Here is a 70984-nt window from a genome sequence, read left to right as displayed (position 1 = left end):
TTCAAACAAAACAAAAAACAAAAACAAACCGACGCTCCAAGCAAAGCACATAAGATGTGATGGAATAAAAATATAGTTTCAGGGGAGGAACCTGATAGTGTTGTCGATGAAGAAGGGGATGCCTTGGGCATCCCCAAGCTTAGACGCTTGAGTCTTCTTAGAATATGCAGGGGTGAACCACCGGGGCATCCCCAAGCTTAGAGCTTTCACTCTCCTTGATCATGTTGCATCATACTCCTCTCTTGATCCTTGAAAACTTCCTCCACACCAAACTTAGAACAACTCATTAGAGGGTTAGCGACAATAAAAATTAACATTTTCAGAGGTGACACAATCATTCTTAACACTTCTGGACATTGCATAAAGCTACTGGACATTAATGGATCAAAGAAATTCATCCAACATAGCAAAAGAGGCAATGCGAAATAAAAGGCAGAATCTGTCAAAACAGAACAGTTCGTATTGACGAATTTTATCGAGGCACCAGACTTGCTCAAATGAAAATGCTCAAATTGAATGAAAGTTGCGTACATATCTGAGGATCACTCACGTAAATTGGCATAATTTTCTGAGTTACCTACAGAGAAAACAGCCCAGATTCGTGACAGCAAAGAAATCTGTTTCTGCGCAGTAATCCAAATCTAGTATGAACTTTTCTATCAACGACTTTACTTGGCACAACAAAACACTAAACTAAGATAAGGAGAGGTTTCTACAGTAGTAAACAACTTCCAAGACACAAAATAGAAACAAAGTACTGTAGGTAAAAACATGGGTTGTCTCCCATAAGCGCTTTTCTTTAACGCCTTTCAGCTAGGCGCAGAAAGTGTGTATCAAGTATTATCAAGAGACGAAGTGTCAAAATTTGTTCTAATAATAGAATCAAAAGGTAACTTCATTCTCTTTCTAGGGAAGTGTTACATACCTTTCTTGAGAGGAAATTGATATTTTATATTACCTTCTTTCATATCAATGATAGCACCAACAGTTCGAAGAAAAGGTCTTCCCAATATAATGGGACAAGATGCATTGCATTCAATATCCAAGACAACAAAATCAACGGGGACAAGGTTATTGTTAACGGTAATGCGGACATTATCAACTTTCCCCAAAGGTTTCTTTGTAGAATGATCAGCAAGATTAACATCCAAATAACAATTTTTCAGCGGTGGCAAGTCAAGCATATTATAAATTTTCTTAGGCATAACAGAAATACTTGCACCAAGATCACATAAAGCATTACAATCAAAATCTTTAACCTTCATCTTAATGATTGGCTCCCAACCATCCTCTAGCTTTTTAGGAATAGAGGCTTCACGCTCTAGTTTCTCTTCTCTAGCTTTTATGAGAGCATTTGTAATATGTTGCGTGAAAGCCAAATTTATAGCACTAGCATTAGGACTTTTAGCAAGTTTTTGCAAGAACTTTATAACTTCAGAGATGTGGCAATCATCAAAATTCAAACCATTATAATCTAAAGCAATGGGATCATCATCCCCAATGTTGGAAAAAATTTCAGCAGTTTTATCACAGGCAGTTTCAGCAGTTTTAGCAATTTCAGGCAGTTTCTCGCGCTTTGCATTAGAAGTGCAAACATTGCTAACACCAATTCTTTTATTATCAATAGTAGGAGGTGCAGCAATATGTGTAGCATTAGCGTTACTAGTGGTGGTAATAGTCCAAACTTTAGCTACATTCTTTTCTTTAGCTAGTTTTTCATTTTCTTCTCTATCCCACCTTGCACGCAGTTCAGCCATCAATCTTATATTTTCATTAATTCTAACTTGGATGGCATTTGCTGTAGTAACAATTTTATTATGATGATTCTCATTAGGCATAACTTTCGATTTCAAAAGATCAACATCAGCAGCAAGACTATCGACTTTAGAAGCAAGTATATCAATTTTCCCAAGCTTTTCTTCAACAGATTTGTTAAAAGCAGTTTGTGTACTAATAAATTCTTTAAGCATGGCTTCAAGTCCAGGGGTGAACTCCTATTATTGTTGTAAGAATTCCCATAAGAATTAGCATAACCGTTACCATTATTATAAGGATATGGCCTATAGTTATTACTAGAATTGTTCCGGTAAGCATTGTTGTTGAAATTATTATTTTTAATGAAGTTCACATCAACATGTTCTTCTTGTGCAACCAATGAAGCTAACGGAACATTATTAGGATCAATATTAGTCCTATCATTCACAAGCATAGACATAATAGCATCAATCTTATCACTCAAGGAAGAGGTTTCTTCGACATAATTTACCTTCTTACCTTGTGGAGCTCTTTCCGTGTGCCATTCAGAGTAGTTGATCATCATATTATCAAGAAGCTTTGTTGCTTCACCAAGAGTGATGGACATAAAGGTACCTCCAGCAGCTGAATCCAATAAATTCCGCGAAGAAAAATATAGTCCTGCATAGAAGGTTTGGATGATCATCCAAGTAGTCAGTCCATGGGTTGGGCAATTTTTAACCAGAGATTTCATTCTTTCCCATGCTTGTGCAACATGTTCAGTATCTAATTGTTTAAAATTCATTATGCTACTCCTCAAAGATATAATTTTAGCAGGGGGATAATATCTACCAATAAAAGCATCCTTGCATTTAGTCCATGAATCAATACTATTCTTAGGCAGAGATAGCAACCAATCTTTAGCTCTTCCTCTTAATGAGAAAGGGAACAATTTTAATTTTATAATGTCACCATCTACATCCTTATACTTTTGCATTTCACACAATTCAACAAAATTATTAAGATGGGCAGCAGCATCATCAGAACTAACACTGTAAAATTGCTCTCGCATAACAAGATTCAAGAAAGCAGGTTTAATTTCAAAGAATTCTGCTGTAGTAGCAGGTGGAGCAATAGGTGTGCATAAGAAATCATTATTATTTGTGGTTGTGAAGTCACACAACTTAGTATTTTCAGGGGTAGCCATTTTAGCAACAGTAAATAAAGCAAACTAGATAAAGTAAATGCAAGTAACTAATTTTTTTGTGTTTTTGATATAGCAAACAAGATAGCAAATAAAGTAAAACTAGCAACTAATTTTTTTTTGTATTTTGATTTAGTGCAGCAAACAAAGTAGTAAATAAAACTAAGCAAGACAAAAACAAAGTAAAGAGATTGGGAAGTGGAGACTCCCCTTGCAGCGTGTCTTGATCTCCCCGGCAACGGCGCCAGAAAAAGAGCTTGATGGCGTGTAACTCACACGTTCGTTGGGAACCCCAAGAGGAAGGTATGATGCGCACAGCAGCAAGTTTTCCCTCGGAAAGAAACCAAGGTTTATCGAACCAGGAGGAGCCAAGAAGCATGTTGAAGGTTGATGGCGGCGGGATGTAGTGCGGCGCAACACCAGGGATTCCGGCGCCAACGTGGAACCTGCACAACACAACCAAAGTACTTTGCCCCAACGAAACAGTGAGGTTGTCAATCTCACCGGCTTGCTGTAACAAAGGATTAACCGTATTGTGTGGAAGATGATTGTTTGCAGAAAACAGTAGAACAAGTATTGCAGTAGATTGTATTTCAGTATAGAGAATTGGACCGGGGTCCACAATTCACTAGAGGTGTCTCTCCCATAAGATAAACAGCATGTTGGGTGAACAAATTACAGTTGGGCAATTGACAAATAAAGAGGGCATGACCATGCACATACATATTATGATGAGTATAGTGAGATTTAATTGGGCATTACGACAAAGTACATAGACGCCATCCAGCATGCATCTATGCCTAAAAAGTCCACCTTCAGGTTATCATCCGAACCCCCTCCAGTATTAAGTTGCTAACTGTAAGGGTATTTTACCCTTATCCATTATTTTGGTATCTATGACACCGTGCTAGAGTATTTGGACTAATACATGCCTACAAGATGACTTTCAGGTATTAGCCAAAGAGGTATGATGGTGTTGCAATGGAACAAAAGGCAACGGGAGACCCCCCCAATTCGACGAAAAATCAGCTAGTTTTTCGAGCCAAAGCCGGTCACGTATCCGGTTGGACCGGCCCCGGCACCGGGCAGCCCGGTCGCCAACCGGACCACTGAACCGGTGCCATCCGGCGACATCCAAGAAAGAAACGAAGCCATCCGGCGCGCGTCCGGTCACCAGCCCGGTTTCGGACCGGCTGCTCGGTCCACGGCCCGGTCGACCGGGCGCTCGACCGAGCGGCCCGGTCAGCAACCGGTTCTGCGCTCGTGACATCCGGCCACATCCAAGAAGCCCGAAGCCTGCCCGGTCAAGTCCCGGTCCCAGCTCGGTTGGAAACCGGCCGGCCCGATACGTGGCGGTCTTGCCCGACCGGGCTGTGGACCGGCCTGTCCGGCGCAAAATCCGGTTGACCGGGTTTCTCGAAGAATCTGCTGATGTGGCAAGTGACCAACGGCCGTATTTAGAAGAACACTATAAATAGGTCTTCTCCTACCTCTGAACAGTTAGGCACTACACTACAAGCTGTTCTTGAGCTCTCTCTCTCATACTCCATTGCTAGAAACACCAAAAGCCTCAGATCTCCCTCCTCCTCCACCCAAACTCAAATCCCTCCGGGGACTCATTAGAGGAGGACCCGATCTACCGTTCTACCAAGCCAAATCTCATTCCCCCTTGTATTCATTGAGAAGCTTGCTTCCTAGGGTTCCTAGGACACCCTGGGTAGGCACGAGGAGTCCGGAAGCATCCGGCTGTGGATTTGCTCCGGGCAAGATTGTGAAGGTTTGGAGGCTACCTCAAAGTCTACCACAAGTGAGTGAGCTATTCCTTCGTGGGATAGGCTCCGGAGAATAGGGTGAGCCTTCGTGGCGCGGGAATCCTTCGTGGGACCTCCACTCCTCCAAACGTGACGTACCTTGTTGCAAAGCAAGGGAACACGGGAATACATCCTCGTCTCGCGTGCTATCGGTTATCTCTAACCGAACTCCTTACTTGTGATTTAACTGCCTGTGAGAGCCTTCGTGCTCGAGTTAGTTGTATCCTCATATAGGTTGCTTCACCTAGTTTGCATTAGGCTCATCTTTATATTCCGCAAAGCCTAATATTGCAAAGAAAGAATTAAAATTTGTAGAAACCTATTCACCCCCCCCTCTAGGTTTACCATCTCTATACTTTCAATTGGTATCAGAGCCTGGACTCTTATTAAGGGCTTCACCGCCTTAAGAGTGAGATGGATAAACTCTTCGAGGGTCTAGATGAAGACTCTAACCTTTCGGTTGAAGAGATGAAATCTAGATTCTTGGCATATGAGGCCGAGAAGAAGAAAAAGGAGGATGAGCTACAAAACCAAATGGCAGAAATGACTGCCATGCTTAAGAACCTAACTGCGGGTGGAACTTCTAGTGGGGCTTCGGTCTCTAAGGAGTCCTACCATGATGTTAACTATAACTATCCTAGAAACACTTCACCCATGCCTCATATAAACCATAGTGGGACCGTTCCCCATTACGATGGAACTCACTTTCCACATTGGAAATCTGCTATGGAATCTCATATTCGCATGCAGTGTGGAGCTATGGGAGCTCATTGTTCATGGATATCCGGAGCCACAAGATCCCACTCGGTTGACATCCACCGAGTTCTACAACCGTCAACTCAATGCATCCGCACGTGACAAGATTAGAAGTGGCATCAACCGCAAGCTTCTTGATCAAGTCGATGACATTGTCTCCGCTAAAGAGTTGTGGGATCGGATCGTAGTACTACAAGAGGGAACCGATTTGATCCAATCAGCTCTCTATGAGACCGCAAAGCAAGAGGCCTACCAATTCATGATTCGGGATGGAGAATCCATATTTGATGCCTATGCTAGGCTTGGTGCTCTGAAAGTAAGGGTCAAGGGACTTGGTGTTGAGAAGTACAATGACGGATTTGAGATGAACGAAGCCTTCATAAAATCCAAGGTCATTGCTATGATTGCCGTCAAACAAGAAGACACCAACCTTGGACTCAACTTGCAAATCATGACCAAGAGTGCCGATCTCAACTCCGATGATCTAGTCTCCTATGTGGCCGCCAATGAAAGCATGGCCAAAGCTGGGAAGAGGCTCAAGGCAATGAACCGTGTTGATGAAGCCTCACACAACCATGAAGCGTCACACAACCTTGCTCTCAAAGCTAGAGCCGACCATGAAAGCAAAGAAGACTATGAGATTGAAGAAGATGAAGAGATGACTTCAACTAGTGACATTGCTACCGACTTTGCTTTCTTTGCCAAGAAGTACAAGGCAAAGTTCCCAATGCTCCTCAATGACAAGAAGAAGAAGAGAACTTGCTACAATTGTGATGAAGATAACCACTTTGCAAATGAGTGCCCTTATGAGAAAAGGGTAGACAAGCCAAAGTTCATCAAAGGGGTCAAACCAAGATTGAAGCCGAACCCAATCAACGATCGGTACAAGAAGAACAAGGGAAGAGCTTTTGTTGGGGCCGAGTACTTGTCCGATGAAGAAGAGGAAGATGAGGAGAAGGAGGCCGGAGTGGCCGGTTTAGCATACTCTAAGCCCGGGTCACTCTTCACATATGACTACTCCAAAGATTACTCCACGGAGAATGATGTTGGCTCTTCCTTCATGGCAAGAACAACTCAAGATGATGACTCCGATGACTCTCCCTCCTCTCCAATCATTGGCTCTTGTCTTATGGCAAGGGAAACCAAGGTAATGGAACCTCCACCTTCCCTATCTAGTGTTCTTGATGATGAAAACGAAGATCAAGAAGAATTAACTATGCTTAAGGAACTCTATGATGTTAGATGCACCCTTCGTGGTGAAGCTCTTGTCAAGTTTGATTTCTTGATGGACTCACTCAAAGAAAAGGATGAGTCCATTGAGGAATTAGAATATCAATTGAATGAGAAGGAACGGAGATTCAATCTCCTAAGACAAGAGCTAAAAACCGAAAGGTGCATATCTCAAGGCCTTAAGCAACAAATTGAAACTTATGAACTTGATAAAGTTAAGGACCTAGAAACTATTGACAGGGCTCAATTATTGACCCAAGAGCTCAATGCTTCAAAGGAGGAACTTGAAGTTGCTCATGCTTCTCTCACTAGGGATCTTGACCACCTTGAAAGAGCTAACAAGCTTGTCAAGGATGAGCTCAAGAAACTTGGAGAGAATCATGATCTACTTCAAGAATCCTACAAAAAGGCTCTTGGATCAATGAAGGATCCCATTGATGTTGAAAAGCTTGCTTGTTCCTCCATTTCCTTTACTAGTGAGCATGCTAAACTTGTTGAGGAACATGTTCGTTTACAAGAGGAACTTTCTTTGCATGTTGAGACCAATGCATATCTTGAGTCCTTGGTGACCAAATATGGTCTTGACTATCATCCTAATGAATCTTCTTGTGAGCAAGCATCTATTCTTGAGGAAAATGTTAGGCTAACAAAGGAACTTGCAAAGTTCACCACCGCCAAGAACAAGATGGGATTGGATGACCTCTTGAGTAAGCAAAGGTCAAACAATCAAAAGTATGGACTTGGATATACTCCCAAGTCTCACAAGAAGAACAACTACAAGAAGGAGAAACCCGCTCAAGATAAGAACAAGAAGGTCACTAACAATGGCAAAGCCTCAAAGGGCAAAGCCACTAATGGTGCCCACACGGGGCCAAACGATCACTATGCATTATTTGTTGATTATTATGGTGATGTCTATGCTAACTATGTTGGCCCTCCTAATGGCTATGCTTATAGAGAGTACTCAATTTGGGTACCAAAAGATATTGTTGCCATTACAAAGGAACCCATTAATCGATGGGTTCCTAAATCCTCTACTTGATCTTGTAGGGGTATTCCTCCGGTGGTCCAAAATGGGTGTTTGATAGTGGATGCACCAATCATATGACCGGAGGAAAAGGTGTGCTTGATCAATTCATTGAAGATATCCACAAGAAGTCAAGCATTACCTTTGGTGACAACTCAAAGGGAAAGGTACTTGGGTATGGCAAGGTAGCAATCTCTAAGGACTTGTGCCTTGAGACGGTTATGCTTGTTGAACACCTTGGCTATAACTTACTTTCTATATATCATCTTGCCGATGCCGGTTACAATTCATATTTCACTAAATATTATGTGCAAGTCTTTAGGAGTGACAATCTCAAATTGGTCCTTGTTGGATTTGTGGAGAACAACCTTTATGTGGTTGACCTCTCGAAAGAGAGCCCCTCCTTCTCCACATGTCTAATGGCGGCCAAGCATGACGAAGGATGGTTGTGGCATCGCCGCCTTGGTCATGTTAACATGAGGAATCTTAAACAACTCCTAAAGGGTGAGCATATTGTGGGACTAACCGGTGTTTCTTTTGAGAAAGATCGTGTTTGTAGTGCATGTGTAGCCGGAAAGCAACTCAAGAAGAAGCATCCCATCAAGAGTATTGTTACCACATCTAGGCCTTTGGAGCTCCTTCATTTGGACCTCTTTGGGCCATCACACTATGATACTCTTGGTGGAAGCAAGTATGGACTTGTCATTGTTGATGATTACTCAAGATACTCTTGGGTCTTTCTCCTTAAGTCTAAGGACGAGACCCATAGAGAGTTCATCACCTTCGCCAAGAAAGCTCAACGTATGTATGAATCCGAGATCAAGGCAATTAGGACCGACAATGGCACCGAGTTCAAGAACTACACTATGCAAGAGTTTGTGGATGATGAGGGCATCAAGCATGAGTTTTCGGCGCCATACACCCCTCAACAAAATGGTGTTGTTGAAAGGAAGAACCGGACTATCATTGAGATGGCAAGAACCATGTTGAGTGAATTCAACTCACCCCACAACTTTTGGGGAGAAGCCATCTCTACGGCCGTCCACTACTCCAACCGGCTCTTCCTCCGTCCCCTCCACAACAAAACCCCATACGAGCTCCTTACCGGTAACAAGCCTAATGTCATGTATATTCGTGTCTTTGGATGCAAATGCCTTGTTAAGAACAACAAAGGAAAGCTCGGTAAATTTGAAACTAGAACCATAGAGGGTATATTTGTTGGATATGCGGAGAACTCTCACGCCTATAGATACTACAACCGGTCCTCCGGGACTATTGAAGTATCTTGTGACGTGGTGTTCTTGGAGGATAATGGCTCCCAAGTGGAGCAAGTTGTTCCATGTGTTGCAGGTAATGATGTTGATCCATCTAGTGCCATCAAGCATATGGGCATTGGACACATCCGGCCCATGGAGGTTCATAACGATGATCAAGATGATGGAGTAGATGTCTCAAGCACGCCACAAGTAGAGCCTAGCTCAACTCAAGCCGAACCATCAAGTGCAACTCAAGAACCATCCTCCACTCAAGATGAGTCTCAATCCGAAGAACAAGAAGAAGATCCTCATTCCATGGAGCAAGATCATGATGACGATCAAGAAACATCCTCTACTCATGATCAAGCTCAAGTGGTCTCTCATGATCAAGTACTTGCAAGAGATGAATTCATTGATCATGAAGGAACCATTCGGAAGATCAAGGCCGCTACAAGGGCAAGTGACATGAAAGTGGATCAAGTCCTTGGTAGCATCTCAAGAGGAGTGGTAACTCGTAGACACCATGCATTACTTATCACTTATTGTCAACATCATGCTTTTGTGTCTAGTTTTGAACCACTTAAGGTACATGAAGCCTTGGTTGATCCGGATTGGGTAATTGCCATGCAAGAAGAATTGGAGTGTTTCACTCGTAATGAAGTATGGTCTCTAGTTGAGAGACCCAAGGATCATCGCATCAATGTCATTGGGACCAAATGGGTATTCAAGAACAAGCAAGATGAGAATGGCATTGTTATACGAAACAAAGCAAGGTTAGTGGCGCAAGGGTTTGCCCAAATAGAAGGTATGGATTTTGAGGATACCTTTGCGCCGGTAGCCCGTCTTGAAGCTATTCGTCTTTTGCTTGCATTTGCATCTTTCCACAATTTCAAATTATATCAAATGGATGTGAAAAGTGCATTTTTGAATGGTCCCCTAAAAGAAACCGCATATGTGGCTCAACCCCCGGGTTTCGAAGACCCATGCCGACCCAACCACGTGTATTTACTCCATAAGGCACTCTACGGTCTCAAGCAAGCTCCACGTGCTTGGTATGAGTTCCTTAGGGATTTCTTACTACATGATGGGTTTTGCATGGGTACGGTCGATTCCACCCTTTTCACCAAGCGGGTTAAAGGGGGTGGCCTCTTTATATGTCAAATATATGTTGATGATATTATTTTTGGTGGAACTAACCCCAATCATAACAAAGCTTTTGAGCTATTGATGACTAGGAAATTTGAGATGTCCATGATGGGAGAGTTGAAGTTCTTTCTAGGCTTCCAAGTGAGGCAACTTGCAAAAGGCACCTTCATCTCTCAAGAAAAGTATGTGAAGGACATGCTCAAGAAATTCAACATGACCAATGCAAGTCCAATGAAGACACCCATGCCCGTAAAGGGGCAACTTGGTTCATGTGACGGTGAGAAGGATGTGGACATAAAGGTATACCACTCCATGATAGGATCCTTGCTCTACCTTTGTGCCTCTAGGCCGGATATCATGCTAAGTGTAGGGATGTGTGCTCGTTTTCAATCCGCTCCCAAGGAGAGCCATTTAGTGGCGGTCAAACGGATACTAAGATACCTTGTTCTCACTCCTACTCTCGGGCTATGGTATCCAAAGGGGTCAACCTTTGAACTCATTGGCTATTCGGATTCCGATTGGGCCGGTGATAAGGTTGATCGGAAGTCTACCTCCGGGGCTTGCCAATTTATTGGCCGGTCATTGGTGAGTTGGTCATCCAAGAAACAAAACTCCACCGCCCTATCCACCGCCGAAGCCGAATACATATCCGCGGCATCTTGTTGCACTCAATTGTTATGGATGAAGCAAACCTTGAAAGACTATGGTGTGTCTCTTGGTACGGTGCCTCTTCTTTGTGACAATGAAAGTGCAATAAAGATCGCCAACAACCCGGTTCAACATTGTCGCACCAAACATATTGACATTCGCCATCACTTCCTACGTGATCATGTTGCCAATAAGGATATTGATCTCACTCATGTGGGAACAACCTACCAATTGGCGGATATTTTCACTAAGCCTTTGGATGAAGCCCGCTTTGTTAACTTGAGAGGAGAACTTGGTATTCTTGATCCTAAAAACTTGGATTGATTAACTTCTTGCACTATATTCTTGCATTTATCTTGCTATCTAGCTTAGAGGCATAGCACATATGGGGATAGTCATCTTACCATGTCTTGGTATGATGCATACCTATGTGTGCAACATAAATAGACCCAATGTCATTATATGGACCCAAGCATGTCTCTTCGAGGTCTCATGACATTTGCGCTTTCACATAGGGGGAGTAATCCCCCGCCCCTCATTGAGCCTTCATTACAACTTGATTTGACTATATAAGGCCAAATGATCTTATTGCAAAAACTATTTCAAAATGCTCTTATGATTCTTGATATACTTCGAATCATGCCCATTGTAGCTATTTGTATCTTGTTTGCATTTTCACTCCAATGGGTATGCCTAGAGAACTTTGTGTTTTCCAATCCCATGTCTATGCTCATCTCATCATTATCAATCTATCTATATGTACATGTCATCATATGAGCACTCACACACATTTACACAAAGAATAGGGGCAAAACGAGGCAAAATGACACATTTTTGGGAAAATTGTCTCTGGCCGGTCACTGGCCCGGTCGGACCGGCTTTGTGCGCCGGGTCGTCCGATCATCGGCCCGGTCGACCGGGTGCCCGACCGGCCGTGCGGGCTGTTATGTTTTGAAGAGGATACCCCTTGGGGATCTTCTTCCTCATTATCCCCCACCTCTCAAACCTCCATGGCCGCCGCCTCCACCATCTCCACCACATCCTAGGCACTTCCCACCACTAGATTCTCCCCAAACTTCACACAAACATAGATCGGGATCTCGCAAGCATCTTCACCAAAGCATTTGGTCCCTCTCAAGCTAGTTTGGGAGATCGTGGGGATTTGGTCCTCAAGCCTTCTTCACGAGTTCCTCTTGCTCACTTGGGCCAAGAGGACAATGTCTTCGGGTGATGAATGGACTGAAGCGAACCCTGGCCATGTTGCCAAGAGAGGGAGGAGCTCCGGGGTTCCACCCCGGCGCTCTACTGGTCGTGCTCCTCTGACTAGGGGTGGCAGCTCAACTGGAGGCCGAATCAAGAAATCTGCCAATAAGAGGAAAGATAAAGAGGCAGCACAGGATGGTGATGAGGTACTGCCAGATTTCCATGTTGGCAGTGTGCATATTGGGGCATGGAGAAGACTCAGAGAGTCCAACCCCTATCGCTTTGCGGAACCCACTTACACAGGGGGAGATCAATTCTTCTGGACCAACACACAGCAAGTCATGTGGGAAGAATTCTATGACTCCCGCGAGTACATGAAGAAAGGCACCATTGTTATGCCCAAGGCCATCAAGGATGTCATTGGAATGTATGAAGCCACCAAGTTCCGCTTTGTGGTTGCGACCTTGAGGCGGATGGGGTTGTATGATCTTATGTGCTTGACACCTACTGATGGGTGCTATTGTCCAACCTTGGTGAGACAGTTCCACTGCACAGTCTTTTTCCATGATGATGCAGCTCGGACTATGACTTGGATGACGGGCAAACAGCAATACACTTGCAACTATCTTGATTTCTCGTGAAGCCTTGGGGTTTGGTGGAGGGCGTACTTTGGCTTCAAGATATATTCTCAGGCGAAGTTCGACCGTGGGGAGATTTGTGGTTGCTATCGGCCGGAGCCCACACCGGACCTCCCACCATATCCGGATGTACTACTCCTACCTCTTACTTGCCAAGCTCTTCCGTGAGACTCTCATCAGCAAGTCCGGCGATACAAGTGAATGCCGTGCATACCATCTGAACTTGATGTACTACTGTCTCCCTGAGCACCGGCAACCTATTGATGGCTGTGATCTCATCTACTGCGAGTTACGGCGCTGTGTTCGCGAGAGGTTGACTCCTAACCTTGCCCAGTACGTTCAGCTGCTCATCAACAAGGTTGTGCCCGCACCTCTCAATGTTTTAGGTGAGCGGGTCAGGATGGAAGCATTCAAAATCCCTGCCCAAGGTGATAACCCGGATGTTCCGGAAATGATGCCTTCTGAGCGCCGGTCCAAGGCACGCCATGACCATGCTAGCTCCAGCTCCTCTCGTCGCCCACAGCGTGGTGTCGCACGGTTCTTCTCTCGCTTATGGCAGATGTGCAAAACTACACATGATGTTGCACATCAAAGTCTCGCTTTGAACCAAGAGACAAGGAGGCGCCAAAATGAGTTCATGGCTGCTAGGAATGTGCCTATCCCTCCTCCCGGCCCCGAGTTGGAGCCTGTCCATGCACAAGACTCGGGAGATGCCTCCTCTCACCGATGAGATGTTCCAGAACTTTGATCCTTCTCTCGTACTTTGGTGGTAGATTTGCTCATGCACCTCCCGCCGATGATGATGATGAAGAGGATGATGACGGTAATGAGGATGATGATGAAGAGGATGATGATGAGGATGATGATGACGAGGATGACGATGGGGATGGTGATGGCAACTCTCCATCCGCGGTGCCCCACTTCTATTGATGGGACGCTAGCATCTCTCCTCTTTTCTTCGCTTGTTGGTGTTCCGATGCCAAAGGGGGAGAAGAGAGTAGAGTCTAGAATTACGGGGTTCTTTCGTTGTCACAAGCCATGGGAGTTGCTTTATTTGGATTTTATATGGCTTGTGCGTATTTGCTTTGATTTCTCAAGAACCATTTGCTACTTTGAATGATTCATGTATGGATATGTATGGACGACTATTATGTGTGCTACTCTATGTTAGGATAATTATGCTTTATGGATAATCATGCTTTGTGCTTATATATGTTGATATACTTGTCCATACCATGCTTGTTTCCTAAAGATATTGGGGGAGCTTCTCATATTCCACAAATGGTGCACTTTGCATTCAAACGCAAACTCTCCAAGTGCACACATTATGGGGGAGCTGTCGTAATATCTTCTATGGAATCAAGGTTTAGAGCTTATCATAATATCTATGTGTTACTCTAGCTCGGTTTGTCATCGTATACCAAAAAGGGGGAGATTGTAAGGGTATTTTACCCTTATCCATTATTTTGGTATCTATGACACCGTGCTAGAGTATTTGGACTAATACATGCCTACAAGATGACTTTCAGGTATTAGCCAAAGAGGTATGATGGTGTTGCAATGGAACAAAAGGCAACGGGAGACCCCCAATTCGACGAAAAATCAGCTAGTTTTTCCGAGCCGGGCCGGTCACGTATCCGGTTGGACCGGCCCCGGCACCGGGCAGCCCGGTCGCCAACCGGACCCTGAACCGGTGCCATCCGGCGACATCCAAGAAAGAAACGAAGCCATCCGGCGCGCGTCCGGTCACCAGCCCGGTTTCGGACCGGCTGCTCCGGTCCACGGCCCGGTCTCGACCGGGCGCTCGACCGAGCGGCCCGGTCAAGAACCGGTTTCTGCGCCTGTGACATCCGGGCCACATCCAGTAAGCCCAGAAGCCTGCCCGGTCAAGTCCCGGTCCCAGCTCCGGTTGGAAACCGGCCGGCCCGGTCTGTGGCCCGGTCTGACCGGGCTGTGGACCGGCCTGTCCGGCGCAAAATCCGGTTGACCGGGTTTCTCGAAGAATCTGCTGATGTGGCAAGTGACCAACGGCCGTATTTAGAAGAACACTATAAATAGGTCTTCTCCTACCTCTGAACAGTTAGGCACTACACTACAAGCTGTTCTTGAGCTCTCTCTCTCATACTCCATTGCTAGAAACACCAAAAGCCTCAGATCTCCCTCCTCCTCCACCCAAACTCAAATCCCTCCGGGGAATCATTAGAGGAGGACCCGATCTACCGTTCTACCAAGCCAAATCTCATTCCCCCTTGTATTCATTGAGAAGCTTGCTTCCTAGGGTTCCTAGGAAACCCTAGGTAGGCAAGAGGAGTCCGGAAGCATCCGGGCTGTGGATTTGCTCCGGGCAAGATTGTGAAGGTTTGGAGGCTACCTCAAAGTCTACCACAAGTGAGTGAGCTATTCCTTCGTGGGATAGGCTCCGGAGAATAGGGTGAGCCTTCGTGGCGCGGGGAATCCTTCGTGGGACCTCCACTCCTCCAAACGTGACGTACCTTGTTGCAAAGCAAGGGAACACGGGAATACATCCTCGTCTCCGCGTGCTATCGGTTATCTCTAACCGAACTCCTTACTTGTGATTTAATCGCTCTGTGAGAGCCTTCGTGCTCGAAAGTTAGTTGTATCCTCATATAGGTTGCTTCACCTAGTTTGCATTAGGCTCATCTTTATATTCCGCAAAGCCTAATATTGCAAAGAAAGAATTAAAATTTGTAGAAACCTATTCACCCCCCCCTCTAGGTTTACCATCTCTATACTTTCACTAACAACAGACAATTGCATTAAGTATTGCGCGTAATGTAATCAGTAACTACATCCTTGAACATAGCACCACTGTTTTATCCCTAGTGGCAACAGCACATCCACAACCTTAGAACTTTCTGTCACTGTCCCAGATATCAATGGAGGCATGAACCCACTATCGAGCATAAATACTCCCTCTTGGAGTTACAAGCATCTACTTGGCCAGAGCATCTACTAGTAACGGAGAGCATGCAAGATCATAAACAACACATAGACATAACTTTGATAATCAACATAACAAGTATTCTCTATTCATCGGATCCCAACAAACGCAACATATAGAATTACAGATAGATGATCTTGATCATGTTAGGCAGCTCACAAGATCCGACAATGAAGCACAATGGGGAGAAGACAACCATCTAGCTACTGCTATGGACCCATAGTCCAGGGGTAGACTACTCACACATCACTCCGGAGGCGACCATGGCGGCGTAGAGTCCTCCGGGAGATGAATCCCCTCTCCGGCAGGGTGCCGGAGGCGATCTCCTGAATCCCCCGAGATGGGATCGGCGGCGGCGGCGTCTCTGGAAGGTTTTCCGTATCGTGGCTCTCGGTACTGGGGGTTTCGCGACGGAGGCTTTAAGTAGGCGGAAGGGCAGGTCAGGAGGCGGCACGAGGGGCCCACACCACAGGGCCGCGCGGCCAAGGGGGGGCCGCGCCGCCCTAGGGTGTGGCCACCTCGTGGCCCCACTTCGTCTCCTCTTCGGTCTTCTGGAAGCTTCGTGGCAAAATAGGACCCTGGGCGTTGATTTCGTCCAATTCCGAGAATATTTCGTTACTAGGATTTCTGAAACCAAAAACAGCAGAAAACAAAGAATCGACACTTCGGCATCTTGTTAATAGGTTAGTTCCAGAAAATGCACGAATATGACATAAAGTGTGCATAAAACATGTAGATAACATCAATAATGTGGCATGGAACATAAGAAATTATCGATACGTCGGAGACGTATCAGCCGGCCATCCCAAGACCACAAGGTAGCCGCACCCCTTAGTGGTCGGCGCCCCCCTCTCCCAAACCCTAGCGGCCCTCTCTCCTCCACCACATCCCGCACGCTTAGCGAAGCTCCGCCGGGTTTCTCCACCACCACCGACACCACGCTGTCGTGCTGCCGGATTCAAGAGGAGCTACTACTTCCGCTGCCCGCTGGAACGGGGAGGTGGACGTCGTCTTCATCAACAACCGAACGTGTGACCGAGTACGGAGGTGCTGCCCGTTCGTGGCGCCGTGATCAAGATCTTCTATGCGCTTTTGCAAGTGGCAAGTGAACGTCTACCGCAGCAACAAGAGCCTCATCTTGTAGGCTTTGGAATCTCTTCAAGGGTGAGACTCGATAATCCCCTCGTTGCTACCGTCTTCTAGATTGCATCTTGTCTTGGATTGCATGTTCGCGGTAGGAAAAATTTTGTTTTCTATGCAACGAATCCCTACACGCGGGCCAGGCCTAGGCCACGCCATGGGGTGGTCTGGCCGCCCTATGGCGCCTCTTCGACTCCCCTATGGAATTCGTCTTCGTTTCGGTAAAATATTGACTTCAGCTTTTGTTTCATCTAATTCCGAGAATATTTCCTGTACAACTTTTCTGAAATACAAAAACAACAGAAAACAGGGAACTAGCACTGTGGCATCTTGTTAATAGGCTAGTGCCGGAAATCATGTAAAAGTGCAACGAAGTGTAAATAAAGCATATATGAATTGGTGTAAAACAAGCATGGAGCATCAAAAATTATAGATACATTTGAGAAGTTTCAAGCATCCCCAAGCTTAACTCCTGCTCGTCCTCGAGTAGGTAAGTGATAACAAAATAATTTTTTAGGTGACATGAAGCCAACACAATCTTGATCAAGCATGTAAAGCATTGTGAGCTAGGATCTAAGTATTTCTAACATAGGCATGATAGATATAATTCAATCGAACTTAACAACTATGTTATAACATGAAGAGTAACTCAAACAAAGGATCCTGAATAATAGTGCATTTAAAGTAAACATAGCAAAGTGGTACTCAACATGTCCTTGATGGAGTAGCAAAACATAAATGCTAGGACACCTTCAAAGTTCAGAGGGTGACTAGATACAAGTAATTTAAGAACAAGCAATAGCACAATCATGAATCAATCAATAATAACTTTGGGACTATGCACATTGCACTAAGAATGACAACTATGCTCTCTTAATCAGTGCATAAAGTAGAAGGTGAAGACTCAACATAAAAACATAAAAGAGAGACTCTTTGCAGAGTAAGCAAGATAAACAAGTTTTATAAATCTTCTAAAAAGTATGGTACTTATTAGCTTTGAGCTCTCATTGTCCCTATCATAAGCATCTTGAATGGTTAAAGTAATGTGACTCAAAAATAAGCCATATGCTTGCAAATCACAAGTTGAAAATGGCATGCCCCTTGAATGCGAGTACCTAAACCTCATGCTACTCAACTTAGGTCCCAAATAAGTTCTTGTCATTGTAAGTATACATGTATCATTGAGAACCGCCAATGGGGTACCTCTTGCCTGATGATATGGAGATACTCTTGTAGGAGAAATCCCATGCCAAAATGACAAGACAAACAGACAGTGAGCATCTCATCAATTTTTTATTTATGATGGGTATAGCTTTTTATTGCAAATGCTTCATAGAATGCTCACTATGGCTTAGCTGTAAATTTCCACCATGAATGGTGCATGGCTTAGATTAGCGACCCAGATGTTTATATAACTCATATACAAATCCATAGACTTATAACTTTCTATTTTATTCCGCACCGCTAGGCATCCATAAACAAAAGAACATGACATCAACTAAATATAAGTGCAATGTCGAAAGTGTTCCCCATGAAAGCATTCTACTAACTCCCAACTCGCAATTTGCAAACATATAAAATTTATAAGATAGGCACAATGATCAAATTTATTAAGTGCAAGAAAGTAAATGTGCCATCAAGTTCGTGAGAGCTTTACTGACTAATTTTCTCATGCCAAGATTTAATTTGGAAGATAAAAACATGATGAATTATTTGAAATAGCAATAATTCTACTAGGTAGATATAATGGACATAATTGGCAAAATTTGTTTCATGGTGGTTGGATGCACGAGTAGTGATCATACTCAGCACAGGCGAATGATAGCAAAAGACTGGGAGCAACCAACTAAGAGAGCAATAATGTCCATAATCATGCATAGCGACAAAACATTATACATCAAAGCATAAAGTGATATTACAAGTCAAAAACTAAATGATCATAGAGGCTTTAGTTGACTGGTTATAGTCATAACATGGTGTAAGCATGCGCCAAGTCAACCCAATAAAGCATCAAAGGAGAATACCACAATATTACGCTTTTATGACAGAAACAACACATGATTCTTTCAATGACAGATCATGCACTCTCAGACATTTGAAACAAGACATGCTACAACAATAAATACTAAGCATATGACAAGAATAACATCCAACATGACATGCCAAAGTCTATGCCACACTCTAGACAAGCTTCCTTTTGCATCACTATAGTCATGAAATATTTTACTCGTATCCAACACCAATCAACTTATCTGAAATAACGCTCAGAGATGAAATACATTATGGATCAGAGAGATAATCATACACAAATAAAGAATACTAACATGCTCTGAACAAGATTCAAGTGAAAGAACAAGAGCTAAACGCAGTACCAGAAACCTAGAACACTCGCAGAACAATAACATCAAAAACAAGAGCGTTATATGCAATTAAAAAGGAGAGGGTCTTTGTCCAAAACAAATGTGCCAGGATCCAACATATGCTACAACAAACAAAAAAAACTAAACTAAACAAAAAACAAAAATAAAGACGCTGCAAGAACAACACATAGCGTATGAAGCAATAAAAATATAGCGTATAGAGAGATGAACTGTTGCTTTGTTGATGAAGAGGGGATGCCTTGGGCATCCCCAAGCTTTGACGCTTGTACCTATTGAATATGTCTTGGGATGCAGGGGAATCCCCAATCTTGAGCTTTTGTCCATTCTTCATCTCATCACATCATTCTTCTTTCCCTACACTTGAAAACTTCCTTCATACAAAACTTCACACAATTCTTCATTAGCAATATTAGTACAATCAAAATAAATAAATCCACTTGGGTTCAGTACTAACATATATCAAACATCTATTAAAGCATAAGCTACTGTAGCAGCCTTTCAAAAACCTCTTTGATCAAAAGAACTCAAAAATAAAGAGATTGAAGAGGCAAATGTAAATAGTGCAGAAATCTGTCAAAACAGAACAATAGGAAAGATTGATTTTTTTTTTTAAATCCTCTGTTGCTTATCTCGAAAAGTGGTCAACTAACGAAAGTTAGATAATAACCTGGGCATATGAATAAACAATGAAAACTCAAAATTCCGCACTGGCTATTTTTAGGAATTTTTATGGTAACAACACAGAATCTGTTTTCAGGATAACAACTTCCCCAAATCTTAGTTTCTTCCTATTAGAGGCTATTATTGGCACAAAAATGAAATAAAAATGGTAAGGAGAGGTCATTACAGTAGTAATAACTTCCAAGACTCAACAAAAAGAAAAATTATTGTAAATAAAACATGGGTTGTCTCCCATAAGCGCTTTTCTTTAATGCCTTTCAGCTAGGCGCGAAACAAATGTGAGCATCAAGTATTATCAAGTGAAGAAGCATCAAGATCAATCATTTCCTATAAAACACAACTTGTCAAAATAGATACTTTAGATACCCATGGAGATGATTCAACATGTAAGCCACTCTTAGTTGTACTAAAAGTTTTATCAATTTTAAGCATATTATGGGGTTTTGGTTTAGGTGCCTTGGGAACATACATAAATTTTTGCTCTTTCCCCACAAAATCTTTCTCCTTTATAAACCCAAGAGAGGAAAAGGTTGAACTTAAAGTTTCCATAGCCTCCTCTATTTTACCAATCCTAAGGTTTATACTATCATGGATATTGCTAGCCACTAAAACAGTGATTCTTTTATTGATACTTTCCATAGATTCATTAATTTGGCTAGCATTGTCAAGGCAATTTGGTAAACTTTTCTATAGGGAGCTTAGTCTTTCTATAACATCCTCCAAAGTGTTCTCAGTTTTAACAACATTAGTAGATGGAATTCCTACCAAGTTTTCAATTAAATTGCAGGCTTTCAAAGCGGGAGCACCCAAAAAATTACCCCCATATCCAAAACATATCTATTCCAGCTAGATAAACCAACATAAAAATTTCTAAGGAGGATCATCGTAGAATATTTTTTAGTACATCTATGATGAGCATTATGAAGGAGATATGCCCAAGAGGCAATAATAAAAGTGGTTATTATATATCTTTATGTTTATGATAAATGTTTATATACCATGCTATAATTGTATTAACCGAAACATTGATACATGTGTGATATGTAAACAACAAAGAGTCCCTAGTATGCCTCTTAACTAGCTTGTTGATTAATGGATGATTAGTTTCATAATCATGAACATTGGATGTTATTAATAACAAGGTTATATCATTGTATGAATGATGTAATGGACACACCCAATTAAGCGTAGCATAAGATCACGTCATTAAGTTATTTGCTATAAGCTTTCGATACATAGTTACCTAGTCCTCATGACCATGAGATCATGTAAATCACTTATACCGGAAAGGTACTTTGATTACATCAAACGCCACTGCGTAAATGGGTGGTTATAAAGGTGGGATTAAGTATCCGGAAAGTATGAGTTGAGGCATATGGATCAACAGTGGGATTTGTCCATCCCGATGACGGATAGATATACTCTGGGCCCTCTCGGTGGAATATCGTCTAATGTCTTGCAAGCATATGAATAAGTTCATAAGAGACCACATACCACGGTACGAGTAAAGAGTACTTGTCAGGAGACGAGGTTGAACAAGGTATAGAGTGATACCGATGATCAAACCTCGGACAAGTAAAATATCGCGTGACAAAGGGAATTGGTATCATATGTGAATGGTTCATTCGATCACTAAAATCATCGTTGAATATGTGGGAGCCATTATGGATCTCCAGATCCCGCTATTGGTTATTGGTCGGAGTGAGTACTCAACCATGTCCGCATAGTTCGCGAACCGTAGGGTGACACACTTAAGGTTGGATGTTGAAATGGTAGAACTTGAATATGGAATGGAGTTCGAAGATTTGTTCGGAGTCCCGGATGATATCCCAGACATCACGAGGAGTTCCGAAATGGTCCGGAGAATAAGATTCGTATATAGGAAGTCATTTTATAAGATTTAAAATGATCCGGAAGGTTCTAGAAGGTTCTAGAAAAGTCCGGAAGAAACCACTTTGGAAGGCGGAGTCCCAAAGGGACTCCACCACCATGGCCGGCCAACCCTAAGGGGGAGGAGTCCCAAGTGGACTCCCCTAAGGGGGCCGGCCACCCCCTCCCAAGGAAGGGTGGGAATCCCACCTCTAGTGGGAGTCCTAGCTTGGGTAGGTTTCATGTGATATGGAAGGTTTTGGTTTGGGGTCTTATTCGAAGACTTGTAGACCAACTCTTGGGTGTTCCACCTATATAATGAGGGCCAAGGGGAGGGGGCCAGCCACCCCAAGACCACAAGGTGGCCGCACCCCCTAGTGGCCGGCGCCCCCCTCTCCCAAACCCTAGCGGCCCTCTCTCCTCCACCACTTCCCGCACGCTTAGCGAAGCTCCGCCGGGTTTCTCCACCACCACCGACACCACGCCGTCGTGCTGCCGGATTCAAGAGGAGCTACTACTTCCGCTGCCCGCTGGAACGGGGAGGTGGACGTCGTCTTCATCAACAACCGAACGTGTGACCGAGTACGGAGGTGCTGCCCGTTCGTGGCGCCGTGATCAAGATCTTCTACGCGCTTTTGCAAGCGGCAAGTGAACGTCTACCGCAGAAACAAGAGCCTCATCTTGTAGGCTTTGGAATCTCTTCAAGGGTGAGTCTCGATAATCCCCTCGTTTCTACCGTCTTCTAGATTGCATCTTGGCTTGGATTGCGTGTTCGCGGTAGGAATTTTTTTGTTTTCTATGCAACGAATCCCTACAGTGGTATCAGAGCCGTGTCTATGCATAGATGGTTGCACGAGTAGAACACAATGGTTTTGTGGGCGTTGATGCTCTTGTTATCTTTAGTTTGAGTACTTTGCATCTTTGTGGCATAGTGGGATGAAGCGGCTCGGACTAACTTTACATGACCGCGTTCATGAGACTTGTTCCTCGTTCGACATGCAACTTGTATTGCATAAGAGGCTTTGCGGGTGTCTGTCTCTCCTACTATAGTGAAGATTCAATTTACTCTTCTATTGACAACATTAGTATCAACGTTGTGGTTCATGTTCGTAGGTAGATTAGATCTCTCTCGAAAACCCTAAACCACGTAAAATATGCAAACCAAATTAGAGACGTCTAACTTGTTTTTGCAGGGTTTGGTGATGTGATATGGCCATAATGTGATGATGAATATGTATGAGATGATCATTATTGTATTGTGGCAACCGGCAGGAGCCTTATGGTTGTCTTTAAATTTCATGTTGAGTAGTATTTCAAAGTAGTTGTAATAGTTGCTACATAGAGGACAATCATGAAGACGACGCCATTGACTTTGACGCTACGCCGACGATGATGGAGATCATGCCCGAAGATGATGGAGATCATGTCCGTGCTTTGGAGATGAAGATCAAAGGCGCAAAGACAAAAGGGCCATATCATATCACATATGAACTGCATGTGATGTTAATCCTTTTATGCATCTTATTTTGCTTAGATCGCGACGGTAGCATTATAAGATGACCCCTCACTAAAATCTCAAGATAATAAAGTGTTCATCCTTAGTAGCACCGTTGCCAAGACTTGTCGTTTCGAAGCATCTCGTGATGATCGGGTGTGATAGAATCAACAAGTGCATACAACGGGTGCAAGACAGTTTTGCACATGCAGATACTAAGGTGGCCTTGACGAGCCTAGCATGTACAGACATGGTCTCGGAACACGTGATACCCAAAGGTAGAGCATGAATCATATGGTTGATATGATGAACACTTTGAGTGTTCGCCATTGAAATTACACCTTGTCTCGTGATGATCGGACTTAGGTGTGGTGGATTTGGTTCGTGTGATCACTAAGACAATGCGAGGGATATTGTTTTGAGTGGGAGTTCACCTAGATTTTTAATTATGTTGAATTAAAATTTGAACTCAATTTGTCATAAACTTAGTCTAAACTTTTGCAAATATATGTTGTAGAGATGGCGTCCCCAATCAATTTTAACCAGTTCCTAGAGAAAGAAAAGCTTAAGAGCAACGGTAGCAACTTCACCGACTGGTTCCGTCATGTGAGGATCTTCCTTGCTGGCGGAAATCTGCAATTTGTGCTTGATGCACCGCTAGGTGACCCTCCTGCAGAAACTGAAACCGATGAAGTAAAGAATGTTTACGCGACTCGAAAAACTCGGTACTCTCAAGTTCAGTGTGCCCTTCTGTGCAGTCTGGAAGCCGATCTTCAAAAACGTTTTGAGCACCACGATCCTCAGGAGTTGGTCAATGAGCTGAAAGCTATATTTGAGACTCATGCAGCCGTGGAATGCTATGAAGCATCGAAACACTTCTTCAGCTGCATGATGGAAGAAGGCAGCTCCGTTAGTGAGCACATGGTCGTTATGCCCGGGCATGCGAAGAAACTCAGTGACTTGGGAATAGTTTTTTCTAATAGACTGGGGATTAATCGTGTCCTTCAATCACTGCCACCAAGTTACAAGAACTTTGTGATGAACTACAATATGCAGAACATGAACAAGGAGTTACCTGAACTCTTTGGCATGCTAAAAGCTGCTGAGATTGAGATCAAGAAAGAGCACCAAGTGTTGATGGTCAACAAGACCACCAGTTTCAAGAAACAGGGCAAGTCTAAGGGAAAATTCAAGAAGGGTGGCAAGAAAGCTGCCACGCCTCCTATGAAACCTAAGAACGGCCCTAAGCCAGATGCTGAGTGCTATTACTGCAAGGAGAAGGGACATTGGAAGCGTAATTGCTCCAAGTATCTGGCTGATCTAAAGAGCGGCCTTGTCAAGAAGAAGAAAGAAGGTATATCTGATATACATGTTATAGATGTTTATCTCACTGGTTCTCGTTCTAGTACCTGGGTATTTGATACTGGTTCGGTTGCTCATATTTGTAACTCGAAATGGGAACTAAAGAATAAACGAAGACTACTGAAAGATGAAGTGACGATGCGCGTTGGAAACGGATCCAAAGTCGATGTGATCGCCGTCGGCACACTTCCTCTACATCTACCTTCGGGATTAGTTTTAAGCCTAAATAATTGTTATTTTGTACCCGCGTTGAGCATGAAATCTGGCTGATCTAAAGAGCGGCCTTGTCAAGAAGAAGAAAGAAGGTATATCTGATATACATGTTATAGATGTTTATCTCACTGGTTCTCGTTCTAGTACCTGGGTATTTGATACTGGTTCGGTTGCTCATATTTGTAACTCGAAACAGGAACTAAAGAATAAACGAAGACTACTGAAAGATGAAGTGACGATGCGCGTTGGAAACGGATCCAAAGTCGATGTGATCGCTGTCGGCACACTTCCTCTACATCTACCTTCGGGATTAGTTTTAAGCCTTAATAATAGTTATTTTGTACCCGCGTTGAGCAAGAAATTTGGCTGATCTAAAGAGCGGCCTTGTCAAGAAGAAGAAAGAAGGTATATCTGATATACATGTTATAGATGTTTATCTCACTGGTTCTCGTTCTAGTACCTGGGTATTTGATACTGGTTCGGTTGCTCATATTTGTAACTTGAAACAGGAACTAAAGAATAAACGAAGACTACTGAAAGATGAAGTGACGATGCACGTTGGAAACGGATCCAAAGTCGATGTGATCGCTGTCGGCACACTTCCTCTACATCTACCTTCGGGATTAGTTTTAAGCCTAAATAATTGTTATTTTGTACCCGCGTTGAGCATGAACATTATATCTGGATCTTGTTTAATGCAAGACGGTTATTCATTCAAGTCTGAGAATAATGGTTGTTCTATTTTTATGAATAATATCTTTTGTGGTCGAGCACCTGAAAAGAATGGCTTATTTCTGTTAGATCTCGATAGTAGTGATACGCATATACATAACATTGATGCTAAGCGAATTAAATTGAATGATAATTCTACTTATATGTGGCACTGTCGTCTTGGTCATATTGGAGTGAAACGCATGAAGAAACTCCATACTGATGGATTACTTGAATCACTTGACTTTGAGTCACTTGATAGATGTGAAGCATGTCTAATGGGAAAAATGACTAAGACTCCATTTTCTGGTATGATGGAGCGAGCTACTGACTTATTGGAAATCATGCATACCGATGTATGCGGACCAATGAGTGTAGCATCGCGCGGTGGTTATCGTTATGTTCTAACCTTCACAGATGATCTGAGTAGATATGGGTATATCTATTTCATGAAACATAAATCCGAAACTTTCGAGAAGTTTAAGGAATTCCAAAGTGAAGTAGAAAGTCAACGTAACAAGAAGATTAAATTTCTACGATCTGATCGCGGAGGTGAATATCTGAGTTATGAGTTTGGCATGCATTTAAAGAAATGCGGAATACTTTCACAATTGACACCGCCGGGAACACCACAACGAAACGGTGTGTCCGAACGTCGTAATCGAACTCTCTTAGATATGGTTCGTTCTATGATGTCTCTTACTGATTTGCCGTTATCATTTTGGAGTTATGCATTAGAGACAACCGCATTCACTTTAAATAGAGCACCATCAAAATCCGTAGAAACGACACCGTATGAATTATGGTTTAATAAGAAACATAAGCTGTCGTTCCTTAAAGTTTGGGGTTGCGAAGCCTATGTAAAGAAGTTACAACCGGACAAGCTAGAACCCAAAGCGGAGAAATGCGTCTTCATAGGATACCCTAAGGAAACTATAGGGTACACCTTCTATCACAGATCCGAAGGCAAAATCTTTGTTGCTTAGAACGGAACCTTTCTTGAGAAAGAATTTCTCACTAAAGAAGTGACTGGAAGAAAAGTAGAACTCGATGAGATTGATGAATCTTTACTCGTTGATCAGAGTAGCGCAGATCTGGAAACTGTTCTCGTATCGCTCGCACCGGCAACAGAGGAAGCTAATGATAATGATCATGAAACTTCGAACGAGGAAACTACTGAACCTCGCAGATCGACAAGGGAACGTGCCACTCCTGATTGGTATGATCCTTGTCTAAATGTCATGATTGTGGATAACAATGATGAGGACCCTGCGACGTATGAAGAAGCGATGATGAGCCCAGATTCCAACAAATGGCAAGAAGCCATGAAATCCGAAATGGGATCCATGTATGATAACAAAGTATGGACTTTGGTAGACTTACCTGATAGCCGCAAGGCTGTCGAGAATAAATGGATCTTCAAGAGAAAAACAGATGTTGATGGTAATATTACTGTCTATAAAGCTCGACTTGTTGCAAAGGGTTTCCGACAAATTCAAGGAGTTGACTACGATGTGACTTTCTCACCTGTAGCGAAGCTAAAATCTGTGAGGGTTTTGTTAGCAATAGCTACATTTTTCGATTATGAGATTTGGCAGATGGATGTCAAAACAGCGTTCCTTAATGGAGACATTTAGGAAGAGTTGTATATGGTACAACCCAAAGGTTTTGTTGATCCTAAAAATGCTGACAAACTATGCAAACTTCAGCGTTCAATCTATGGACTGAAGCAAGCATCAAGAAGTTGGAACCGATGCTTTGATAAGGTGATCAAAGACTTCGGGTTTATACAGTGTCATGGAGAGGCCTGTATTTACAAGAAAGTGAGTGGGAGCTCTGTAGCATTCCTGATATTATATGTAGATGACATATTATTGATTGGGAATGATATAGAACTATTAAGCAGTGTAAAAGGTTATTTGAATAATAGTTTTTCAATGAAAGACCTTGGTGAAGCATCGTATATATTAGGCATCAAGATTTATAGAGATAGATCAAGACGCCTAATAGGGCTATCACAGAGTACATACCTGGACAAGATTCTAAAGAATTTTAGAATGGACGAAAGTAAGAAAGGGTTCTTACCTATGTTACCAGGCAAGGTCTTGAGTAAAACTCAAGGACCGGCTACGGCAGAAGAAAGAGAAAGGATGAGTAATATCCCCTATGCCTCGGCAGTAGGATCTATCATGTATGCCATGCTATGTACTAGACCGGATATAGCACATGCTGTTAGTTTGACTAGCAGATATCAAAGTGATCCAGGAATGGAACACTGGACAGCGGTCAAGAATATCCCGAAGTACTTGAAAAGAACTAAGGATATGTTTCTTTGTTATGGAGGTGAACAAGAGCTCGTTGTAAGCGGTTACACCGATGCAAGTTGGAACACTGATCCTGATGACTCTAAGTCACAATCTGGGTACGTGTTTATATTGAATGGTGCTGCAGTAAGCTGGGCAAGCTCGAAGCAGTGCACAGTGGCGAAGTCTTCAACAGAATCAGAGTACATAGCGGCTTCAGAGGCTTCATCAGAAGCGGTATGGATGAAGAGGTTCATTGTAGAGCTCGGTGTGGTTCCTAGTGCATTGGACCCACTAGTCATTTACTGTGACAACATGGGTGCCATCGCCAATGCACAAGAACCAAGGTCACACAAGAGGCTGAAGCATATCAAGCTGCGTTACCACTCGATTCGCGAGTACATCGAAGATGGAGAAGTAAAGATTTGCAAAGTACACACTGATCTGAATGTAGCAGATCCGTTGACTAAAGCTCTCCCTAGGGCAAAGCATGACCAACACCAGAATGCCATGGGTATTAGGTACATTACAATGTAATCTAGATTATTGACTCTAGTGCAAGTGGGAGACTGAAGGAGATATGCCCAAGAGGCAATAATAAAAGTGGTTATTATATATCTTTATGTTTATGATAAATGTTTATATACCATGCTATAATTGTATTAACCGAAACATTGATACATGTGTGATATGTAAACAACAAAGAGTCCCTAGTATGCCTCTTAACTAGCTTGTTGATTAATGGATGATTAGTTTCATAATCATGAACATTGGATGTTATTAATAACAAGGTTATATCATTGTATGAATGATGTAATGGACACACCCAATTAAGCGTAGCATAAGATCACGTCATTAAGTTATTTGCTATAAGCTTTCGATACATAGTTACCTAGTCCTCATGACCATGAGATCATGTAAATCACTTATACCGGAAAGGTACTTTGATTACATCAAACGCCACTGCGTAAATGGGTGGTTATAAAGGTGGGATTAAGTATCCGGAAAGTATGAGTTGAGGCATATGGATCAACAGTGGGATTTATCCATCCCGATGACGGATAGATATACTCTGGGCCCTCTCGGTGGAATGTCGTCTAATGTCTTGCAAGCATATGAATAAGTTCATAAGAGACCACATACCACGGTACGAGTAAAGAGTACTTGTCAGGAGACGAGGTTGAACAAGGTATAGAGTGATACCGATGATCAAACCTCGGACAAGTAAAATATCGCGTGACAAAGGGAATTGGTATCATATGTGAATGGTTCATTCGATCACTAAAGTCATCGTTGAATATGTGGGAGCCATTATGGATCTCCAGATCCCGCTATTGGTTATTGGTCGGAGTGAGTACTCAACCATGTCCGCATAGTTCGCGAACCGTAGGGTGACACACTTAAGGTTGGATGTTGAAATGGTAGAACTTGAATATGGAATGGAGTTCGAAGATTTGTTCGGAGTCCCGGATGAGATCCCGGACATCACGAGGAGTTCCAGAATGGTCCGGAGAATAAGATTCATATATAGGAAGTCATTTTATAAGATTTAAAATGATCCGGAAGGTTCTACGGAAGGTTCTAGAAGGTTCTAGAAAAGTCCGGAAGAAACCACTTTGGAAGGCGGAGTCCCAAAGGGACTCCACCACCATGGCCGGCCAACCCTAAGGGGGAGGAGTCCCAAGTGGACTCCCCTAAGGGGGCCGGCCACCCCCTCCCAAGGAAGGGTGGGAATCCCACCTCTAGTGGGAGTCCTAGCTTGGGTAGGTTTCATGTGATATGGAAGGTTTTGGTTTGGGGTCTTATTCGAAGACTTGTAGACCAACTCTTGGGTGTTCCACCTATATAATGAGGGCCAAGGGGAGGGGGCCGGCCACCCCAAGACCACAAGGTGGCCGCACCCCCTAGTGGCCGGCGCCCCCCTCTCCCAAACCCTAGCGGCCCTCTCTCCTCCACCACTTCCCGCACGCTTAGCGAAGCTCCACCGGGTTTCTCCACCACCACCGACACCACGCCGTCGTGCTGCCGGATTCAAGAGGAGCTACTACTTCCGCTGCCCGCTGGAACGGGGAGGTGGACGTCGTCTTCATCAACAACCGAACGTGTGACCGAGTACGGAGGTGCTGCCCGTTCGTGGCGCCGTGATCAAGATCTTCTACGCGCTTTTGCAAGCGGCAAGTGAACGTCTACCGCAGAAACAAGAGCCTCATCTTGTAGGCTTTGGAATCTCTTCAAGGGTGAGTCTCGATAATCCCCTCGTTGCTACCGTCTTCTAGATTGCATCTTGGCTTGGATTGCGTGTTCGCGGTAGGAAATTTTTTGTTTTCTATGCAACGAATCCCTACACATTACTTATTCTATACCAAGCATCTTTCAAACCGTCTCCCCCATTTTGCTTAAAAGAACGAACCTCAACTTCAGGAATACTCATTTTAGCAAAATTAAAACTAAGCAACATAAATAACAACTATAATAGTAACTAATATTTTGTATGTTTTTACATAAAGAGAAGACAACTATAAAAGTAAACTAGTTTGTGTGTTTTTTATATAATAAAGCAAACAAAACAAAGTAAAGTAAACTAAGCAAACTATAACAAAGTAAAAAGATTGGAGGTGAGAGACTCCCCTTGCAGAAAACCTCTTTCTCCTGGGCAACAACGCCAGAAAATCTTTATGGTGCTCCGGTGATGGCGTCGGACAATCTTGTTGGCAATTGTTGTGGAAGCGGTTGGGAAACCCCAAGAGGAAGGTGATTAGCACAACAAGTTTTTCCTCAGTACGAAACCAAGGTTTAATCGACCAGTAGGAGAAAGGCGTGACTTCTGAAGGTGTTGCTAGCTGACTAGTGGAAGGGCGCACTACCGGCGTCAACAACAACGTGGAACCTGCACACAACACAACCAAACTACTTTGCCCCAACTTGCAGTAAGTTTGTCAATCTCACCGGTTTGCTGGACACAAAGGATTAGATGTATCAAGTGGGAAGAGATGTTTGCAGAAAGTAAACAGAATAGGATTGCAGTTGAATTTATCAGTAAAGGAAATAGGACCGGGGTCCACGGTTCACTAGAGGTGTCTCTCCATAAAGAAATAGCATGTTGGATGGACAAATTACAGCTAGGCAATTGATAGAATATCGATCAATACATGACAAGATGATTAGTATGAGATTTGATATGTGCATTACAACATAATACATAGACCGTAATCCAACTGCGTATATGACTAATAATCCACCTTCCGGTCAACGTCCGCACCCCTTTCAGTATTAAGTTGCAAGCAACAGACTATCGCATTAAGCAATGTGTGTAAAGTAAACAATAGAATTACTCTCGGATAAAACATTGTTGTTTTCTCCCTAGTAGCAACAGCACATCTACAATCTTAGAAGTTATAAAGTCACTCTCCCAGAAAACTAGAGGCATGAATGTACTATCGAGCATAAATACACCTCTTGGAATCACAAGTGTTCACTTGGTCAGAGTTTCTACTAGCAACAGAGAGCATGCAAGATCACAAATAACATATGGCATGAATATATAATCAATCTCAACATAATATACAATATTCATTGGATCCCAGCAAACCAAATATATAGGACTACATAAAGATAATCTTGATCATGTAGGGCAGCTCACAAGATCGATACATGAAGCACAAAGTGGAGAAGACAACCATCTAGCTGCTTCTATGGACCCATAGTCCGGGGATGAACTACTCACGCATCACTTCGAAGGCGGGCATGACAATGTAGATGCCTCCGGTGATGATTTCCCCCGCTGGCAGGGTGCCGGGAAGAGCTCCAGAACCCCCGAGATGGATTATGCGATGGCGGCCGCGATGGAACTTTTCATGGATGGAGGCTCGGGTCTCCAGGGTTTTCCCGAGAAGATGTATAAATTGGCGGAGGATTTAGGTCGGTGGGGTGCCTAGCTGGCCCAGACCCCCTAGGCGTGGGCCAGGCCTAGGCCACGCCATGGGGTGGTCTGGCCGCCCTATGGCACCTCTTCGACTCCGCCTATGGATTTCGTCTTTGTTTCGGTAAAATATTGACTTCAGCTTTTGTTTCGTCCAATTCCGAGAATATTTCCTGTACAACTTTTCTGAAATACAAAATCAACAGAAAATAGGGAACTGGCACTGTGGCATCTTGTTAATAGGCTAGTGCCGGAAATCATGTAAAAGTGCAACGAAGTGTAAATAAAGCATATATGAATTGGTGTAAAACAAGCATGGAGCATCAAAAATTATAGATACATTTGAGATGTATCAAGCATCCCCAAAATTAACTCCTGCTCGTCCTCAAGTAGGTAAGTGATAACAAAATAATTTTTGAGGTGACATGAAGCCAACACAATCTTGATCAAGCATGTAAAGCATTGTGAGCTAGGATCTAAGTATTCTAACATAGGCATGATAGATATAATTCAATCGAACTTAACAACTATGTTATAACATGAAGAGTAACTCAAACAAAGGATCATGAATAATAGTGCATTGAAAGTAAACATAACAAAGTGGTACTCAACATGTCCTTTATGGAGTAGCAAAACATAAATGCTAGGACACCTTCAAAGTTCAGAGGGTGACTAGATACAAGTAATTTAAGAACAAACAATAGCACAATCATGAATCAATCAATAATAACTTTGGGACTATGCACATTGCACTAAGAATGACAACTATGCTCTCTTAATCGGTGCATAAAGTAGAAGGTGAAGACTCAACATAAAAACATAAAAGAGAGACTCTTTGCAGAGTAAGCAAGATAAACAAGTTTTATAAATCTTCTAAAAAGTATGGTACTTATTAGCTTTGAGCTCTCATTGCCCCTATCATAAGCATCTTGAATGGTTAAAGTAATGTGAGTCAAAAATAAGCCATATGCTTGCAAATAACAAGTTGAAAATCTCATGCCCCTTGAATGCGAGTACCTAAACCTCATGCTACTCAACTTAGGTCTCAAATAAGTTCTTGTCATTGTAAGTATACATGTATCATTGAGAACCGCCAATGGGGTACCTCTTGCCCGATGATATGGAGATACTCTTGTAGGAGAAATCCCATGCCAAAATGACAAGACAAACAGACAGTGAGCATCTCATCAATTTTTTTATTTATTATGGGTATAGATTTTTATTGCAAATGCTTCATAGAATGCTCACTATGGATTTGCTGTAAATTTCCACCATGAATGATGCATGGCTTAGATTAGCGACCCAGATGTTTATATAACTCATATACAAATCCATAGACTTATAACTTTCTATTTTATCCCGCACCGCTAGGCATCCATAAACAAAAGAACATGACATCAACTAAATATAAGTGCAATGTCGAAAGTGTTCCCCGTGAAAACATTCTACTAACTCCCAACTCGCAATTTGCAAACATATAAAATTTATAAGATAGGCACAATGATCAAATTTATTAAGTGCAAGAAAGTAAATGTGCCATCAAATTCGTGAGAGATTTACTGAATAATTTTCTCATGCCAAGATTTAATTTGGAAGATAAAAACATGATAAATTATTTGGAATAGCAATAATTCTACTAGGTAGATATAATGGACATAATTGGCAAACTTTGTTTCATGGTGGTTGGATGCACGAGTAGTGATCATACTCAGCACAGGCGAATGATAGCAAAAGACTGGGAGCGACCAACTAAGAGAGCAATAATGGCCATAATCATGCGTAGCGACAAAACATTATACATCAAAGCATAAAGTGATATTACAGGTAAAAAACTAAATGATCATAGAGGCTTTAGTTGACTGGTTATAGTCATAACATGGTGTAAGCATGCGCCAAGTCAACCCAATAAAGCATCAAAGGAGCACACAACACAACCAAATTACTTTGCCACAACTTGTAGTAAGGTTGCCAATCTCACCAATTTGCTGAACACAAAGAATTAGGTGTATCGATTGGAAAGAGATGTTTGCAGAAAGTAAACAGAACATGATTGTAGTTTAATTTATCAGTAAAGGAAATAGGACCGAGGTCCATAGTTCACTAGAGGTGTCTCTCCATAAAGAAATAACATGTTGGGTGAACAAATTATAGCTAGGAAATTGACATAATATCGATCAATACATGACAAGATGACTACTATGAGATTTGATATGGGCATTAAAACATAATACATAGACCGTAATCCAACTGCGTCTATAACTAATAATCCACCTTCCGGTTAGCGTCTGCACCCCTTTCAGTATTAAGTTGCAAGCAACAGACTATCGCATTAAGCAATATGTGTAAAGTAAACAATAGAATTACCCTCAGATAAAACATTGTTGTTTTCTCCCTAGTAGCAACAACACATCTATAATCTTAGAAGTTATAAAGTCACTCTCCCATAAAACTAGAGGCATGAACCTACTATCGAGCATAAATACCCCCTCTTGGAGTCACGAGTGTCCACTTGACCAGAGTTTCTACTAGCAACGGAGAGCATGCAAGATCACAAATAATATATGACATGAATATATAATCAATCTACACATAGTATACAATATTCATCGGATCCTAGCAAACCAAATATATAGGATTACATAAAGATGATCTTGATCATGTAGGGCAGCTCACAAGATCGATACATGAAGCACAAAGTGTAGAAGACAACCATCTAGCTACTGCTATGGACCCATAGTCCGGGGATGAACTACTGACGCATCACTTTGGAGCCGGGCATGGCGATGTAGATGCCTCCGGCGATGATTTCCCCATCTGGAAGGGTGCCGGGAAGAGCTTCAAAACCCCTGAGATGGCTTCTGCGATGGCGACCGCGACGGAACTGTTCGTGGATGGAGGCTCGGGTCTCCAGGGTTTTCTCGAGAAGATGTATAAATAGGCGGAGGATTTAGTTCGGTGGGGTTCCTGGTGGGCCCAGACCCCCTAGGCGCGGGCCAGGCCTAGGCCGCGCCATGGGGTGGTCTGGCCGCCCTGTGGCGCCTCTTCGACCCCCCTCTGGACTGCGTCTTTGTTTCGGTAAAATATTGATTTCGGCTTTTGTTTCGTCCAATTCCGGGAATATTTTCTATACAACTTTTCTGAAATACAAAAACAACAGAAAACAGGGAACTAACACTGTGGCATATTGTTAATAGGTTAGTGCCAGAAAGCTTGTAAAAGTATAACGAAGTGTAAACAAAACATATATGAATTGGTGTAAAACAAGCATGTAGCACCAAAAATTATAGATACGTTTGAGACGTCTCAGTCTTCAGAGACCATGTTCTTGTCGGGTGATGGACAATTTCCCACCGAGCTTGGAGCACACCAAATCCTCGCTCCACATCTTTCCTGCAAGCCTCTTGTATCTTGGCAAACCTCCTCGTCTTCTCCGAGTTTGGATTACAAATACTCTTCACTAGTGTGGCCCAGACAGGGCAGATGCCATCAGCAAGATAATATGGCTTGTCATATTCATTTCCATTGACCTCGTAGCTCACCCGGGGAGCTTTGCCTTGCATAAGCCTGGTGATCGGTGCAACACATTGATGTCATTGTTGGAACTGGCCATGCCAAAGAATGAATGCCAAATCCATAAACTTGAGATATGACAACTTCAAAAATAACAGTTCGTCCCTCCACATGCCCGCTGTACTGACCCTGTCATCCAAATGGACAGTTCTTCCACTCCAAGTGCATGCAATCTATGCTACCAATCATTCCTGGGAACCCTCTAGACTCGTTGATAGACAATAGCCGCCTTGTATCCTCAACAGTTGGCTCCCTACAGTAATGTTGTCCGAACACGACAACCACGGCTCGGCAAAATCTGTACATGGTCTCAAGGCAGGTGCTCTCAACCATTCGAACATACTCATCGAATATATCAGCAGCCATTCCATATGATAGCATGCGAATAGCCGCGGAGCATTTTTGGTAGGAGGTGAAGCCTAGCGCACCTGTTGCATCAGGCCTACATTGGAAGTAGGGGGTCGTAGTTTATGACGCCCCGTAGAATGACCATGAACAGCTCCCTTGACATCATGTACCGGCGCCGAAACATTTTTCCTTGTACACCGGATCGGTGCGGTGGAAGTTGTCCCTGTGGAGCCGGAGGTGCCCTTCCACTGTGTTGAGCGGTAGGTTTTTTGAGCGGCCCTTGACAGAGCCCCGTTGCATCAGCCCCTGGTTTGAATTGAACTCGTGGAGGATGGAGGCCGCAACAGTAGCCAATGTCTACGTGGACTGATCGGACTCCTCATCGGAAGAGGAGTCAACAACCTCCGCGCGGAACTTGTCCAGCATGTGTCACATGTCCATCTGCGTGGGTACGAACTGCGGATCAATGGCCGCGCACAATAGCGCCGAAAACAGGAGTAAGAAACCTACCGACGCAATTGACCGAACAGGTCGGGGGGGGGGGGGCGAGGCCGGGCGGTGCAACTGGCAACGTTTGGCCCCAAAACAGGCGATAGGTGCGCGCCGGAGCCTACCCCGACTATGATCGTGCTCTCCCGCGCGCGCGGCGAGAACCGAACCAACGACGAGTACTGTGGCGGGACGGCGACGGGTGGGGTTGGGGTGGTGGCGTCGCACTAGGGCAGCAAAGAAGCAAATCAGAGTGTTCGATTTCGCTGTCCCTGACATGCGGGACCGGGTAAGAAAAGGAGGACGCTCCGTCCGGAGACGCAAATCTGGCGCATATTTGGGCCAGTTTTGCGTCGCCCCGCTGGAGCATGACTCAGACGCATTTTCGGTCATGGCGGATGCAAACGATCGCTCAACGTCCGTTTGCATCGCCCCGTTGGAGATGCCCTAACCACAAAGTAGTTGTTTCTGTCTCTGGGATCATCGGTGAAGGCAAAAGCCCTCTGCTCTATCTCGTTACGCACAAGGCGCATCACATCTAACATAGAGAGTGCCACATTCGTGAAGACCCTCTTGTTGCGCTCCTTCTAGTCCGACCCCCACCCCCACCCCCCTAAAATGATGTATGTGATAATGATCTCGCTCACCGACCTCATCCTCCTTGGAGAAGGTGGCAATGTAGTGAAGCGACCCACCGTCAAAGTCGTTATCCTTCATGGATGCTACGGTAGGCACCGAGCCACCGATAGGTCAAAAGATGCATGGACCAAATCTCGCACGCCCCTGGAGAAGGAGAATTTGTGGCATAGGTGATAGAGGCGGAGCTTAGTTGGGGCAAAACCGGATTGTGACCCGCTCAGCCTAGGAGATTTACCCTCGTGAATTTGAAAATTTAGCTCACTAGTAACTTATTTTCGTCTTCTTTTAGCCTATTGGCCCGCCAAGATTTTCCGGGCAAGACTGATAGGTGCTGCACTGCCTCCTGATGAATGTGGCGCAACTTGCAAATGGGCCAATGGGGCCATTCCCTCAAGGTGAGATTGTCAGCATTACGGATCTTCTGGTGCACCAAAAGCCACCAAAGAATTTGCACACTTTTGCTCAGCATGAGCCCTCCAAATCTTGCGTGTATCAAAAGGCGCATGGCTGCCAAAAAATTGGCATTTGTAGGCCAATTCCGCCGTGTAGACTCCTGAAGATGTCCACCTCCAAGTGATAGAATCTGGCTGAGTTAGTAGCTACACGTCTCGAATGAAACTTGCTGATTTCCTGGGTCGTCGTGATGTTTTAGAGCGCTCATATCCAGGTTCAGCTCTGTAGATCTTTGCTATCATCGCCGGCAGGGAAACAACAATGTGGCAAACGTTGTCTTTTCTCATGGTATAAACATCTCTGTCATTTTACCAGCTAATGCAGCCATGAGCCTGCAGCTGCTTCCGCATAGTAATCACCACATGATTGAGCGGATGGGCTAGGTCATTATCTCTGTCCCTATAAATACAGTCGAATCGGTGCTAATCTTGCCAAGCCATATAGCTACAGCTACAAGTCTGCAACGAACTAGGAAAAACAGAGAAGTTACCATATACAAGAGGGTCCCCGTAAAACCCAATGGCTTCCCGGCAAGTGCTGCTTTTGGCTGCCGCCGCCGTCGGCGTCATGGTCCTCCTCGCCCCGGCCTCCGCCGAGGTCTTCATGGTCGGGGACGCCGCCGGCTGGACCCTCAAATACCCTCCGACCTGGGCCGACGGCAAAACCTTCGTCGTTGGCGACAGCCTAAGTATACCTACGTGCACGCACCTTCCATCCTCAACCCCTAGCAAGTACCCATGCCGGAATTGGTAATATCTTGGTGTTCGTTTGCAGTGTTCATGTACCCCGCCGGCGAGCACACGGTGGTCGAAGTGGGCGGCATGGAGTTTATGACTTGCAACGTGACGGGGAACAAGGGCATCTGGAACTCAGGCAGCGACACCATCACGCTCAGCAAATCCGGGAAGAGGTGGTTCGTCTGCGGCGTGAGCGACCACTGCGCTCAGGGCATGAAGCTAGTAGTGACCGTCGTTGACGTCGCCACGCCGGCCCCAGCTTCCCCGCCTGAAAGTTTCAGGTGTTGTTGAATGTAGTTCGTTGATACGAGACCATGAGAATGTACAACGAACAATAAGTGGACTATCATATATCATATCATATACAGTATCATTATTTAAAGGTTTAACAGTTTCTTTTCCTCTGCAAATCAGCTATGTTTCCATCTTGTTTGGTTTGCTATATTGTTATATTTATTCTGAAACTTTTTGTTGCAACCAGCTTTCATAGCTCAGTTGGTTAGAGCACCCGTTTAGTAAGCGGGAGGTCTTGAGTTCAACTCTCAATGAAAGCAGGCAGATCAAATTTTTTTCTTCTGCCCTAGCCCCGTTCGTCTGACAGTCATCATAATCAACAGTTTCTCCTGTCCCTAACTCGCGATTATTGCCGGCTTTGTCGTTGATTTCTCAAGCCCAGTTCATTCCTGGTTTCCCACGTCTTTTGCAATCTCCACAGATCGCTCAAAGCCACGGTACTGGACTACGAGCTGCCTCACTATGGCAACGAGGGTGGCGTGCGCCGGGATCCGGCCGAGGCAGCCAGGCAGATCAAATTTTTTTCTTCTGCCCTAGCCCCGTTCGTCTGACAGTCATCATAATCAACAGTTTCTCCTGTCCCTAACTCGCGATTATTGCCGGCTTTGTCGTTGATTTCTCAAGCCCAGTTCATTCCTGGTTTCCCACGTCTTTTGCAATCTCCACAGATCGCTCAAAGCCACGGTACTGGACTACGAGCTGCCTCACTATGGCAACGAGGGTGGCGTGCGCCGGGATCCGGCCGAGGCAGCCAGGCAGGTCACAGCCGCTGATGTGGGCCGAGGCCCTGGACCAGCTGCTTATGTTCGGCTGCATTTTGGTGTGTATTTAGCTTGCCGCACTTTGTATTTGTTAAATTTTGCCATACCTTATTGCTTTTAAACTCTCAGCCACACTTAATAAAAATAGGACCGCCGCGTTTTAAAGCAAGAGATTAAAGTTCCCGCCACAGATCGTCGTGTACGCGGTTAAATCATTACAGAACCAAGGCATAATTAAACCTAGAAGAACGGGTTGGTTCCCGATGTCGACGGCGGCTCGGCCTGGTCCATAACCATGATGTTGGCATGTCGCCCGGTGTTGAAGTTGTTGTCGTCGTTGCAATCGCAGGTGTGGTGGCCGATGTTGATGTCGATGTCGCAGACACATGCCTCCGCCTCCTTTCGAACGACAATTTCTTGCAAGATCATGTCGTGGTAGAACATGTGCGCATCCTTCACCTCGCCATCCATTCTCAAAGTGTCGGCGGTCAGGATCATGAAGTCGTCATTCTGTTTCTTCACGGCGACTCTCTCCTTCTCGATCACGATCTTCTCTTGCTTCGACAACAAGGCCTTCCACCTCTCATCACTCTTTTCCCCCTGAATAAGCAAGTTCGCCGATGAAGCCCCTCTTGCGGGTCATGGCTCAATCATCGAGGATCTCTGCATGACCGCACTCCTTTTTCTCCTTCTAGCGTCTATGTGGACATGCATGTGGCGACTCTTAGCATGTTGGCTTCTAAAGGCCCTACGCTAGACAATGCAGGGGAACAACATACCATACGTGAGGGCACCCCTGCAGTCAGTGGTGTCGATGTTGCTTATGGTCCCGTCTGAGTCGCACGACTACATTGCTGACGGAAGGGCACCTTCGCAATAACAACGACGATGTACTAGCTGAAGCTTAGTGTGCGGCCGACCCTCATCATGGACTTGGTCGCGGTGATGATGTAACACGTATCGGTTGTGGTTGGAGCCAGCGATGAACTCACCCCCTCCCCGAGGTCGGTGCGGCGGCGGCTTGAGATGGATTGGTCAGCATAATCGTTTGTGGCCATTGACACTTAGCTGGAGGGCAAGCATGGTACTATGTAGGGTTTGCTTGTGGCGGTGTGTACGAGATAGAGAGATCTACTTGGTGTTGAGCGTTGGGGGGGGGGCAGAAATCTGGTACCTCGCTTATAGTCACAACGTGCCTCAACCCCTCCCATCCACCGTCCATGTAGATCCAACGGCTAAAATCAGTCAATGCCATTCGGCTCGATATGTAGGCAGAATAACTAGAACGGGCAGACTCGGATCAAGGGAAACATAGGAGATTTGCGGTCGTCGGGCGGACTCTGGAAAGGGAGGGGGAATCTCCAGCAACTGCACCTCGAGAAAAATCCGGCGACGAGTCCCTCCGATTTCTCCACCCGCTCTCGCGCGCCATGTGGCCCTGCTGCTCCCTCTCAGCGACCCTCCTGGTCTTCCTCGACTCAACATTACTGCCCGCCGATCGCTAGCCACTTGAGGAAGCGGCACCGAAGGGCCCCTCCGTCCCCCTCCGACGGCTCTCAGTGCTCCCTTCCGACAAAAAACAGTGGACCAATTTGTTTCCCTCGAACAAACAACATCGATGTAAACAAAATAACCTATGAACAGTCCCAAACGAATTTCTTTATTCAGTCATATGCAAAGATTTTTTTTGGTTAGGACAGCAGTGTTGCAGATTGCGGCTCAGTGGGCAAAACCACAGATGAAAAACAGAACTCATGTTTTCACTTTGGGATATACATGGATTCAGTTACAAAGATTGATTTGGACGGTGGATTCAAAAACCTGAGCCGTATAGTTCAGTAGGATAGCAGCATTACAAGTACAGATTGTTAGTGCTACTTGAAAAGAAACTGAAAAAGGAAACCAGACCCGTACAATATAAGAGAGCTGCCTCCACATAGGAGTTTAGCTAACGTTAGCACGACCTTGACCACGATAGTTAGATGAACTTCTTTAATGCTCTTGTTAGTTTGCAAACCACTCTTGACTCTTGATGAGTTCGCACATCTTTTCTAGAATAAAGGTCGCCATGAATGGAAGCCATTTCATCGCCCCCTTCTGTGCAATCTTCATCGCCTTCTTCGCATCAGTGCGGTTCTTGAGTGCGGTTCTTGACCTTCGTATTCTTTGTGGTGGTAATCCTTGCCGCCACCTTAGCGACGAGGTTATCCACAGGGCCCTCCGACAATGGTATATCCGACATATGGTCTCAGGAGTGGGTTGTGAATCATGAACTTGCATGGGGATCTACGACTCTCCAACATAGATCATGGTCTGGCTAAATTTGTCAGACATGGAGTCCTACAATCACCACGTATCACAATCAATGCAACAACTAGTAGGTCTAACACTACACAAATTGCGCAACCACTAATCCACTACGAAATATCTAAATCTACATCGCTACAAACAAGTAATTGGAAATGTCAGTGAAATTTCATCAAGTAGTATTACATTTGGACACTGCCAACCCTACATCACCGATGAACAAGCACTATACATGCAAAACCTAGCCACATCTGTCCTAGCAAAACAAGATCTAACCCTAGCCGACCAAGCTAGCGGTGTGGTAACTCACAGTTATCAAGGGAGGCGAAGGAGGACGCGAGGAAGAAGAGGAAGTAGTCTTGCCGCCACCGCAGTCGCTAACCGGAGTTTGGTACGCCACTTACCTGCTCTAGGACCGAAGATGTAACTCGAAAATGAGGGAAAATAGAGGGTTTGAAATCGGACGGTGAGAGTGGAGTGTATTCGGCGGGAGGTGACAAAATCCTCCCCACCCGTTTTTCCCTTTTCACCACATCGTGCTTGTGCTCCTGCCCCACATTCGCAAAGATGCGTTTTTTTACATCGGTGGAGCATGAGACGAGGATGGCTCTAGAAGAACAGTCAATTCAGACGTTTTCCCGAGCCTGACTCAAGGATGCTTTGAGAACCATGTTAGCCACAACGTGGATGATTTCTGGGCAATCAATCGGGCTGAATTCTGCTCCCCGCTCCTTGCTGGAGGTCATGCGACCCACCAAACACGCGCTTCCATGCAGGGCCACAAACTGACACCACAGGTAGGTTTGCCCCATGTGCGTGTAATTCTTGCGAATGTTTGGACAAACTTGCTACCTTTGCCAAATACAGCGTGAATCACAGTAATTTTGAGTTTGCATTGGTCATGGTTTCAGAGTAACCGCGACAACAGGAGCTCTCAACTTGACTTGTTTCAGCCATCGATCTTTACATGTCAACAAAAAATTGCACCTTTTCTCACCGAGAACTTCCCATTCATTTATATATATATGTATAAAAACTCATGGAAGGTTGTTGTTGTCGTTGTGTATACATGTCTGTCAGCTGGCTATGAACACAAGGCTTTGCCTGACGGCCGCAAATGAGCAAATCAGGGAGCCGAAGATGCCGGTGAGCGCGTAGGCAATGGCGCAGAAAGGGAGCGCCTCAGGCTCCTTAGCCGACAGCGCTGCTGTTCCCAGACCATGAGCGCTGCACCCACAGAACACCGCCAAGTTTTATCACGCTTTCAGAGTAAAAAGCTAAAAAGGACATGCTGAAAGTTTCATCAAGTTAATTTACCTGGAGGCTGCTCCGATTCCTCTAGCAATGGGGTCGTTGAGGCCAAGTTTATCCATGGCCGCTTGCACAAAGTTTGCACCAATCAGGCCAGTGAGAACAACCACTGCAGCGGTTACTGAAGTGTTGGCACCTGCAGTACATACATGATACACCGGGAACCATTGCTTAGGAAATTAAGATGCACATGCAAATTGGGCAATGATAAACCACACAGAGGAAAGCAAGAGGTCGAGAATGCGTTGGGGGTTTAGTTACCTTCAAAGAAAGATACTATGCTCAATGCTAACGCAACAGTTATGCACCTTGGCAAGATTGAGATGGTTAATGTCGGCTCTAGCCCAATCAGGCGTCCTAGGACAGCAGTCGAGTATAAAGAGAATGTAGACGCGACGGCGATCGATGTGAAAATTTCTGCCGCGTGCCTCTTCACAAGCTGGAGTTCGCAGCAACACAAGATAATCAGTAGATAAGGACACACACGTGGAGAACAAAACTGAGCTAATTATCTTGCAAGTTAACATTGCTAGGTGTATTTACCTTTTTCTGCTTGAACATTGGGAATGCAAACGACAGGATGACAGACCCAAGAAAACCCATCAGGACGTCACCAGCTCCAGGATTCGATGGCACCTTTGTCAGGTAATCACCTAGTCAACCACTTGTTTGGAGATAATTATGAGTCATGGCAATGGTTGCAACTGTAATGTAACTATTCTGATTTCTGAAAGTACAGAAATTCAGAGTCTGATATGTATGAGATTCCAGACCTAGCGCGGCGTCCATTCCGGACCCAGAGAAGTACCCATATGCTACCGCTGACAAATTTGCAGAAAGCGCGCAGCAGATGATCGGATGCAACACTGTCTTGATACCAGATGGCAACCTGAAAAACGCCATGTTCTTGTCAGACAGACATATGCAGATACAGTACTACGACTAAAGTCTGTACATTAACTGTAAGTGTAGTACGCATGAATGAGCAGAAAGACATAGTAATTGATTACCCAGAACCAGCCATGTATCCCAGGACAGTGGAGGCGAGCATGAATGGAAGGCATGTCCTCGCCGTGGTGCCAAGCACCGTGGGACTAACAAACGCCGTGGCAAACGAGGCCACAAAGACGGCACCCCACGCCCAGAACTGCAATGTGGCGAAGGGAGACAGCCTGCCCATCGGCTCGGCCGCAATAAGCTCGGTCTTGACGATCTTCCTCACGGTTAGCGCCGTGTATCCCGCTACCGTGAGCGAAGCAAACCAGCCAGCAACTACAGAAAAAAGGGCAACAAAAATGAAGACTATCTTCTGGCCGCCATTGCCCATTAGCTGCTGAAATGAACGAGCTAAAGCACACCATGTGGACGTACATGCGACGAGGCAGATTTTGAGGCCGGATAAGGCCGGGATGTCCCTGACGGCGAGTGGGAGGACGACGATGGGGGGTACATAGAAGAGCGGCAGCCACTTCTGGATGAAGAGCGCGGCAGGCTCGAAGAAGTCCATGAAGCCCTTGGCGAGCGCCGGCGCCATGGCGTCAAGGACGACGAGCACGGAGATGACGCAGAACATGCCAAAGAGGGCGCTAGGGAACTTGATGGACGCGGCGGCGAACGCCTGGCTCAGACACTTGTCCGTGGCTAGCACGATGCCCAGCGACACCGCCAGGTGCACGATCCCAAGAACCTATCACATGAAGGAACTGAATGTCAGAGTTTTCCTTTGGCTGGCAATCAAGAAAAGTACACTGACAAAAGATGTATTACATAGAAGAGGCTGGAAAGGAGACTATATGTGCCAATTTTGTGGCTGTGATGAGAGTATTACACACTTACTTTTCTCTTGTCCACTTGCTCGGTATATCTGGAACATCACAGCTTGTGCCTTTGGGTTTCGACATAAACCAAAATCGGTGCAACACATGTTTGGGAGCTGGATCAGGAGTTTTCCTGTGAAACACAGACCATCTATTTGTGTTGGAGCTTCTGCAATTCTTTGGTCGATTTGGAAAACAAGAAATAATGCGTGTTTCCGGTCAATCAGACCTGCGGATCCTATTGCTGTTACTAATTTGATTGGTGAAATGATATCTTCATGGGCCATTCTGTAGGTAAAGGAACAAAATCGCAATGCACTCATCTGGGGAGCCAAGTTGTTCGTGCAGTTGTCAAATGAGGCATTTCATGCATCGAAGGGATGGCGGCCTACGGTCCGAAGACTGATGAACTGATGCTTAGTCTCCCATCTGTAGGTTGCTCGTTTGGTTCCTTTTCTAGGCATGTTGCATGGTGTTTTAGCTCTTGCAGCCATTTGTTACATTTGGTGGTCTGTAATAGCTTTAGAGCAAAAAAGAATCGCTCACTTTTCTGCTTTATTTCTCTCTTCTTTTGCTTTCTCTTGTTTTGTAGTTGTAAAAGACATTTGATTTCTTTAATGGAAATCGGGGGGAAAGCCCCTTTTCTCAAAAAAAAAAAAAAAAAAGGAACTGAATGTTATCGTGCTTAGTTTGCGAATTGCGAGGAGGAACAGCAAGAGATTAAGACTCACCCTGGGCAGGCCTCCGGAAGGGGTCGAGGCGGCGGCGTCCCCAGTGCCGGCGGTGGAGTTGGGGGGGACAAGACGGTGGCGGAGGGCGGCACTGTCGGTAGGCAGTGCCATGTTGGCAACGGATCTGGTGGCACCTGACGGGAGCGATGAAGGTGCTGCCGCTGCTCAGGCATGGGGAGTAGAAAAGGGAAGGTTGTGTCGTTCACATCGGCATCCTGGAACATGGGAGAGCCGCGGCCAAGACCGATAAGGTCCAGCCGTCCAGGGAAGGAGCGGGTGGTGGGAGTGCACAGTTTGGAGAATTACTGGGGATAATTCTCTGAATTAAATTCTTATCTTTTCTCTACTACTTATCTCTACTACTTAAAAAGACTCAATTGGTTCCTTATTCTGCCAATAGCCCAATACGTTTGGTCGTTTTCGTCGTCCCTCTGTCCCCAGACGTACAAGGAAAAAAATCAGCGCAATCCAGCATGCATCAGCGCAGACAATCAGCTATCAGCCGAGACATACAAGGAAAAAAATCAGCCTAGACATACAAGGAAACCAATCAGCGCAGACGTACAAGGAAACCAATCAGCCCAGCCGTATCCCTATGAATCAGCTGGGCGGAATAGGAAATCATCTCTCCCCTCACGCTGCCGTCTCTTCTCACTCTTACGCTGCCATCTCTTCTCCGATGCCTTCCGTACGGCAACCACCTCGCCGCCCAGTGGTCTGCCGTCTCTTCTCCGACGTCTGCCTTCTTGGCAAACACTGGTTGCCAACACCGACGCCCCGAGGTCTGCCGCCTCGCCGACGCTCGAGGTCTGCCGCCTCGCCGATGCCCCGTGATAACACTGGTTTCCAACACCGACGCCCCGAGGTCTGCCGGCTCGCCGACGCCCCGTGATCTGCCTCATTGGTCTGCCGCCTCTTCTTTGGCCTTGCAGGTTGGCTCTCCAACCAGTCGAAGACATCGCCTCTTCTTATCCTTCATCTTCATGCTGCATGCAAAAATCAGTTCTGTAAGAGCTGTGGCACTGTCTACATTCATGAGAGCAAACTTGCACATGTAGATTTTAAAAATTAGAAATCAATTGCTACATGCTATTAGTCTGAAAAATAAACATACATTCAAATTCAGTATACAAGGAATCCACTTGTGGCCCTGCAAACATCGCAGACACATCCACTTGTGCCACTACTTGATTGGTGATAACCACAACAACTCCAAACTGCAACTCAACACTTTTAAAAGCACTTGAGCCAACTATCTAGCATGAACTTAGTGTACTTTGAACGAGTAACGAATTAACAATGCCTTGATTTTTTAGAAAATAAAAAGTGTTTCTTGTCTTTGCAAAAAATATGGTTGTAACTAAAATTACTGCTTTTGTGTGTGCAGTCTGAGAATTTATAAATACATCAAGGTTTCGATTCTACTGTTAAGTGTCATCACCTTATAGTATCATGCCGAAAAGAAAAGTAAATGCTTGGATGTGAAAAATGTTATAATAATTACTCACGGCTAATGGTGTGTTTTTCTTAGAGCAGTGATAGTCGAGGCTAAGCTGCAATAAATATCTGCCTCTATGCTTTTCACACTGAAAAAATGGGAATGGAATAATACTCATGTTTCAGAGGGGCAACATCAAACATGTATGACGGGCAGAAAACATATTCTTCTTCTATGCAGGGAGGCAGAAAATAGACTGTTGCTCGCTGAACTTGTGCATTGGCATGTAGTATTTGAGAAGGCAGGAAAGCATGTTCAATGTCTGGCGTTGATCCAGTGATTACTTCAGATAAAGTTTCAATTGTCATACCTGGTGTTTGGTTATCATTGAGTGAGTGGTTATCATTTAGCATTTGCCTGGGGGTGCAAATTTCATAAGCCATCATTAGATCTTGACATTCAATAACAAGTGAAAGCAACAATTTCTTAGTGGTTAAAGCACATTATTTTACCTGCTCAGTCGTTTCATATGAGCCATCATGAAATTGTTTACGAGACAATGCTCCCAGTGATGTAAAAAATGACTGAACCTGCCAAACAAATAGTTAAGTGTTAGAAGGCAACAACTGAATATCACTTTTCAACAATTTTGCACAGATGCACAAATATTTTGGTGGTGCAAATTTTATAGACTCTCACATCAGAGCTCAATAACTTTTCCCATGTCTGATATCTCATGTTTTTAAAAGGCACATGCATGTTTTTAAAATTCAGAGTACTCTAAAATACTTAGAGAAAGTTTGGTCGTAATTGGTCGTCGTCGTCCTTCGTTGCCCACCCGCCTGGGCCAAGCGTTAACATGGGCCGAATGTAATCTCGCCAGGAAATATAAATCACGCTAGGTATGCAATCTCGTCAGGTATGTAATCTCGGCAGGAAAATCTCGCCAGGAAATCTCGCCAGGAAATATAAATCACGCATGAATGGAATCTAAACAGGAAATAAATCAAGAACGACCGATGAATTAGGAAATCTCGCATGGAAATAAACCAAGAACGACCCATGAATCAGGAAACACCCATGACGCATGGTATGAATCAGGAAACACCCATGACGCATGGTATGTAATCCTTCCCAGTAATCACGCATGAATCCTTCCCAGTAATCGTGCGCCTGTAATCACCATTAAAGTACGCAGGTTAAAATTAGGATTCACGCCAGGAAATAAATCACGCCAGGTTAAAGGAATGAACCATCTTACCATAGCTCCAGGCTAAGGTCATCTTCATCTCAGTCGAGTTCATCCATCTTCAGTCGCCATGCTCAGTCAATACCTGCTCAGTCGCCACGCCTCCAAGAGGGTAATGGCACCAAGGTAAGTTCCAGCATCACGTTTTACTCATGTTCTTAGCATCACGTTTTACTCATGTTTCTCCGTTTATAATGCAGTCATGTTACATTCTGCAATGTGGAACAATTGCATATCTACAACAGATCCTGGGAGGCAACTGCGAAACTTATTTCTGGTCGAATAAAAAACAATAGAGGAGGTGATCTAATCTACCATGCTATCCTCGTCGACGAAAATGTAAGTATTCCAACAATTATGATATGTGTAAGAGGTGAATAATGAGTTGGCACCAAATTTAGGGAACTACCCGTCAACTCCAAATACCTAGCCCTTTATTTCCATTGAATTACTTCAAACATGATTTGTTGGTGTATGAACAGAGGGCACTCAGTTCACCTATAACTCCATGGATACCTTAATGTCTCATGTCTCCAGTAGCTTTAGGTGAACTTGAGCATCACAGTGAATTAATTAATCTAGAGCAGCTCAAGTCTCTCTCTGATTCAGGGGCAGCTTAGCTTAGCATGTGATATATAATTCAGTTAAAGTGTTATAGTGCAAAACAAAATCATGTGTTATATAATTCAGTTAAGCTTCTGTGTTATGACTACTTCCAAGTGTTATGACTACAAATAGCTAATCCTTGCCACGACAAAACTTTTCTAGGCAAGCACACATCAGATGTGAGAAACATCAGAAAGTGCAAGCATGCCAAATGCAACCTGCTCAACATACTTAAACTGAAATTTCTACACAGCACCATGCTATTTGTTTTTGAGAACCCTTGAGCTGGTTATTAGTGCATATTCAGGAATTTTATAAAATCTGCAAGCATGCCAAATAGCACGAATAAAAAACAATAGAGAATTACTCACCTTGTCAATCCTTGATGGCAGACTCGATTTCTGCGGGTGCTAGATTTGCGCCAGGCCGTAGTGGCGAGTTGCTGGAGGCAAGCACACCGGAATAGGTAGGCGCGAGATGGCCGTGGTCAGCACACCAACTCTCACCGCTGACCAAATGCAATTAGCGTAATGCAAACAATAAAGCTCACAGCTAGGAAACAAAATGAAGACAAACAATAAACTGAGCCAAACTAAATCAGGGTTTCTTACCAGAGAACAAAGAAATCAATGCACTTCCTTGTCATGAACCAACCAGCTAATATGGACCAACCAGCTAACATGGAGTATGTATCATGCATTCCTGCAAGCATGCAAGCAATGATATTAAACGTAAGATTACTATTTGGCGTAGTACCATGCAACAGAGTAGTCTTCATTAACTATACTGAACTCTCGTCCAGTGATCCTAAATTCGAGTCTATCAAACATATAGAGAAAAGACACATCTTAGAAAATTAAATTACCAATTAATTCACAAAATTTTAATGCTTAATTGCTTATGAGTTGAACAACAAATTTTTTGAGGATCGTTAATACCCACTAATCCAACACAAAATTCGAGTTTCTTGGCCTATTTGTGGAAACCAACAATGCATATACGGCAGGATATCATCAACTAAAATAAACACAAGTTGAAACCCTCAAGTTTCCTGAACACCCCAACCCAATCAAGTAAAACAAACGCATAAGAACTAATAATACAATATCTAAAAAATTTTTGCCAAACGAGCACATCAACAGATATTCAGAGCACTTAGCATGACCGCTTGTGAAAAAACTAACCAAACAATGTTCAGAAGATATAATTGTCTTAAGTGTACTGAGAAGGCAGCAATGAATAATCAGAGCACTAGAAGCATGTCAAAATATGAAAAGACACAATCCAAAATTCCAAACTGTACTAACAAGCGATTGTGCTTTACCAATGAAGAGGCTGCAGAGCTATGAAGCAAAACTGTTAATGGATTCAATAACTAAACCTTCAGACACTTCCCAATCCATAAAACCTGCAAAATAAGAAGTCATCCAAAATTTATAGTGCTTTGAAAGTGAAATTTAGCTTTACAAAATATCTTAGGATAGTGGACATATTACAACACTTGATGGTAAAAGGAAATACTGTCTTATAATAGTGAACAGATTTCAACAAAATCCCATATATTACTGGACAGTTAAATTATGTAAAGCAATAATATTGCTCGTGCAATTGCAGACATATAGCTACTCCGTGCAATTTAGCTACTGTTCACTATTATAAGCACCACCATTTTTTGTCGTCTCTCATCCGAAAATATGCCTCTGTTCACTATTATAAGATGCTTTGAAAGTGAAATTTAGCTTTACAATATCTTAGGATAGTGGACGTATTACAACACTGTAAAAGGAAATATCAGACTGCTTAGTTGGTTACATGAATAAGCAAGCATGCAACTGCTGACGACCAGTGACAGGTAAGACATGAAATTGAAGTTCATCATCACATACCACAATACTATAATTAACCACGCAGGAACAAAATCTGATACTAAGTTGCACAGATCAATAGGAAAGCAAGCAATCACATGATTAACAGGAAAGCAATCTTCTACTAGATCTTTGAAGCCATGGAATCAATCATACTCAGACCCACGGACCTGAACACAATGCACGCGCATACACCATGGCTGGATGGGAAATTTCGCCGGAGGGAACTGTTCGTACTTGCTCACGCCCGCGGCCGCCCCTGGCTAGAGCTTGCCCAGCCGCGCCATGGCCGAGCTCGCCTTCGCCGCCCCTCGAGGAGCTCGCCCGCGCCGCCCCATCGCGGAGCTCGTCGTCGCCAGCATCTCGCCGTGGTCGCCCGCGCCGGCTATGGCGTACCTCGCCCGTGCCGCCCCTGGAGGATCTCTCCCGCGCCGCCCCTAGCTGGCTCGCCCGCTCCGTGCCATGGCCGAGCTCGCCCTCACAGCCCCTCGAGGAGCTTGCCCGCGATGCCCCGTCGCGGAGCTCGTCTGGCACCTGGCCGTGGTCACCCACTCCGGAGCTTGCCCTCGCCGTCCCTGGTGGTTGGAGGAAACGCGGTGGGGGAATGGGGAATTGAGTGGGAGAGGGAGAGACCGGAGTGGGAGAGAGAGAGAGTGGTTTTTTTTTTTACAAAGCATTTCATGTTACAAAGCGGAGGAGGCACTACTTCCGTGCGAGAGATTTTTTTAGGGTTGTTTTTATTTTACAAAGCGGAGGAGGCACCACTTACTTGCGAATTTACAAAGTATTTTCTATTATATTATACCCCTACACTACTGTGATTCCCTTTATTTATTCGGAACACGAACTACTTTTTTTTAGATGAACGTGAACTACTTCTCGCATGAGAAAACAAAATGAAGACTTAAATTAATCCTTACTCCCCTAAACTTTAATGACAGCGAGGAGCGTATCCGCCTCGGAACGTTCGACACCACGCACGAGGCGGCGCGGGCCTACGACGCCGTCGCCTGGTGCCTCGGCCGCCCGCGCCAGCAAATGAACTTCAACGACATTTGGACGCGCGAGCAGGAGGAGATGCTCGCGCCGCCATCGCCGGCCGTCACGACCGAGCAGCAGCGGCGCGCTCGCGAGCTCGAGCAGCGCCTGCACGTCGCGGAGCAGGCCGAGCGCCTCCGCCTCGAGTAGGCGCGCGCGTTCCCGGAGGACGTCACCGCCATGGAAGCTTTCTACGCTCAGAAGAAAGAGGAGAAGGCGAAAGCGGCGACAAAGAAGAAGGCCGACCGCGAGAAGCGCCGCGCTGAGTCGGCGGCGAGGAAGGCCGAGAGGGCGGAGAAGGCGGCGCGGATGGCGAGGAGGGCGGAGGAGAAGAAGAGAGGCACCGGACCGTCCACGAACATGCCCACCTCCTCCTCCTCCTTCGAGTGGACGACCACTCCGGTCTCCGACACGACTCCAACTAGCGGATCGTCGGACCACGACTGGGAGGACTCGGAGTAGATTAGTTTAGTTTAATTTAAATAAAATGTGGGTGTTTGTCGAACTTCTAATATATTTCGTAATTTTCAGTTAAAGTTTCGTACTTTATTTGATTCATTTTGAACGATATACAATCAAACTAGCCGGTCGCGTGGCCGCGCGCGCTGTATTTTGCCGCATCCGCCGGAGGGCCAATTTTACCGCCCGTGCACGCGCTGCATTTTGGTGCGTCCGGCGGAGCAAAGTTCGGCCAAACGCGCGCCAACCATTTACAGCGCGGCGGAAGAGAGGTTTAGCACGCCGATTTTTTGAGCGTTTGCTCTTACCCCAAGCAGAAATTTCAAACCCACTTCAACAGTAAAACAAAATGTCAAATGGTTATCCCTGCATAGGAAAACCAAACCTCCATAGCAAATGAGGTATTTGACGTATGCCAAATCAAAAAACCCGCAATGCTTCACCATGCTCATCCTTAGATAAAAACAACATATTTTTCTGAAGCTCAAACTGCATTAAATTGAGACTAACACACTGAATAAATTTGCAAGTGACTAAATTTAGTTTTAAGATAACAATTTGTTTACACAAAATATCAAATGAACAACAAGCAACAGGCAACACAGTGCCTCCCTTATTTATGCAGCTTGCAACAATACGCAGTATCAAAGGCGGAGCCAGGCCCCAGGCAACACGGGCCATGGCCTGGGGCGTGGCCTTCCTAGCAGCCCTATATTTCTAATTTTGGCCCGGGGCGTAGCCCAGCCCAGCCCAGTTATGGATGGATTTTCTCATCGTTTTGCCCAGCTGAGGTAGCGAGGAAGGCAAGGCACGCAACGCACGGACTCGTTCAGGCTCGAAACCTCCAGCCGCCCGGCTGACGGCGACCGACGAGCAAGGAGCGCGTCGTTGCTGCCGCCGGCTCGCCTCCTCCCATCGTCCGGCTGTCCAGCATCGGCACCTCTCCGACCTCCGCCCACCTCCACGCCCCCGCTGCCCCGCAGTCCCGTCTCCCAGCAACTCGCTCGCTGACTCGCGTCGCCGCCTCCGAGCGCAGAGCTAGGTTTTGCTCTTTCCTCCTTTTTTGCTCTGCATTTTATTTCCTCAATTCATCTTACAATTAGATTGTTAGATTTTTCATTTAGTTAGGTGTTCTGCCCTCTGCTCGTAGTTGTTTTAGTTAATTTAGCTACAAATTATTATATTTTACAGGAGGACAAGATGAACAAAAGAAACAGAATTGATAGCTTTTTCCCTTAAAACTGGGATCATTTTCGTGCAATTTTTTTTGCCCTTTTCTGTTCGCCCGTGGCGTGAGCAATTTCTGGCTCCGCCGTTGCGCAGTATATCCCCTTCGTTGTACTCTAACAGTGATATTCTGCAATACAAAAATATAATTAAACAAACTCAACACCAAAAACATGAAAATTGTAAGTACGGGCATTGTTGTGACTATGTATTAAGTTCTTCTATGATACATTTCAACCAACATTCGGTCCTTTTTTTTATTGTCTACACTTTGCTACTCTATGTACCCACCTATAAATCTATTTTCAAAATTTCATATATGATATTTAGATTATATATGTATATTGAGAAATATAATTTGAGGACCCGTAGCAACGCACGGGCATTTGTACTAGTAATAAAATTAAAAAGACTAAAATGGTTCCTTATTCTGCCACTAGCTTGGTCGTCCCGCACGATACGTCAAAAACTTCGTCGTCCCGCACGGGCTCATTTGGGCCGAAGCCCAGCTACTTCGTCAGAATGGAACTGAGGCCCAGCAGGCAAAACCCTCGATTCCGTCGTGCTCTCATCCACGGTCTCCATCGCCGCCCTACTCCACCTCCTGCCCGTCGGCCGTCACCTACCCCACCTCCTCGCGTCGCTGGCGAACCCTCGCGTCGCCTCCCAACCTCCTGCACGTTGGCCACCGCCCTTCCCCCCACCCCCCCCGCATGCTGCTGGAGGGCCCCAACGCCACCTCTCCGTCTCCTGCGCGCCGCCAGAGTACGTCCGTTCCGCATCCCAAATTCCTCCGCTCCCAGCCATGGTCGTTTGAGCACGAGGTCGCTGTCTCTTGGGTCGAGCGCTTGGGCGCCACCGCTGTAATTCCTCACCGAGTTGATTGCGATGGTGCTCGGGATACTCTCATACTCATTGGGGTGCTCCCTGCGGACGACAAGGAGTAGTCCGATCTCCGGATTGCTGTTGCCGTTGGACTGGATTGTCGTCGCCTCTCAAAATTGACACACCCCTCCTGGCAGGCCCTCCTGGCTGGATTCCCCTCGAGCAACCGTTGGATCCCCGTCTACATGATATACAACGGTTGTTTGTGCCAAGACTGCATCTTTGATCAATTGATCTGTCTGTTCCATCCGTTAATTTTGTTGCACTTCACGGGTTGCAGAAAATGACGCAATGAGAGGGGATGAATCCTGTTAGAAGTTGCTTTCTTGATCTATTTACTGTCAGGTAAATTAACGTGGTATTTTTTGATAATTCGATTTGGAAAGATTTATCAATATGGTGAGAATTTGAAGCTATTTATCTTTGTGCAATACTGGGTTATGTAATTCCATTCCGAAAAAAAAACTGGGTTATGTAATTAAAGTTCATGCCGATCAATCCACTCATAATTTATTTTTGACATATATACGACAACATCGAAATAAGAGCCAGTGGATTAGCGAGTCTTTCATCCCAACCTATCGAAATAAGTGTTTATGCCTCCAATTTTGTTGTACAGGAAACTGGTGAAAGAAGTGTTGCACGGTTGGGAATTATAATCTTTGTTGGTGAATTTCATCCCAACATATCAAATAACAAGGAACTCCCTTTGGTCTAAACTTAAGGTGATTTTTTTTCCATGTTATGTAAATTCTAAGAGTATCCATAGAAATGCGATGCCATGTAGACTAATTTGTCATCCTAGATCCAGTTTTAGACATTATTGTATTCCTTTAGTACATGTCAATTTCTGGTCATGTATATGATTTAATTCCGAATCAGTTAAAATAGTGGATCCGGATTTTGGCTTCCATGTTGCACTCATTAAACTGAGAGCAGCTAAAACAAGCAGAAGGTATATTATTCAAATCTCAATAATTTGGCGAGTTTACTTCTTATAAGTTGCTTCGATATTTGTTTGATCTAGGTTGTACCATAATGCATGAATTTTGGTTAGCTTCCTTCCGTCCCTTTTTATTAGATACCCGTATCAGCGAACAGAAATGTTGTTTACTTGCTTGCATTGTATACGATTGACTAAATGTTTGTAACTGTTCTTCAGCCATTTATTCTCCCCTATGTAAGTTTTATAAGAATCAATATTGAAGTGTTATTTATGCATGTCTTATCATACAGGTGGCCTAGCACAAATCGCTCGATAACAATGGTGTTGTTGCACCTCTCCATAGTCTTCCTCGCGCTCCTCCTCTCGACCACGTTGATGTGCCCCTTGATACCGAATCCAAGGCGTGTATCCCCGCCATCATCGGCAGAGCGGCATCGACGTGCCCGCTTCGCTGCTGCTTGTGGTGCCACTTCCGCCAACGCATCTAGCATGGGTAGGTGAGCATTCTCCTCCTTCCCATCGGGTAGGCTTCTCTTCTCTTCCACCCAAGGCGCGTCCGTCATCGATAAGGGTGAGGCTAGACACTGATAGTATCTTGGGTTGTATCTCTATAGTTAGTCTAGGTTTCACATCAGCTGGGTTTAAGCCGATTTTTTGTTTCTTAGTTGGACCTAGATCTAGGAGTTTCTTCCCCTTCTAGCAAGGGTGGGGCAGGGACATCACCTTGGCACTGCACGACATCATACTCTGTCATTGGCACTCCCGAGCGGACAGGTAGAGCAAGCAACTCAATAGGTCTGAACTTTAGTGTGTAGAATTTAGGTAGTTTCTGAAAGAGCGGCACCTCTTAGTGTTAAGTATGGAATTTAGTTTTTTCTCATTATTGCAAATAATTTACATGTGATATTTGGGTGATAGAGTCTGCATGTTCATGTTTTGGGCGCCTGTTTGGATTCAGTCGCTGGTAGCGAGGAAAATAACCCTTGGTGGTTACATTTTCATGCAAGTACAAAAATTGCAATATGAATCAAAATGTTGTGGTTTCTAGATCTGTTATATGTCAAATGTTCTGGTCACGTTCCTTTCAGAATTTCTGCCCCTCCACTAGCTCTATTTGAAATATTTTACACACGGTTTTCATTGCCATTAAGTTGTTCGAAACACGATTTGCATTGCCATCATGTTGTTCGAAATATCAATTACAACGAAGTAGAGGCTGATTTCAATGAAGTTTGATGCTTTGGTATTTTTTGTTTCCTCGCGAAAAACTTCGAAGTTAGAAATTGAGATGACTGCAATTATTTGCTTAATGTGATTAAATTAAATAAAGGCCATACAATAGAATCATATAATTCATCATGTATTTAGGGTGTTGATAAGTGATAACAGTCTGATATATATATTTTCTGTTTCTCCACAGAAAAACCTATCTATACCTTCTCTACTACTTAAAAAGACTAAAGTGGTTCCTTATTCTGCCATCCACGCAATACGTTTCGTCGTCCTAGCTAATGCAATCAAACCCTTCGTCGTCAGCCGTTCCGCTTCGTCGTCCCACAAACTGTGACTCCCAAAAAAACGCTTCATCAAAACTATCCTTCGTCAACGCACCTGGACAACGCTTCATGACCACAGAGCGCCCGCCGCCCCTCTCCCAGAGCTCGCCGGCCCAGATTGAGGCCTCTCCCCAGTCTGTGCGTCGTCGGAATCCCGCCGGTGTGCATGCTCTTCCGCTCCTCACTCTTTCTTCCACGCCGCCGCCGTCCACCAATGACCTGTGCCGCCCCCGACCTCCAGATCCGTCGTCCTTGACCGAGCTTCTCCGCGGTCCCCGTTGCTGGCCTTTTCCCCGTACAGGACCAGATCCTCCCGACCTCGAGCTCCCCCGCCTCCTGCCAATCCCTTCTCTGTTTTTTTTTTGCTTTGTTCTTCCCTACTTTTCTTGCACAGTGAGGTTTCTTTTGTATATGGTGTTGTTTGCCTCAAATTATCCAAATTGAGATACATTGACTTTTTCTGTTCGTTCTTTTAACAGTATGGCATTTCGCCAGGTAGTACCGTAGTAGTTGCTGCTATGAACATGGCCAAAAGACCTAAAATTGTTGCCATTATGGCATGTCTAGCGGTTTGTGATTTAATATGTTGCTCTCTTTCTTTCAGTTCTTCTTCCGGTTCTACATCCATCTATTGCTGGATGTTGCACAGCTTCAGAATTTTGTGCTCCTCACATGCTTGGTACAATGTCAACTCAAAAATTTCCACTGAGTAAAACTTGTAAGAAACCATTGGTATAATTTTGTGTTCTCATTTCTTAAGTTGTCAAATCAAAAATATCCACTGAGATAGTTCCTAATTGCATATCTAGACTATGTGCTCACCATTTGCCACTTAACAAATAATAAATTTTGTTTTACAAAAATACAAACAGTGACATGATTTTTTTTTGCATTTATAAGCATATGTTGGATTCATGCACTGCTGTGAGAGAAGATATGCAGGGAGAAGGATAGTCGTGCCCAGCTCTGGAAAGATGTTCATCACACTGATGGGTAAATACCTCTATCATAAACAACAACTATTATATTTTAGAAAATAATTCCATATATGCGTGCTGATTTTGTTCTATATCAACCTGCTTGACCGCTGTTTTTGTGTGTGTTTTACATTTATATGATGCCCTTATGCCTGCAGTAGCATCTATTTCAAAATCAAAAGTAGTAATTGTTATGAGTTACTCAATGTGGCTAAATATGGTTGGATTTGGCTTATCATCAACAATATCATGGACATAGTTTGCTCACTATAATCTGCATATGATCAATAATTGCAGATTTTGCATCCTTCATACTTGATATTTTTTAAAGAGGACAGTCTATTGACCATTGTGACATGGATTTTTTTTATAGATAACCATTGTTTTATCTGCTCTTGCTATATTATAGTCACCATCTTCGAGTTGCGAAGCCGTGGCTGTTAGCAAGAGTAGTTGCAGTGATGATTAAAGTTCATGTTCGATTTAGCAGTGAGGAATTTTGGGTAAATTTCCATTGTAGATTTCACGACTGGAGGCTAGGGGAGCACAAGAACCAGGTGCTATCAGCTGACGAAGGAGCTTTGGCGTGTTCGGCACCCGTGCGTGGTGGCACTCTGAGTTGCTTCTCCTTGGCCTGGAAGAAGGCTCTTCTCCTCTTCCACGGTTAGTCAGTATCAAATCCCCATGGCCATCTTGTTTCCACTACTGCATATGGGACGTTCGACATGTTGTACTCCATTGATGAAAATAGACCAGGTGGTTTCAGTTCAAGTTATTCAGTTAGACAAGGTAGTTTTAGCCAAACTCAGAGATATCTATCCTTCGCCCAGCTCACACTTATTATCATCTGGTTTACACTTTACACCCATCTAAGATGTGGTGCTAATTGCTACATGTACTCAGGAAGTAGAATTAGTTCTTTCATTTTGATTTAGAGTAGGGTAGAGTGGATTTAGGTTTCCACTATTAATTTTTCTGCAATGTTCGATTTTTTGTGTATCTTGGGAACGTATTACTCTTTGTTTGCTGCATTGCAAACAATGGTTGTTGAACATGTTTGGCTCTGTAGTTAGGAGGGAGAAATTAATTATTAAGCGATACTATGGCTGGTTGAGCTAGATCTATTATCTGATGTTTGTTTCCTGTTGTTCTGTAACCAGTTAGGCCTGAAGTTAGTGAGTCTGGAAGTGCTTTAGCGGTTGATGCTCTCTCCGTGGTTAAACGTGTTCTACTAGCAAAGAAGTACGGTGCAAACATTATTGTAGCTGGTACGATCTCAGTTGTTCTGAAACACTGTTATTTCTTTGTTTAGCTCTTGAGCATATTCGTTTACATAGCTTAATTTTCTTTTACATCTACTCTCAATTTCAGTGATGATAAGCCAAAGGAATCATTCCCAGAGCATTATACTCAAATGTCAAGCATTAGATGGCACCTTTCTGAAGGTTAGAACCATTTCAATACAATGACTACTTAGTCAAGTGGGGTACAAATATGAATCAGTCCATGCAAGATCAAATTGGCTATAAGTTACAGGTGAGTGAGATAGAACTTTTGCTAGCTCGCCAAATGCACTTTCTGCTTATTCATGTGCGCTTCCTTTTAGAGCATCATGAGAATCATGTTCTGTTTTTCTTCATTTCCTGATTGCAATAGAGTTGTCTGGTATCCTCTTGTTCTGAGTAATTGTCCATCTCCTAAGAGCTGCCAGATATTTTTTTGCTCCTGATCCACCCATGCTGGAAGAGTACTGATATTGAGAAACTGAAGTCTACAATCTTACGAAGTTTTTTTGGGAAGTATAGGGAAACCTTTAATCTATGAGATACTGGAGAAGCTAGCCGATGCAGCATTATATGCTTTTCTAAGATAGCTCTCATTTATTTTCTAGATGCATGTTCTCAGATTATGTCTCTTTTTGTTTTGGTCCTTCCTCTTCACTTCTGTCAAAGTTAAATTAAGCAACTCATTCCATTTTAGCTGTCGCATCTTTGATGAAAAGTAGAAGCACTTTTAGCTTGTTTGTAATGTTTGCGTGTGTGCTCAAATTTTCTACCATTTGTGAGGTAGCCTGTAATTTCCATATACAACTACAAATTACAGATGAACTTTCGTTATATTCCCCAATTAAGGTTCCAGTTCATTGCATTGTTGACATACATTGTTAATATTAGTTTATACTTTTAATAGCTACCCTACTGTAGTCATTTATATTGTCTTGAAGATGAACCTTCTATTATCCAGAAATTTACACTGGCTGATAAAGAACCATTCACGCTTCAGTTTGAATTTTGCAACACTTTCAAATGAAAATTGATTATATGTACATGCTACATAATCTGGGAACCTTTTAACTGTTCAACTGATAGTTCATTAATCATCTTTCATCCTGAACAAATGCATTATTTCTGTATCATCAATATGAATCAACAACGGTAAATATATCGTCAAGATACTAATTTCTTTAATTTGCTGTGAACTCTCATGATAGTTAAAGTCACAGACGGGAGGACTCCATTGGAGAGAAGAAAGTTTGGTGGGAAGGAGAATAGAGGAGTGAGATGTCATGGGAGCACCAATATAAAGCAGTGAGCTTCTCATTACCTTAGTTAGATGACTTGATTTATTATATAGCTACTTGAGGAAGATTTTTCACTACTTCAAAAACGAACCGTGTATTATCCATGTGTTGGTATTATAGCTAGCAGCTGCAAGGTATTAAAGAGATTCTCTTGATAGCAACCATACCCAACCAATAATTTATTCAGTTGAGCATTTCTATTGGCTCCTATAGATGAACGAACAATTTGAAGAAGGATACTTTGAAAGGAACTATTGTATTCCGCGCTGTTATTTTGCTATAGATGTCAAAGCACAACTGACATGTCAAAATTTCGTATATTACTATTTTTTCTAGCTTCATTTAGTATTTCTATGTATAACTTGGCAATGTGTGGCCTTTTTTCTCTTGGCTGAAACTTCTGGATGTGTTCAAGTGCGCTGGCATCTTACCCTGATATGTATTGGTCATGCCAGAATGTTTATTTTGTATTTGCTGCATAAAGTATGTGTGACATATGCAGCTGTCTAGCATTTGGTGTATGAAAAAATATTGTTGGTAATTATAATATATATTTTTGGGTATTTGACAAAATAGATGTGATGTTTGACATACAAGAATTTGAAATTTAGGGTTGCAAATATGTGTGATGATATTTATATTAGTCAGCGTGCATTGCACGTGCAAGCTTACCATAAGTGTTATGATTTGCATTGCTTATCTTTTCAATGAAAGACCTGAAGGCCAACCTTCCTATATGCCACTAGGGAAAAAAAGTAAATTTGAAGACAAATCGCTCTCAATTTTTACCAACATCCAAGCTAGGCGAGCACTGATCGGAAGAAAATAGAACATGTTGCGTGGATGGATAAAGGAAAGAAAATTATCTTACCAAATTTCTCCTCCAATGCCTCCCGACCCGACGACATCCCCTCCATCGCCTCCAGATGCGCTGGAAACAACACCACCACCTGTGCCCTCCCTCTGCGATCAGGTGCATTGGACCTCGCTGCCTCCCCCACTGCCCAATGCAAGGGCATCGAGTTCATTGCCTGGCATCGGTTGGGCGAACCTCGACGTGGTGCATCGGACTCTCGCCACCCGAGGCATCATTCGACGCGTGTTGGCTGCACCCCGACATGCTGCAACCCGGCTGATTCCACGAGCAGGTGCAGGTGACTTGCCCGTATTCTCCATGGAAGTCTATGCTTCGTCCTCAACCATCAGTCGCCACGCTCTGCGGTAGCTAGGGTCCATGGCAGCGCTGTGGATTTTGGGGATTGAAGGATCGCATGGGTTTGGGATTGACAAGCCGTTTAGCATGTGTGTGTGGCTCGCATGCACGCTCGTACACGGAAGCTGCCGAGCTAGGTCGGCTTTCGACCTGGCTCGGTCGTTTCCCTTTTTTTCTGTTATTACTTTTCTTTCCGGTGAGTTGTGCATTACATATGTGCATTATGTGCATTGAGATATAAAATTTGAGTACCCGTGGCAACGCACGGGCATTTATACTAGTATCTTAAAAATCGATATAACCCTTAATTCATTAGGGAGGTAGTATTTGGATATAGGAGAAAATGCATTAAGATATATGGAATCCTGTAGAATATGGGGATAAAATGACTCAATACACTACAATCAAACATGTTTTAAGAAGTAAGTGCGGATTGGAGGTTTGGTCTGAATGGAAATGAAATGGACCAGAAGAGGAAACCAGAACGGAGTAAAGCATTAGTCTCGTTGGTCGCAATAGAGGGAAGAGGTTTTTTGTTTTCCTCTTTTTATTTTCTTTTTTTTTATGATGATATCGGTGTCTTGACTTTTTTGTTAAAAAGAAATATATTAATGTAAATACGGTACCAATTACGTGTTGCTTTTGCACCAACACATGTCAAGATCTAGTCAAGATAACAAGGAGCACACAATACTATTATAAAAGACTAGCAAAAAGCCCGTGCCTTGCAACGGATGATCATTAGTGCATACATGTTGCGAGATTTACGATTGGTGATGTTTAAAAAAATAATCTTTTTTAAGCAAAGTTTAAAAGAATTTTACTGCAATGAAACTAATATGAATTATCTTAATCAAAAATATTTATAAGTTAAAAATTCTAGGTATATGTTGGTCAAGCCGTCTTTCATGGACATATAAAAAGGGCAATCTCAATACTTTTCTTAGTAGTGAAATTTATGTAGAGAAATATCATCAAGGTATTATGTAAGAGCAACTCTAGATGATCCTTAAAAGTTGGCCTGTAAAATTGTGAGTACATGGCAGTTTCGTTCGCGTTACTTACCAGCTCGCGCAGATCAGATCCCATAAATACGATTATAAAGTACGAGTTCATCATGTGTTCGATTTTATCCGTGCACTTCAACTATATACATCAACGATTTTATAAAAGGAGCATGGTAAAACCTAATTAAATGTGTCCACTAACCTAATTGTACAAAAAATCGCCCCCGGGATACCTCACTGGGGCCTCTAGGCGTGGCAGCGGTGGTGGGCAGCGAGCTTTAGTCGTCATCGAGGATGACGCGCTCGATCTTAACGCGGCGGAAGGCGGCCTCCTTCTTTGCAGCCTCGAAGGCGCGTACCTGGCGGACGGCGTCGCCCTACTCGCGCCTCCGCCGCGCGGGCGCCTCCGCCTTGGTGACCATGACGCTGCCTCGATCGCCGTCTCCTCCTCTTCGTCGTTGTCGATGTAGTTGCTGTCCTTGAAGTGCTTCGTTGGTGGCGCCTCCTCGTCGTTCGTTGTCACCTCATCCTCCGACGGTGAGGGAGAGCGGCGGTGGCGACCAGACAAGGACGAACCACCCCCAGATAAGGCGTACAGGGCGAGCTTCCCTGGCGATACGGGTCCCTAATTTGTCTAGCGTCGTGCGCTACTCTTCCATGCGGCCTCAGAGCGCACCTATTTCGCGCGCTCCTCCGCGATGTTGAACACTGGTAGCTCGCGACGCGGTGGGGCGCTTCCGCCCCTAATACGGCCGCCCCATGCTCGTGATTTCTCGAAGGAGTGTAGGGGTGGCTGCGGCGGAGCAGCTGATGCGGCGGAAGGGAAGTAGAGTTTCAACCCGTATCCGCCACTTCGGCCTATATATCCGCGCTGCCGATTTCATGGGTCGCAGTGAAATGTTTGCAGGCCCGGCCACGAAATATGAGCTCTCATTGGCGAGCGAAGACCGAGCAAAACAATAAACACGTTGAAATAATACAGCTGCGTTTTTAAGGATATGCTAGAGTTGCTCTAAATGATAAAAGGGCTCTATGAACATCTTTTACAATGATCATATGCCGGAATGAAAGACACTTGACTCTCTAATATAATCATAAAAATCCAGAAATTCAATTCGGCTCCCGGGTGCGTATGCTCCCTCTACTAACAGAATATATTTCGAAGTGTGGAAAATTTTTGACAAAAAATTCTACATGTACATATCCATAATATATGTGTGTGCGTCAAGTTTCACGGAAATATAATATTTTTTGTAGCCTATGTAAAAAAGAGAAAACTTATCCTGTGAAAAGCATTGTTTTCAGCACTGAATTTTATCTTTTTTACATACGTCACATGATAAGTTCATTTTTTATGAAACGACTTTGTGAGCGCGTAGCATGTGAAGATGTACGTGCAAATTTTTTGGTTCAATTTTTTTGAAATTTAAAATATGTATAAGATGCATTTCAAAATATAGGGAGCATATGCTCCCATGTCCCAAAACACCACTCCCATGTTTTGGCACATGGGAGCGTATGCTCCCTTTATTTTGAAATACATGTTAGCCATATTTTAAAATGTCAAAAAAGTTGAAACAAAAATTTCACACGTATATCTTCATGTGCTACGCGCTCACAAAATCGTTTCATGAAAAATCGACATGTCATGTGGCGTGTGTAAAAAAGACAAAATTCTGTGCTGAAACAAAGACTTGTCACAAGATAAATTTTCTCTTTTTCGCTTAGACTACAAAAAATGTCATTTTTTCATGAAACTTGATGAATAAACATATATTATGGAGATGTATATGTAAATTTTTTTAACATTTAAAAATATGTTTTTATGGTAGAGGGATCATACGCACCCGGGAGCCGAATTGAGTTTCTGAGACATTTGCCCGTAACATAAATTCCTACCTACCAAACATGTATCTCAACAATGCAACCCTGAGATCTAAAATATCCTGCCAGGTTCGATCACAAGAAATATACCTAAATAATCTCAATAAAAAACTGATGTAGGAGTTGCATATGTGCACAAATGTCCCACGGCAGAACTACATGGCTCATGTGCAGACCAGTCTTCAATGTCTGGCGCGGCCTTCAGATGATGGAAAATTGACGACCGAGGTGCGGCTATGGCTGCATATTAACCAGTGCCCTTTGGCCCTTTCACTCGCACTTCGTACGGCACCATCGCGGCCTGTAGACCTGGGCGAACATGAACCAACCAAGCTCACCGGCTCACCGCCGCCATGGATGGACAGATCGTGGAGAAGCACCAGATCGTGGCACTGCGCCTCAGATCTGAGGTGGACCGGCCGGCGGCGGTGATGGAGACAGGCAGAGGGATACCAACCTGGGTGGTTGGCGAGCCCAGGAATCATACGGGCCATGCGCCTGCTGGAATTCCTCCGCGAGCGCCTACCTATCGGCCATCTCTCCCTCCGTCGTGGATCGGTGGATGAAGCCGGAGAGCGAGCTCAATTCAGGAGGGTGAAAACACAAAAATATAAAGAAAGCGACGGAAGTCCTCTCCCGAGAGGCAGTACTGCGGGTTTATTTCGAAAACACGGGAGGGTTAAATTGCAAAACGACCGACGGAAACCCTTTTTCTTTATTATTAGGTATAGACTAGCAAAAGTGCCCGTGCGTTGCACCGGGTCTGGGTAAGAAAGTACCTAGACAAACCATCTGTGTTGATCAACATTGTTGATGATGGTCTTATTTTCTCCTATTTATAATAATAGTAGATTGCAAAGTATCTCACTATACCAACTTGTAATACCACAATCCTTCTTTGATGATGGTGGACATCATTCTTAGGTTCGGGACGATATCTGAAAACTTTCTCGGGGGCCCGAGAAACTAAGCGCGCGGCCCTTTTTTATACAGGCCGCGGACGGGAGCTCGGTTCCAAAACCCTACTCCCCTTCGGTGCTCCGCCGTCTGCCGCTTCCACTACATGCGAGCAATTCGAGCCAAGCCGCCGCCGCATCCGCTCTTCCGCGAGCTCCACCGTGACCGCATGATCCTTGCGCCGCCCGCCGACGACAACAACGACGAGGAGGCGACGGTGATCCAGCAGGTCTTCCTCCGGCGCGGCGGGCCGGATCCTTGCGCCGCCCGTCGACGACGGTGATCCAGTAGGGCCTCCGAATTCAAACTTTTCAGTTCATGTTAGTTTTTCCCAAATTCATCTTATCGATTCCGTCCTCGTGCCTTTAATCCGTCCCAAATTGATCTTATGGATTCCGTACTCGTGCCACACAGCTTGCAATTTCTCCTTTAATCCGCTCACGCAAGCCCACCAGCGTGCAAGTTCCTTCCATGTGCCATCCAGCATATTCAACTTGCCTGTTGTTCCATGTCCGCTCGGTTTAACCAAGAAACTGCTGTGCTCCTTTTCCTCGCCATCCTCGTCTCCAGTGTTGTCCTACCGACCCCGACGGCTGCCATGCTTGTTCTTTTCTGAGGAGGCTTGTTGATATTCAGAAAATCAAGGTATATAAACCAGACTTATTTTGTATAAGGGAGCGAGGTGGTACTATGACATCCAGCGTTCGGGTTCCTGACTCCTACTACGAACGAACCGAACGCCAATAACATATTTTCGTTGATTCAGATTTCAGAAAGCCCACTTGTATGGCTTGCGGCTCATTGGTGCCTTACCAGGCCCGGCAACGCTGGGAGATCCTTTTATGGCACGATCGGGGCAGTAACCACCGCAGAATTCAGAAGCTCACCGGAGAAAGAGACATTGCTGGCGCTGAGCCTACAGACCAACACGAGTTGGCCTTCCTCCAGCCACGCATCGCCCTGGAGACTCAGAGAGGGGAAAAAAAGCTGCGGGAATCGGGCCTTCTCCCTGCAAGGCGCGCGTTGGGTTCGTCCTTGACGCCGGCCTCCAGCGTGACCTTGGATTCCGTGAGCCGGAGGGATTGCTGGACGGCGGCGAGGCGCGCGCGGAGACCTCATCTGCTGCAGCGTGGAGGGGCGCGGCGAGGGTGGCCTCGACGAGGACCGACTGCACTGCAGAGACAGTGCGGTGGGGGAGGGTGGGTGGCCGGCGCGATGGAGGAGAGCAGGGCGGAGCTGCGTGGCGCGGTGGAGGAGGGTGGGTGTCGCCACGCTAGAGGAAGGACCAGGCGGGTCGACGCCGTCTCGCCTGCTCCCGGTTTTCATCGTTCCGAGTGCCTGGCTGGCGGCGGGAGTCGGCAGGAGGAGCACTATCCAGCGGCGCGATGCGCGGCCACGCTCGGGCATAGCAGTTCTCTGCTTGAAAAACGAAACGAAACCGAACCGGTACATGGCACTTTGTTGTAATATGCGATTTGGTGGGAGGGCAAAACGGTCCAATAAAAAGCGTTGACGAAAATTTTGGCAGAAACCTTAGCTCCTTTATTATTAGGTATAGACTAGCAAAAGTGCCCGTGCGTTGCATCGGAAAAAAATAAAGGCACAAACACTCTAGTGATTCACCCACGATGACACTTCTCCTCGGTGACATGTGGATGAAGATGGTCACATTTTATACTATTCAGCAACATCTATATAGGAAGCCCAGGCATAATGGCGTCCCGGCCTATGTGTTTTGATCTTTTTTTTGAAACATTTTCTTTTGTTAACTTGTGGCCCGTAAAAATAATATTTTGAAGTAATATTTATCCATAACATATGCACTACTCTAATATTATACACTGAAAAGAAGCTGCATAATATGTTAAATAAAAATATAAGCAATGAAGAAATGGATTAAAGATATTAAGAGTGTGTACAGTTTTTACCAAGTACAATAGTCACACTGTGTCGAAATCAGTAGCTCATAATCCCCTCTCTTCCCTTCTCTATCCCCCAATTCTTCACCGCCGTTGTGTCTTCCGATTTCGTGGCACGACAGTGAATCCATTCAGCTAGCTGATTGCAAGTATACGTACGCGTAGAACCCTGCTATTTCTTCCTAGCTCCGCACGCACGCATGTTTCGCCGCTCGTTGCCGCCTCTGTTGCGCGCACTCATCCCTGCCGCTGGCCGCAAATTTTGTATTAAGCCTGAACTTGCTGAAGTCCTGATGGTAAACACAGTGTCTGACTCGTTTTCACATGTTGCAGTGCTCTTCTTTTGAGTCAGCCCACCTCAGATCCCTCACGTTCGGTAAGTAGCAGGTGGCCGAGGTTGAGGAGCAGGCACCCATCTTGCTTGCAGCCCCATGGCCGTGTGTTCGTGTATAGTACAATAGTACGTCTCGAAGCAGAGTTTGTGTAGGAATTTGCCTCTCGTATACTGCTGATTTTCCAATGCCAAAAGACCTCATCTGTCGTTAGACATCCCTACTGTGAGAGAGTAAAGTCATGCATCAATTTAATTCAGAAGGTGCAAATTATTGACCAGATGGAATTTGCATTCAAAATCAGAAGAAAGCACGGCACATCGATTTCAAGATTCAGAATCGCAGACCTAGGAGATAGAGTTCAGTGGCGCTAGGGAGGGAGTCCTGGACAGACTTCCCTAGGCCGGTGTCGATGCCGCTACTGCGGCCACCAGCTCATCTCCTTCCCGGCGCGGGCATATCTTCCTTTCCCCTACTACACCCCCAACACTGCTGCTCCTCCTCCCTTACCCTTCCTCCGTCCGCGAGCCGAGGGAGTCCTCGAAGACCGAGACGCGCGCGTGTCTTTGATTCGGCGAGCCAGAAGTCCCGGCGGCCTCCTCAAAGCGCGCAGCGGAAAAACACGTTCAGAGCGTTGGCCGCGGCGGCGGCGGCACTCTTGCGCGAATCAGACTGCCTTGCTTGATGCGTGTTGAATCGCTAATTCGCGTGCCTGATATCTTGAAGACTCGATCTTGATTTCGATCTCTTCGAAATCAATCTTGGATCGATCTGATGCCGAGAAATCCATGGCTCTCAATTTACCGTGGTGCGGTGATATTGGGCGCAACCAGAGTACCGGCGGACGGAGACAAACCAGCGCCATGGCGAGGGGAACAAAGAATCTCGCCGAAGGCAGGAGAGCGAGGGGCGGCGACCTGTTGTGGAAGAACCCTACTCGATCCGCCGGGTCGAGCTGATGATTTATTGGGGTGGGAAGATGAAGAAGTCAACCGGTAGTCCTCCTGGTCGGACGAGGGATGAGGAGAGACACAAGACCGAACCGGTATGATAGCAAATCCAGTATTATGCGATTTGGTGGGAGGGTAAATCCGTCCAAAAAAAAGTTGGACGAAAATTTTGGCAGAAACCTTAGCTCCTTTATTATTAGGTATAGACTAGGAAATATGCCCGCGCGTTGCAGCGGATTAACTTTTACTAAATACTTTTTAGAATGCAACTACCAAGAAAAATAAGTTGTCTACTTGTATGAGAAATAAACAACAAGTCAAGTATCATTAAGAGGAATTCAGGTGAGAAATTCAGGCAAATTTAATAAAACAACAGCAAAATCTAGTGCCGTAAACAGCAGCAACAACTTCTCTCTTTTTCTCTAAAATTTACAATTTAAATAAACCGAAGATGGTTTTTCTTTGTTTCTCTACAGATTTCAATAGCAGCAGCTCTTCTACTTCAGTATCAGAGTAGGAGTAAAGTAGCTAAGCGGTAGGCAGAAGCAGCAAAACCGATTAAGTAGACTCAAAGTTGGGTACATCTCTTTCATGTGCCCTTTACTCTCCCTCTTCTCTGAAGAAATCAGAACTGATAAATAACTAAGAAGATTCGTATGTTAGCCAACGGGACCCCACTGCCTCCGGCCACCGTGGCCGTGAGATCCCGAGTCGGCCCTACCTTTTCTTCCACGCCACCAGCAATGTAGATTTGTTCTGCAATGCCCTTTCCAAGCTTTCCTCCCTCCTTAATTAATTTGTATTCCTTCCTCTGCTTTTCCTCTTACTTCGCTTTCCCCAGATTTCCTTCCGCATACCCCAAGCCCCATAGGCCACATCAGCGTTTCATTTCCTGTTTTAATCGCGCTTCCACTTTCGATCTTAGTTCTCCTAATTATTGTGGCTTGTTACAACCCAGCAAAGTTAGGCATATAAACTGGTGGAATTCCTTATATCGAAGCGAGGTGGGACTATCAGTACAATATATGTGCATTAATACGTTCCGTGTGCTGGTGAGCTATCCCGATCAGCTCTTTGCTAATTAATTGGGCTGCAACGCTGCCAGCACGACCCAACCTACCGTGAGCCCCTTGAACTTGCTCAGCTTAGCACGGCCCATCAGAAACGACGAACGAACGAATCGTAAGCAAAGGCACCCCAGGCCCAAACCATGACCATAACTAGTTGAATGCCCGTGCGTTGCTACGGCTTGAAAAAATAACATTATGTATTTCACACCTGTATATATAAGATACACACAACTGTGTTTCTTTGTAAATGAAGATCATGGTTTGCCGTGTTTCAGTTATTTATTCTCGTTTTGTAGCACGGGTGGAAGTCGGAGTTTCGGATGGACATCGGAGTTTTGGTGAGACGGCAGAGACAGCATACCTTGGTTGTAGCACGGGTGGACGTTGAAGTTCTGTCCGGACAGCAGCGATAGAGACAATAGCAGAAGGCAGCGAGTTCTGTCGAGAAGGCAGCGAGGTTTCGTGGTCGTCCAAATTTCTGGCGAAGTATTATTTTTCTGGTGGAGGTAGGCTGGTTCTTTTTATGCGGCCTGGATTGGTGGTTGTCCAAATTTTTTTTTTTTTTTTTTGAATGACAGCAGGTGAGCTGCTATTTCATTACGATAGGGGAAAAAGGTTACAGGGAGGAAGGTCACAAAGCGTGGTTGTCCAAATTTGTTTCGGAGAAGCAATGCATCGTATGGTATCAGAGTAGGTATTGTAGTCGACTTGCGTTTTTTTATTTGTCCTGGACTTGTTTTAGTGGACTTTTTTCGTGCGTTTTTTTATTTGTCCTGGACTTGTTTTAGTGGACTTTTTTCGTGGTCTGTGGCCTGGATAATGGAAACATGATAACTGGGCCGTCAGAGTCGTTTTGCTTTGGTCTGTTCGATCTAGGCCTGAGGCTTTGGTCTGTTCGATGGGCCTGACTCAAGAGGAGGTATCACGTATCAGCGATCGGATCGAGAGCGTGAGCGACGTACGTACCAGCGGATTGAGATTTAATAGTAAAGATTAGCAACGGAAGCTGGACGTGTTTATATCGCATCGGGAGATCGACTGGACGAACCGTTTTTTCACTTGCCGGTGGCAGAACCACGTAAATAAACTACTGATCCAAGGGTAAAATCGGGAAAAAAAGTGTCGGACCAAGGAAACAATCCTCCCTTTATTATTAGGTATAGAAATGAAAAAGCGGCAACAAAACGTCCGCAACAAACTTGAGCATCGATCACCAACGAACAACAACACGATGGTAACATGAGAGGTACTCCAAAAAAGGAAAACTTGTATGGAGGTCTGGCAAACGAGCTCACCACCTTAGACAACTTCTTTGAGGTTGGGTGAAAGTTTATCTAGTGCCTTCCGGTGGGTTTTGGATGATTGATGACAATACGGCCAAGAGACCAACAAGTTTATCTAGTTTATTTAGGAACTTAGTCCGGGGAGTTGGTTTAACCATGGTGAAGATGACCAACCAAAAAAAGTTGAAGCAAGTACGGATTGAAGACTACAGATGCATATGCTAGCTTGAAGCAAGCAATTGTACCGGCGTGCTTGAGGACTCCAAGGCTGAACAAGGTTAAAGACCATATATATAGTGTATTTTTATAGCTTTGAGTTAAATAGGAACAACCATATTATTGAAGGGGTCAGATCTTTAAGGCTACACGTGAATTTTTTGTGTGAATTTTTTTACT

General features: G+C 44.5%; 3 protein-coding genes, 2 long non-coding RNA genes and 1 other non-coding gene across 23 annotated transcripts; 3 read left to right on the top strand and 3 right to left on the bottom strand.

Annotated features, from left to right (window-relative positions):
* The first annotated feature begins 37444 nt into the window (after window positions 1-37444).
* Window positions 37445-38288, top strand: LOC127303336 (blue copper protein 1b). Its single transcript, XM_051334102.2, has 2 exons — window positions 37445-37876; window positions 37963-38288. The coding sequence occupies exons 1-2, from the start codon at window positions 37708-37710 to the stop codon at window positions 38214-38216; spliced, it is 423 nt and encodes a 140-aa protein (XP_051190062.1). The 5' UTR covers window positions 37445-37707; the 3' UTR covers window positions 38217-38288.
* Window positions 38289-38405: 117 nt separating this feature from the next.
* Window positions 38406-38479, top strand: TRNAT-AGU (transfer RNA threonine (anticodon AGU)). Its single transcript has one exon. It is a non-coding gene; the product is annotated as a tRNA-Thr (tRNA).
* A 3796-nt stretch (window positions 38480-42275) lies between these two features.
* Window positions 42276-45400, bottom strand: LOC127312302 (plastidal glycolate/glycerate translocator 1, chloroplastic). Of its 2 annotated transcripts, XM_051342849.2 has the most exons (9): window positions 45147-45388; window positions 44435-44548; window positions 43970-44285; window positions 43609-43870; window positions 43372-43487; window positions 43142-43251; window positions 42860-43037; window positions 42605-42734; window positions 42276-42514 (listed from the first exon to the last, which is right to left on the bottom strand). In XM_051342849.2, the coding sequence occupies exons 3-9, from the start codon at window positions 44169-44171 to the stop codon at window positions 42364-42366; spliced, it is 1149 nt and encodes a 382-aa protein (XP_051198809.1). In that variant the 5' UTR covers window positions 44172-44285; window positions 44435-44548; window positions 45147-45388; the 3' UTR covers window positions 42276-42363. The 2 variants fall into 2 exon arrangements, with proteins under 2 accessions (XP_051198809.1, XP_051198803.1); XM_051342843.2 differs by lacking the exon at window positions 44435-44548 and having other exon boundaries at window positions 45147-45400.
* Window positions 45401-46075: 675 nt separating this feature from the next.
* Window positions 46076-50966, bottom strand: LOC127312382 (uncharacterized). Of its 5 annotated transcripts, none has more exons than XR_011744621.1 (8): window positions 50475-50966; window positions 49764-49847; window positions 49051-49141; window positions 48811-48947; window positions 47846-47935; window positions 47097-47757; window positions 46955-47001; window positions 46076-46132 (listed from the first exon to the last, which is right to left on the bottom strand). It is a non-coding gene; the product is annotated as an uncharacterized lncRNA (long non-coding RNA). The 5 variants fall into 5 exon arrangements; XR_011744623.1 differs by lacking the exon at window positions 46076-46132 and adding an exon at window positions 46152-46363; XR_011744631.1 differs by lacking the exon at window positions 46076-46132 and having other exon boundaries at window positions 46606-47001; window positions 47097-47174; window positions 47623-47757; window positions 50475-50964.
* Window positions 50967-53562: 2596 nt separating this feature from the next.
* LOC127312332 (uncharacterized) lies at window positions 53563-60314 on the top strand. 13 transcript variants are annotated; one of them, XM_071819754.1, is made up of 9 exons: window positions 53566-54258; window positions 54533-54638; window positions 55150-55352; window positions 57020-57133; window positions 57316-57408; window positions 57913-58055; window positions 58553-58660; window positions 58764-58928; window positions 59884-60314. In XM_071819754.1, the coding sequence occupies exons 3-6, from the start codon at window positions 55178-55180 to the stop codon at window positions 57930-57932; spliced, it is 402 nt and encodes a 133-aa protein (XP_071675855.1). In that variant the 5' UTR covers window positions 53566-54258; window positions 54533-54638; window positions 55150-55177; the 3' UTR covers window positions 57933-58055; window positions 58553-58660; window positions 58764-58928; window positions 59884-60314. The 13 variants fall into 13 exon arrangements, 2 of the variants coding, with proteins under 2 accessions (XP_071675855.1, XP_071675856.1); XM_071819755.1 differs by having other exon boundaries at window positions 53567-54258; window positions 57020-57094; XR_007858279.2 differs by adding an exon at window positions 55525-55633 and having other exon boundaries at window positions 53571-54258; window positions 55150-55430; window positions 57020-57408.
* A 6584-nt stretch (window positions 60315-66898) lies between these two features.
* Window positions 66899-68429, bottom strand: LOC127312397 (uncharacterized). Its single transcript, XR_007858310.2, has 2 exons — window positions 67633-68429; window positions 66899-67508 (listed from the first exon to the last, which is right to left on the bottom strand). It is a non-coding gene; the product is annotated as an uncharacterized lncRNA (long non-coding RNA).
* Window positions 68430-70984: the final 2555 nt, after the last annotated feature.

Source organism: Lolium perenne, chromosome 1 (assembly GCF_019359855.2).
Source record: "Lolium perenne isolate Kyuss_39 chromosome 1, Kyuss_2.0, whole genome shotgun sequence".
Taxonomy (NCBI): Eukaryota; Viridiplantae; Streptophyta; class Magnoliopsida; order Poales; family Poaceae; genus Lolium; species Lolium perenne.
Note: the sequence above shows the minus strand (reverse complement) of the source record. Positions and strands in the feature narration are given on the sequence as shown.

Coding starts and splice junctions, on each gene's coding strand:
- LOC127303336 (XM_051334102.2), top strand. CDS start 37,708: ATGGCTTCCCGGCAAGTGCTGCTTTTGGCTGCCGCCGCCGTCGGCGTC. Junction 37,877..37,962: donor CGTCGTTGGCGACAGCCTAA/GTATACCTACGT, acceptor GTTCGTTTGCAG/TGTTCATGTACCCCGCCGGC.
- LOC127312302 (XM_051342843.2), bottom strand. CDS start 45,257: ATGGCACTGCCTACCGACAGTGCCGCCCTCCGCCACCGTCTTGTCCCC. Junction 44,286..45,146: donor CTTCCGGAGGCCTGCCCAGG/GTGAGTCTTAAT, acceptor TTCATGTGATAG/GTTCTTGGGATCGTGCACCT. Junction 43,038..43,141: donor CAATGTTCAAGCAGAAAAAG/GTAAATACACCT, acceptor TGCGAACTCCAG/CTTGTGAAGAGGCACGCGGC.
- LOC127312332 (XM_071819754.1), top strand. CDS start 55,178: ATGGTGTTGTTGCACCTCTCCATAGTCTTCCTCGCGCTCCTCCTCTCG. Junction 55,353..57,019: donor CGCCAACGCATCTAGCATGG/GTAGGTGAGCAT, acceptor TCTTTCTTTCAG/TTCTTCTTCCGGTTCTACAT. Junction 57,409..57,912: donor GATGTTCATCACACTGATGG/GTAAATACCTCT, acceptor TTTCCATTGTAG/ATTTCACGACTGGAGGCTAG.